Raw genomic sequence first — 71,174 nt, forward strand, 5'->3', positions numbered from 1 at the left:
AATTGATTTTTTGCAGTTAAACAAATATTTAAACTCTACGGATCTGGTTTAATCACAATTTCTAAATTGAGGCTTAAATCACACCTCAACGAACAGAAAATGTTGACACATTTTTACCTCGAAAGTTGCAGCTACCCCCGAATCTCTTATGTTGTAGACCAAAATCCCTAAAGCTTACCCTCCTATTTGCGTAATAATAAATCATTATTTTCACGCATAATTTAAACATTATTCCAAAACGTACAGTTCAAATTTACATCAACAAGCAGCGTAGATTCCATCGTCTGAACGACACACAAACTTACCAAAGTAAATGACCTCCTCTTCAATTCAATAAATCCTCGTCTAATTATCACCAGGTCCCCCCCCCCCCCCCCCCCACACCCACATCCCTTCTAACCGTGTTTGCCGAAGTAAGAACCTATAACGCTGCTCAAGTCATACTCTGTGTGTGTGTGTGAAAAGGTACTGAGTGACATCCAGAGGCCCCCATCACAGGCCTGCCTTTCCCCCAGGCCTGACACTCTTTCAGCGGGCTCTCTGACAGCCAGGCAGGGGGGGCTCTCTGGTGCTCTGAAGCGGCCTTTTGATTGAGGTCTGCTGTCTTAACCTCTGACGGCGCAGGGCCAAGCGGTCCGTGTCAGGACAATAATACAAACGTCTGAGCCGTTGACCTCTGGGGGACCGCAGAGGTCAACGGCCGGCTGGGAGGATGGGTAGGGAGCGTCGGTTTTGCTCTGCGGTGGAACAGTTGGGTTCTGCCATTTCTAATTTGCCACACAACATGATATTAGGGATAGAATTTGATCAAGTAAATCCTCTCAACCGTATTTTGAAAATCTTTTTACCGATTTTGAAATTCCAACATTTTATGTATTTTTGATTTCTTGCTTTTGCAGTTTTTTTATTTTTTATTTTTCATGACCAGGTTGATGAAAGTCACTATTTCCCTACAAATCAACCATTTTAATCTTCCCCAAACTGTAAGAAGAGGGCCTTTCTGAACCGGCCTGTCGGTCCAGAGGACCACCCACCCAGAGAGCCGGTGTCTGGGATAGTTTATTCCTGCGCTGGTTCATCCCGACCAGATCTTAACTTATTCAGCACCGTTTGCACCCTCCTTCTACCCCAGCCGTTTTTATAGTCAGTTAAATCTGACTGCAGTAAAAAACCCTGACTGTGTCTGTCCTCTACACTAATGACAGACTTACAATCCTTTTTTTCTAAGCCGATATTTTACTGAACGTTTAAAGTGTAGAGGGTGGTATTTACGTATGTGTACTTTGTTGTTATGTGTTTATTCCGAGTACACCCAGAGTCATTTCTGGTAATGCTGGATGCTGGTGGCAATTAAGGGGATATGTGGTATTAATGACAGATGATATGATAATGGTAATGTGATTATGTATGTTAGTATAGAAATGAGTTGCAGCACTGGCTGGATAAATGGACATTCAGAAATGCAGACATACGCACGCACACACACACACACACACACACACACACACACACACACACACACACACACACACACACACACACACACACACACACACACACACACACACACACACACACACACACACACACACACACTCTCACAATTAAAAATATTACTGTAAAAAACACTATTGGTCAAAGGGAGAAGTTGGATTTCATGAGGTAATAGTTATGTACAAATAGAGATTAGTTTGTTTACAATCTTAAATTCTTTACAATCAATTAACCTTTTTCCGATTCAAAATTAAAACGTATATTAATTAAACTCAATAGAGCTAAATGCACTTGACAAATAAAGATTTGGCATTTACAAGTGGAGTTTTAATTATTGTGAAAATTAGGCCTACATTATTAATGTCGATTGAACCTCTCTGGATTCACTCATGATTAAAATACAAGATAGCATGACTGCGGCCTGAGAAAAAAAAGACTGCATCAATCGGAGGAAAGTACCTGAGCGAAAATGTCTTATGTCGCTATACGTTAAAGATTAAATCATCAAGGTTTTGTTGAGTGTAAGTGCTCTTTGCTTCAATCAGAGATGGCCCACCATTGTGCTCTGACATGCCTATATAAATGCAGCAGAAATCAATACCCCACTACATGGAATTTCATTAACTGTCTGGGTGGACGAGAGGTCAGATCGCATTATCAACTCTATTGATTCAGCAGGGAAATTAACATTTCCCTCCAAACCCAGCAGGATGTGTTAAAGTGTCTGTGGCCCGTTTTGACATTACACAGAACAGAAGGGAAAATATTGATATCCTCATCGCATGAGTTCTCATAATACATGCAATGATCCACGCATGATAAACCACAGAGTATGACGGGAGGGTATAACGGCTGCTTTCCTCCTCCCTTCAGGAATCCCGGAAAACACTGAGAGCTTGGAGTTCCGCGGCTCGGAGCGTTGCTATGGCAGCAAGGAGACGCACGTGTGTGACAGGTGCTGCGCCGAGTTCCTCACCTGGCCCGACCTGGGCCGCCACCGGAAGCTCTGCGACGAGCTCCCGCTGGTGCTCATCGTGAAGGACGATTACGGGACGGAGGCTGTCCACGATCGCACCTCCCTCGGGCCCTCGCCGGGGCCCAGCGTGGCCCCCAGCGACTCCAGTCTGGAGGACTCCACAGACGAGGGCCCCGAGGTCGGAGAGCCGCCTGCGAACGACACTGACCACCTGTTGTGTGGGGTTCTAGAGGAGGAGGGGGAACCGGAGGAGCCCATGGATCTAGAAGCCCGGGCGGAGATCCCCCAGTTCACCGCCCCGACCGGCAGTCCTCAACCACCGGATTTGACCGAGTTCGGGTCCCCTCAGCCGTCCACCTCCGGTACCCACAGCATGCCCAGTACCAACGTCACGCTGGAGATCCTCCGGGGCACCAGGGTGGCCGTGGCCCAGTTCTCCCAGGGTATAAGCGCCGGAGGAGGGGCGGGCGGGAAGGCCGCCTCGGTTGCCATCCCCGTGATCCTGGAGCATCTGCTGGCTCTGCAGCAGCAACAGGTGCAGCAGCTGCAGCTCATCGAGCAGATCCGCAGCCAAGTGGCGGTCATGAACAGACAGCCCACGCAGGCCGCCCTGAACCCCGTCTCCAGGGCCCTGACCCTGGCCCCGACCAACCCTTTCCCGTCGCAAGGCCTTGTCCCCCCGCCGGTTCTCCCGCTGTCGGGGGCCATGCCCTCGCCTGTCAATGGCCAGGCCTCCGTCTCGTCGTCCCCCAGCCTGGAGAGGTCGCAGACTCTGGCGTCTCAAAACGCACACAGGCTCTCCGTCGGTGATTACAACGAGATTACGTCCCCCTCAGCGTACGCAGAGATGTCGGCCGCCGCCTCCATCTCCAGCTACACCAGTCACACCCCCACGTTACCGCCTTCTTACATGAGCTCCCAGACCGGCGGCGTCGGCGGCGGTCAGACACTGAGCTCCTCTGGACCTCTGGACCGGGGGCAGCACGGCGGCCTCCTCCTCAGCTCGCCTTCCTCCTCCAGCCTGGCGTTCCTACCTCACAGCCCCCCTAGTGGCGTCATCTTCCCCAACCCCTTGGCCAGCATCGCAGCGACAGCTCACGCACTCGACCCCATCGCCGCCCTCCTGAAGCACCGGAAGGGAAAGCTGCCCAACGTGTCCTTATTCAACACCAAGCCCAGCCCGGAGGAGCCCTTCTTCAAGCATAAATGCCGCTTCTGTGCCAAAGTGTTTGGCAGTGACAGTGCTCTGCAGATCCACCTGCGCTCCCATACAGGGGAGAGGCCCTTCAAATGCAACATCTGTGGCAATCGCTTTTCCACGAAAGGAAACTTAAAGGTCCACTTCCAGAGGCACAAAGAAAAGTATCCTCATGTTCAGATGAACCCCTACCCCGTGCCAGAGTACTTAGACAATGTGCCAACCAGCTCCGGGATTCCCTATGGGATGTCATTTCCCGCAGAAAAACCTGGATCTTCATGGCTGGACAGCAAACCGGTGGTAGCGACCCTGCCCACCCCTATAGGCCTTCCGCTCTCCTCTGCCCTTACCAGTATAGGAAGCTCAAATGACCCCTTAAGCGTAACACCATCCATTAAATCTCCCTACCGGCCACCATCGGGTGAATGCGTGTCTTTGTCCCCTGCTAGTGGCGGCACCGAGCCTCATATAACTCCTGTTTCCGAGTCTCCACAGTTGAGCTGCCAGGACTCGGCCCCCGACAAGCTAAAAACAGAGGGAGTGCACCTGCCCCAAAACTGCATCCAAAGATTGATGAGCAACCCAGTTACTGTAACGACCGGGACCTCCGCCGCCGGCACCGCAGCCCCGTCCGAGCCCACCACACCGGAGCCCCTCTGTCCCAGCTCCCCCTTCTCCAACACCAACCCCCTACTGTACCCCTCAGACCCGGCCAAGTTCTCGCCCAACGGCCTCCTGGACTCTATGCACACGTCGGAGACCTCCATGCTGGAGCGGCTGGTGGAGAACATTGACAGGAAGATGACGGACCCCAACCAGTGCGTCGTGTGCCACCGCGTCCTCAGTTGCCAGAGCGCCCTCAAGATGCACTACCGCATCCACACCGGCGACCGGCCCTTTAAGTGCAAGATCTGCGGCCGGGCCTTCACCACCAAGGGCAACCTCAAGTCCCACGTGGGCATCCACCGGGAGACCCCGCCGGTGCTGGTGCAGCACTCGTGCCCCATATGCCAGAAGAAGTTCACCAACGCCGTGGTGCTTCAGCAGCACATACGCATGCACATGGGCGGGCCCCTTCCGGAACCCTCCGACGCCGCCGCCGAAGACCCCAGGGAGGTGGACGGCGGCGCCTTGCGGCGCGGGAACCACTTCGACAGCCTCAGCAGCAACGACAACGACCCCGCGGACGACCTTTCGTTCGAGGACGACGGAGAGGAGGAAGAGGAAGGGGAGAACATGGAGGAGGTGGAGGAGGAGGGGGAGGAGGAGGAGGAGGAGGAGGGGGCGGCGAGTCCCGCTAAGCGCTTTAGCTCTCCTCGCTACTCCCCGTCGAGGACCTCGGCCGTGGTCTCCAGCATAGCGGCGCTGGAGAACCAGATGAGGATGATTGACTCCACGGTGAACCTGAACCACTCGTTTGGCATCACGGCTCTGGCCAACGGGTTAATGGACCGGGAGCGGCTGGCCATCAACTGCCGCCTCGCAGAGAGACGGGGGGAGAGTGGGACCGCGGGCAGCCCGACCTTCTCCCAGTCTTCTGATGTGTCGGGGTCCCCGGCACATAGGAAAAGCGCTGATGGCAGAATGAGCAAGTCTCCCACAGCGAACAACAGGCCAGCATCTCAAGAGCCTTTAGCAGCCTTGGTGAAGATGGAGCAATCTGAGCCTCCTTCAGCGGCATCTGTCGCGGGATTGGCCCAGGACCTGAGAGGGCTACAGCCCGGCAAGATGTGTGTGATGAAGGAGGAGAGTCCTTACAGTCTGCCCTTCCTGCTGAGCAGGGAACGAGGTGAGGCCCTAATGTCATGCCTTCTGGCTCCGGCAACGACGTAGGGTTAGTCACAAGACGGTAGTGAGACCTCTGATTGAAAAGAGGCGCGTGATTATCAATAAATTAAAAAAAGATTTCAAAGGTTAACAATGAACGGCTCATGTTGAAACGCTCAGGTTTAAGTTATGTTATGTTAAGTTATTTTTGCGTCCATTCTCACTAACATTAAAGTAGTTTCCTCTGATATCTTATCCATTCATATTCAGGATGTTGTTAATATACAATCATAATTAAATACAAATACCATGTTTATAACAATATTATTTTTTTTCTCATCTTCAGGTGAAGCTCTCACCAGCCTGGCCAACAGCATGACGTCAGGACCAATCAAAACAGAGATGAACGGACACAGTCATCCAATCGACGGACACCATCACCCTGCCTTCAGCCTCCTGCTCCCTCCATCGTATCCTCCAATCAGCAGCCCGGGAATGACCAGCTTGCTTGGGCCCGCCCCTCCTCGCCGCACGCCCAAACAGCACAACTGCCACGCCTGCGGGAAGAACTTCTCGTCGGCCAGCGCCCTGCAGATCCACGAGCGCACGCACACGGGGGAGAAGCCCTTTGTCTGCTCCATCTGCGGACGAGCCTTCACCACTAAAGGCAACCTGAAGGTAGCTCCCGTTGTCAGTTAACAGGTCGTGGTGGCAAGTTAGCTGCAGCTGTGGACTCCAATGTCGTTTTTACCCATGATGCACTGCATGCTTCAGAATTTTCACTCTGATCATAATCGCAATGAATCCTAACAGAACGCCGAGACCTAACCGTCCTTAATCGAATAATGACAGGACATTGATACTGGAAAGTCAGACAATTTATATTATCTATCACTAACAAAGAAAAGGTGAACAGGAATACATTTCCAGTGTATTATTGTTAGCAAGTCTTAAACTCTTCAAATACTTACAATATCACTATTATTATCACTATGTAATATTTACCTTACTGACTTTATACTTACTTCCACTCCAGACTTTCAAAGTGTGTATCTGACGAATAACATGGCCCTCCCATTGTTCCTTCCCTCCTTCCTTCCTCCCTCCCTCCCTCCCTCCCTTCCTTCCTTCCTTCCTTCCTTCCTTCCTTCCTTCCTTCCTTCCTTCCTTCCTTCCTTCCTTCCTTCCTTCCTTCCTTCCTTCCTCCCTCCCTCCCTTCCTTCCTTCCTTCCTTCCTTCCTTCCTTCCTTCCTTCCTTCCTTCCTCCCTCCCTTCCTTCCTTCCTTCCTTCCTTCCTTCCTTCCTTCCTTCCTTCCTTCCTTCCTTCCTTCCTTCCTTCCTTCCTTCCCAGGTCCACATGGGCACCCACATGTGGAACAACGCCCCGGCCAGGCGGGGCCGGCGGCTGTCCGTGGAGAACCCCATCGCGCTGCTGGGGGGGGACCCCATGAAGTTCGGGGAGATGTTCCAGAAGGACCTAGCGGCGCGGGCCATGAACGTGGACCCCGGGTTCTGGAACCGGTACGCCGCCGCCATCACCACCGGCCTGGCCATGAAGAACCACCACAACCTCCAAAACAACCACCACAACCACCACAACAACCACCACAACAACCACAACAACCACAACGAGATCTCAGTCATCCAGAACCGTGGAGGTGGAGGAGGTGGTGGTGGAGGAGGAGGTGGAGGAGGAGGAGGAGGCATCCCCCAGCTTCATGCCATGACCGCAGCCATGGACAGAGCCTCCTCTGGGGGGTTGCACGGCATGAACGGCCTGGGGAAGACGTCGGGTTTGGACCTGGGAGCGGGCAGGCACTTCTCCATGTTGATAGACGATAGCAAGGAAATCGGGATCAACTGACAACACACATGCAGGAGCGACCACTGGGAGAAATTATGCAACATATTATGAGTAATTAAAATATTTGTACAACATCTTGTTGGTTCTTACGTATTCTATTATATATATACAGATACAGGAATAGGCGTTTTTATGGACCGAGCGAGGGGAATAGGGGATTGATGTTTTCGCCACTTTGTTTCAACTGTCATTCGTGAACATTGTTTTTCTCTACAGAGATGGTTGATTTGTTTCATTTCTACACGAGTCCTGAGTGGCTTGTTTAAGAGAAGTGGACTAAAGGGAATGTCCGATTTACAGAAGACAACTTTGAGTGTGTCTTCATTGGTCAGCTGCTTGGAGCGGGCCACCAGGGCAGAGGGTGACAAGCACAAAACGTCCTCCAGGGCCTTCTAGTTTCAACCATCTATCCTCAACACGTGTACAATACATCCCCACTGCTAAAGTCATCTGCTAGTCATCAAGATGGACGTCAGTTTGTAGCTTCTTCAATTCACTACCTCACCCCGTTTTTTACAATACAGAGGAAAAGACTTGAAGTGACTGTATATGTTTAAACACTGAATAAAAAAATGACTTGTAATAATGTCTTTTAACATGGTGGGTTTCATTTGAAAGTGAAAAATATAAGACACTGTGGGCGCGTGCCAAATGTACTCTTTGGCCTTGTGCTTTGTGTCTTACGGGCCTGATGGCACTTCAATAAACAATATTTTATGTGAAAATAAAGAATTTGTTTCTAATATAAATGAAAACGCTTATGTTTACACAAGCCCACCTGCATAGTTTTCTTTTTCTCCCTTTTGTTTAATTTAAATGGTCCCTTAAATAAGGTTATATTTATCCTTCAAATAATTCCAAAAGGTAAAATTCCCTATCCAAATTAATAATGGATATATATTTCAAAGAGGCTTTAGTAGAGGTAGCTCAAAGGCTTAGTGAACAGTTATCAACCCTGGCATCTCTGCTGTATTTACACAGGGATATTATTTTCTTAATCGCCGCACCGAATACACACATGTGTGGGGATATGGGTAAGGTTATTAAACAATGAGAATTGTGATTAGTGTACATTTATAATAGGACTATCAAAAAGATTTTTAACATTCTCACTTGATATAATCGATTCACTCTTTTAGCTTCTCATCTTTGATTTAATTAAAAAATATATATACTTTAAGATATGACAGGATAGAAAACAAAAGATAAGAATAAAACAAAAACAACAATTAATCCTAAAAATAACTTCGTCCTGCTACCCCATGACGTCATGGTGTGTACTGCCCAGCCAAGATGGCTGACAGCATCCCGTTGTACCCAGTGCGGAAGAACTCCAAAAGAATACCGCTTTATCACTCCGCTAAGCTTTCAAGGTATGAATTGACTAAGTTGTTCTGCTTATTTTCTCACTTAACGCCGGGGATGTTCATTGTGAAATATGTTCATTCGGTTGCCAGCTCGCCAGTGTTGGCTTGAATAGGTCTTAGGAACGGGGCGACTGCTTAGCTCTCGCTAGCATTGTGGTAGTGTCACTGACATCTCTCTGGTCTTATGGGGGGCGGGGGGCGTTGTGTGTTTCGCTCTCTCTAGTCTGATATGCATCTCACAGACACGCATGCCTGACTAGCAATGGTGTTCTCCAGCTGAATATTCTGCTGATCTGCGGTGTAGTTTCTCGTCTGCGCGGTCACATTGTCATGTGACGAGATTAGCCAGCTCTTTCACTTCGTGGTGAAACGCCTTGTGAAATAGTAAACAGTCCCCACCAACTAGTCCTCTGCACAAGTTTCACATCGGATCTTATGGCTGCGGTCCGTTGAGGACCGCATGTACTAGTCGGCAAGGCCACAGACCGTCTGGAGTAGAGTAGGTGATCATGTAAGATAATAACGCTAGTAGTCGACTGTTTTGTAGTTCAACGCCTATTTAAATCGGGCCTGGATTACTGTGGTATCACCTGAGTTTGTGCTTTATTTTGTTATGTGTTCTAAACTAATAACATGCTTCTGTTGGTGTTCTCTGCTCACATGACTCACATGAATGATAATCATATCTCGGGAGAGGATGTCAACAAGGCAGCTCATGAACTAGGGTTTCACTGCATGTTGTCGTGGCAGCCTGAAGTGTTCCTCTTGAGGTCAGCTGACACATCTAGTATAACAATAGGAATAGGCCGTTTTGAAGAACCTCCACTTGTCATAATTACTACACTGGTGGAATAGCTATCTGTGATGTTGTTATACTGTCTCTTTGTGTGGTTGTTATGGTGGTAGTAGAGTAGGAAGTGACCAGTTTACAGCAGTTGGTGTTTATGTCGCTGAATTCGGAAAGATTTAGATTTCATCATATCAAAATAGTCAATGACAAGTTGACAAACTCAGTTTTGTCAATCAATGTGTTGTGGACTAGTCTGCTGTTATTTTGACATTCTGACATGCTTCAAAGTTTCAAAAGTAGCTTGAAAGAAAGTAATTTATATAAAATGTGTGTGTTTATGTGGATGTATTGGTTGTTGTTAAGTCTTATGTCTCAGTCACACTATGGATATTTGTCTGTCTCATTAACAAACTTAGTAGAAATGCTGGTTTTTAAGCAGACTATTGCTGTGGAATGAGTACTCCATGGCAGTGGGTAGATCTGCCATCAGTGAAGATCAGAGCCAACCGTTGCTTTTAAGCTTATAATCCAGCTGAAGCTAGTTTTGTGTGCTTGTTCGCATGTCCATGTTTTATTTTGTGTTCTGCCATGACATATGCTGCTCGCTTAGGCTGCTTATGTTTGCCTTACACAAAGGATTCCTGCTCCATGTTTGAATGGCAAACCCGGGCCTCCAACTAACACTTATTAAACCTCTATGATATTCCTGTGGTTACTATTTCTATTTATCTAGCAGATGCTTTTACTTATTCTGGCTGACAGTGAATTGCAAATTCATTAAGGCGGAGGGCCGGGGATGCAGAGATCAGAAACCTTCCTTCGAGGATCTCCCTGGGTGGACCGCAGACGTCAGGGTTTGAACCCAGAGCCTTTCAGCTGGGTGTGAACCGCCCTCACCATTAGACCAGGCCGCCGCCATGACAACGTTGGCTATCATTTAGAAGTGACGTCCAACGGCGCCGTTGTGGCCCTCTTCAAACACGCGTGACAGTTTAACACGCCCGCAACAGGATTGCTATTTTCATCACGCACAAGTGGATTCTAATCCGTTTGGTGTGGACGTCAATTTCTTTTCCGTTGTTTGGCGTTGCCGTTTAAAAAAACAACAACGCGTCAGCATAAATCGTGTGTGGACGAAGGTTTTATACATTTTTCTCGGCAGTTGGTGCCCACGTCGCGCTGTCTATTCAATACAATAAGGCCACATGCAAACAAGAGTCCTTTGTGCTAGTTTCCCCAGCGATATGATCAGTGGCAGAAGAATTTTGGTAATTAGTTTTTTAGCCAGCGGAATCATTGTGGCGCTCGGGGACTTTTAAGATGAGGCCGACTTGACGGCAGTGGTGGTGGAGGAGGAGGAGGAGGAGGAGGAGGAGGAGGAGGCTGTTGTCCACCTATGAGCTATGTCCGAATCGGATTGGAAATGGGTCTGGGATCAGATTTAGCCGTGGTGATGGTCCTCCCTTTGAGCCTAGTTGCCATCTTGGTTCTGAGCATGAGCTGGGTGGTGGGTGTCTGATGAATTGGAGATCCACTTAGGTCGCCTAAGTGGATAAGTTACAGGGCCTGAGTTGTGTTCACACTGCACTGCCGGCTGGTGAATACTGATCTGATGTGAACCTAGCAGAGGGGTCGTAGTTTAGCCAAGCTGTGTGTCACATGTCGGCCTCTCCGGCCATGTATTACGTCCGATAGACGTTATAGCAGGGGGATGTTCATTCGAAGAAATTTGAAACTGATAATAAAAAGATGTCTGGGATTGCACAATTGCAACCCTTTCTTGTATGCAGGAGAAGTAAAAGCGGTCACTTCTACATACCACAATGCTGAATCACAACACTGTGCAGTACTTGAATACAGAAGAGGGATGGCTACTTCCCCATACTGCAATGTTAGAGTGCATATTCACGGCCCCCTTGAGGGTGTGTGTAGGCCAGTCTGGCTGCTGACGCCACTGCTGCCCATGGCTTGGCAAAGTTGTTTTGCTGTTCTGAGGCCATTATGCTTAATGTGTTCTCAGACTGAATGGACACACAGGTCTCTGCATCATACAGTGCTCAATGAAATCGCGTTTTCGCTCTTCCTCTTTTCCTTTTGCGCAGATCATCCGTCATGGTATTGTTCAGTCTCGCTGTAACGATTGGATGGGTGGTTAGTTCTATTTGCGTGTTGCGCTCAGGTTTTGGTTCATTTTGACAGGCTTTTTAACACCTTTTATGGAGTGAAGACGGAGAGACGAGGAGTCTTAAGAAAGCGAGTGGACTCCTCACGAACCGAGCCGTCCGGTTAGTCGGCTCCATTCCAAAACCCTATTCCATCTCCCCTTCCCAGATACTCCGAAGATGACTCGTCCAACCTGGACGAGATGCCGCTCATGATGTCGGAGGAAGGCTTCGAGAACGAGGAGAGCGACTACCAGGCCCTGCCCCGCACCCGGCTGAACCGTAGGCCGCGGGGCCCGGGCTGGTTCCTCATGGGGGGTTGGAGGATGCTGTGTGGAAGGTGAGTGCGGTCCACGCGGCGAGGCCCGCGGTCAGGGTGAGAGAGAGAGAGAGCGGCCCCGACACACACACAGACCCTAGAGGCAGTCGTCGTCTGCGTCGTGACCTTTGGAAATAGTTGTCGGGTCGTTAATTTGTTTTTAATTATGTATGGGTTCAGCCTGTAAACAAGGAAGGCCGGCGCTTGATTAAAACTGGGAATGCGGTGTGCTTGTAATATGTTTACGGGGGGATTTGCTCGGGAGATGGGGGTCTCAACAGGAAGCGTTGTCATTTCCTTTTTTTGGAAAATTGTTTAAATATGTACACTTAAGAATAATGCATATCTTCACTATAAATTAACGTTCTTTTATTGGGACTTTGATGAAACTGCTGCTATGTCATCAAAGATTTACTGTGTAACTCCTCGTCAGTAAATAACATTCCCAGGTCTTGTCGGTGTATCAAAGTTTATTTCATTTATTTCCCAACCAAATTAGACTCTGTCAAGCTGTTTCTAGGACAGGTCTAAGGAACAATAAACCACTGTTGTTGTTTTTTATCGTTCACATCATTGCTAATTTCATTGCTTTAGTATTATTCATCACGATAACACTGTTAGCAAAATGCTATCCAATTATGTAGCCTCGGGGCTTATCCCATAATAAGCGTGGTGTACATTCTCCGGTACCCATGCCAACGACCCCCGGCTTGGATTTCAAACGTTCCGGTGGCTGTGCGTGAAATGCAAAGAGAGGGCAAGGCTGTGTTGCTCCAGTGGAGTGGCTGGATGTGCACCGGTGGTCCAGACAGATCGCCCGTTTATCCACCTAATGATTCATTTGACAGGTTTTCGTCCTCTAAATGACATCTGTGTTTTGGCAACGCACACGGGGAATATTTGTTGACGCCGGCCGCAATGAAGTGTAATGGCGTCTGTCAACAGAGCGTTGTTTGAGTGGCAGTTGGTGGTGCGAGGAAAAAGGGTAACTTTCCGTGGATTCGGTTGAATTTTAATATTGGGTTTCGAGGGCTGTTTTTGTTATCGCCTATGAATCTCCCCCCCGCGCCAGATATTGATTTTCGCCCTGCCTCCACTAATGAACAAATCGGATTTTACACAGTTGAGCAGGTTGTTGCTTTCCAGTAATTTTGTGTGTGCTTAGCCCGGGATTATAAAACACAAATAATTCACGGTGAATAAACCCCTGCCTATTCAAATGGCATAGTATTTAAATAACATTCATTTGCACAAATTATCTCTTTTATGAATCTGGGCTGGGGGAGCGATGAAGCCAGCAACATCCAAGCCAACACAAATACTTTGTTTTTTTTTGGTTTTATGTTTTGGTAACTTGACAAAAGCGTGTGTCTGTGTGTCCGTGTGTCCATGTGTCTGTGTGCCGGCGTGTGTGTCCCCCCACATCAAACTGTTAAACACACACTCAATGCCGTTTCACAAATATGCGAAAGATAAAGTCATATTGTCATATTGAGCCTCTCTAGCTCCAGCAGGTAACGGAAAAGTCTGCCCGGCGGTGTTTACTAAAGTATTTCTGTTGACACGAATCCAGCCCCTCCATTGGCTGACGTGTATTGTTTTGCATGCTGGATAAGGAGTTGATGTTTGTCTGACACACACGATGACCAGTATCCCACTGGATCCTAACGCTGTCTCTCTCTATACTGAAGAGAAGATTGGCCTTTTAGAAGACATTTCTACCAGGAACGTGTGGCCTTTCTCACGACTGCTCATCGGCTTAAAGTTCAACGCTTTCAGAGTTGAACTCGTTTTTCATTTTTGTGTTTGGTCTTCGTTGGTCTTTTGTACACACTCGGCTAAGCTCCGAAGTGGATGTACCTGAAAGCACCAGGTCTATGCTATGTGGACGGGCAAGACGGTTAATTCTGTAAATGACTTGGTTGACCAATGGCTTGGTTTTACAAAGAACGAGACATTCAGCAGCAGGTAAAACGGTCTGCGCACACAGGAATACAGCCATCCTCGATGGTTCCCTTGGCACGGCGATGCTTCGAGAACACCGGTTTGACATAATGGACAGAAATCGTTTGACGTGAGAATAATAATATGGGGACAGGGCTTCATTTTTTGTTGAATCTCGGGCAAAAATCGGGCAACCTGAACTCTTAAACTTCAAGGAAACACAAGCATGTTTTCCTCATGAGTGGTCATTGTGGTCCGTCTCCAATCCATGAAGATTGCAAGTATAGTTTACAGTTATTCTTTTGTTAACCTCAAGAGATTGGATGTCATTATTATTAAGTGTTTGCTTGCGTGGCAGTTTGTGATTACACACCCAAGACTGTAGATATAGATACGCTCAGAATAATAGATACTGATAAACAGTAGAAATGGATGTCCTTCACGTGTATATAGATACGGGCCGCGCTCACAGTGGGTATGTGGCCTTCGTTACTGTGCTGGTTCGCTTCATATCCTTGCTTTGGATACAGAGCTGATAAATAAATCATGGGAACACGTCATTGAGCTTCGCTGAAAATGTATCTGGACGGTGGACAGGCAAACCCGTTTCAGAGCTTCACCCCAGGCCTTTGGTGTGCTCTTCCAATTCTTTATTTGTCACACACTTGTTAAGTGCAGCGAATTAAAACCTGGGAAGTTGATGGCTGTACAAGGAGAAACAAAATACACTTAAATAAATAGCTAAGAATAAAGAAACATAAACCCCTTAGAAATACACTACAACTTTAATTATACAATTACGTACAATGTCCATATATATATTTTTAAATGGGCTTTAATTCCCTTTATGGACGGTCAATGACGCACAGCATAGCACTTGAATTGTAGTTGCTCGTCTTAGCTGTAAGGACACCTTCCGAGTTTTGAAAGGCGCCCTGAAATAAAATGTGTTATGATTATTACAATTAGAGTTTGGAGTCAAACCTAGGTCACTACTACCGAGTGTGTGTGTGCGTACGTAGTGCAACGACCGACGTGTTGTGTTGTGTTGCCTCTCAGCTGCTGTGACTGCCTGGCCCGCACGTGTTGGAGGAAGAAGGAGCTGAAGGCGCGCTCCGTGTGGCTGGGCTGTCCGGAGAAGTGCGAGGAGAAGCACCCGCGCAACGGCATCAAGAACCAGAAGTACAACTTCATCACCTTCGTGCCTGGGGTGAGTACACGGAGGAGGAGGGGGAGGAGGAGGGGGAGGAGGAGGGGAGGAGGTGGGGAGGGAATTAGGAGGAGAAAGGGAAGAGGCAGGGAGAAGGAGGAACGTGGGGGAGAGGAGGAGGAGGAGGAGGAGAAGGGAGAAAGGGAGAAAGGGAGGATGGAAGCAAAGGAGGAGGGGAGGGGGGTGAATGAGGAGGAGGAAGGGAAGAGGCAGGGAGGAAGGAGGTGAAGGAGGTAGGAGGAGAAGGACGAAGGAAGGAGGAGGAGGAGGAGGAGGAGGCTACACCTGGTGCTTCTGTTCTTGCCTACAGCTGCACGGCACTCTGTCCAGTTGGTCCTTTAGAAACTTGCTCGTGCAGCAGTTTAAATGTTTTCACTTGTTCCAATATTGATTGTGTCCTTCTATTCTTTTAGGACTCAACTATCAGTCTCTTTGTATAGTGCCTGCTAAATGACTTCACATTAATGTTATTGCACTTGGCTACTTACTCGTGGGCTTAATGCTTTGAGAAAGGTCTTTGTGAGAGGCTCTGGGTAAATGCTCATTGGAGAACTGTGGGGTTTTGATGGCTTTGCTAGTCTTCCTGTACCGGCACCAACCAGTCATTACACATATGATCACGTTTGTAGTATAACATGGTCATTCTGTACAGTGACCAGGCAAGGGGGTCAACTACCGACAATCAAAGAAAATCACAAAACAGTTGCATGCGCTGTATAACAATTAAAATGAATCATGGCAGTTTATCCCTCCTTTACCAGGCGGCGGATGTTTGACACGGTACCAACAGCTTCCCGCATATCCACCGGGTTCATGCTAATGGATCTCGTCCATACCTCTGGGCCATTACTAAGAAGATGAGCCTTCTCTCTGGGGGAGCCCTCGCAGAGCCGCACGAGTTCCTCATTAGGAAGCAACGGGGACTTCATGATTCAGGAGCGCACAACAGTTTGGCCCGAGCCATAAAATGTCAAGCGTCTGGCCCTTTAGGAGTAGATATCGGCGTCGATAGCGAACCAAACACCTCTTGTTCCTTCGCTCCCCCCCCCCCCCCCCCCCCCCGCAACCTCCACCTCTCTCTGCTCCACCTTGAATTATTAAATACGCTCAGATTGAGCGTAGCCGCGTGCATCTTTCTCTAAAGGTCGGCGGGTTCATTAACTACAGAGTACCGTCCAATCGATCGCCGTGTCCCCCGGTAATCTGTGACTGCACGGCGGACCCTCATTATTGCTATCATTATTCAAAATCGCCCCCCGGAGATTAATAGCGTGCCCCCGCCCCGCTTAAAGGTTCTGCCCTAGAGGCGAGGTAGTGGCAGGCAGAGAGGGACGACAAAGGAGGGACCCTCACTCTGACACCTCGTCGAAGGCCCCCTTTGTGGGGTCTAAGATGGAGTAGGGGCCCCCCGACTGACCGCCTGATAAAGACAAACCGATCGCGCGTCGGTAGAGACGCAGGGCTCGACCCCCCCCCCCCCCCCCCCCCCCGCTGGTTCACCTTCTGCCCGTGTGTCGCTGAACGGATCGTGGGTTTGGGTCGGCAGTCTGTTTAAGGCACGCGTGTCATTTTGGTTCCGCTCGGTGGAAAATGGTGGATTATCTACCGGTGTTTGACGGGGTGCTTTTGAAAGCTGAGAATAAACAAGGCAAACCCCGGAATGGCTTCAGGGTGGAGCAGGGTCACTCCAGGTTAAACGTGACTCCCGCTCCTGTGTAACCGGTCCGTGTTTTCCATCTCTCATCCAGGTCCTCTACCAGCAGTTCAAGTTCTTCCTCAACCTGTACTTCCTTGTGGTGGCGCTGTCCCAGTTTGTCCCGTCGATGTCCATCGGCTACCTGTACACGTACTGGGCTCCCCTGGTACGCATGTGCATGTTTCTGAGGTTCTGTTGTTAAGGAGGCCGGCAGACTGGATAAAACCGCTATATTTGATAATACAAATATATATTTTTCTATGTTTTATCTTTTTTATGTCTGGTTTTATACTTTATAGTAATAACACTTTCATTCAATTTTATTTATAATATGTTCTGTTTGCTATCATAAAAAAATATTTTCGAAGAATTGACACATTACTGCATTTAAATTTGATCTTATTAAAAGTTATTAATTTTTCTATTAATTTTATCGCTTATACCTCGAGAAAAAGAGGTGACACAATATGTCAACACACACGACGTTACTCCCAAACCCTGTGAGACAGTCACCAACAACAACACCTCGGTCCGACCATGTGCCACCAGTATCAGGTGCATCCAGAAACAAAGTGAAAGTGAAAGGGTGAAAGAAAGTGGTGTCACCCTGGCCCTGCAGGTGTTCGTGCTGTCGGTCACCATGGTGCGCGAGGCCGTGGACGAGGTGCGGCGCTTCCAGCGGGACAAGGAGATGAACGGCCAGCTCTACGAAAAGCTGACCGTCAGAGGTGAGGGCGCGGCCCGCAGCCACAGCTGGCCCGGCAGGGGGAACCTCTGGGGGGGGGGGGGGGGGGGGTGGTCTCGGTGGTGGCTGGCCCCCGGGGGCCTCTGCCAGCGCTGTCGGTTCTACCCACCTCTGCAGAACTGGAACTTAGTTTTTCGGTGGTGAAGCAGTTCTTGTTTGTGATTGGCCGACCTGGTCTATGCTGCCTCGTTATCCGGTTTATTTTTATGTCTCGTTTGGAAACGACACGGAGCGGATCGTGTATATAGGTTCGTTCATGGGTTGCCTTTGTACGGAGCGTCATCGTCGGGATATTTGCGAATTCGCGTACGTGTCCGGAATCACGGAACCATGAATGGAGAGCGCCTCTTAATGGTCGTTCTCCACAGAGGTAGCACTGACCTCTAATGCACTGCTGGTGAGACTGTTAGAGGATAGACCGCCAGAGCGGGAGAAGGGCCTTCCCTCCCTCCCTCCTCTCCCTCCCTCCCCCCTCATTCCTCTCCTCCCTCAATCCTCCCTCCTTACCATCCCTCCCTCCCTCCTCCCTCATTCCTTCCTTACCTCAATCCTCTCTTCGCTCAATCCTCCCTCTTTGCCTTCCCTCCCTCCCTCCCTCCCTCCCTCCCTCCCTCATTCCTCCCTCCCTACCTTCCCTCCCTCCCCCTTCCCTCCATCCCCCCCCCCCCCATCTCATGCAATTAAATGATGGCCCTCCACCAGATCAACGCTTGTAACAAAAGGCACTTCTCTCTCTGTAATTGCATTGATTTTTTTTATTTATTTTTTTACCACCCCCCCCTTCTTCTTCTTCTTCTTCTTCTTCTTCTTCTTCTTCTTCTTCTTCTTCTTCTTCTTCTTCTTCTTCTTCTTCTTCTTCTTCTTCTTCGCCTGTTCGTCTCCAGTTTCTCAAGACCGTCTGATCTGAGCTCTGCCCCCTCGGTGGGACGTGTACCAGAGTCCCCGGTGGGGTATCTGTGACTAGCACAGGCTCGCCACCTCCATACCCCCTCTCCTTTAACTCTGTGTGTGTGTGTGCGCATTTGTGTGTGTGGAGGGTGCGTGTGTATGCTTGGTTGTGTGTTTCAGTGTATGTACATACATACGTGTGTGTGTGTGTTTCATTGTGTACGTGGTTGTGTGTGTGTGCGTGTGTGTATGCGTATGCGTGGTTGTGTGTGTGTGGCGGGGGGGGGGGGGGGGGGGTGGTTGCGCACATTTGTGTGTGTGGAGGGTGCGTGTGTGTAAGTGTATGCGTGGTTGTGTGTTTCAGTGTATGTACATACGTGTGTGTGTGTGTGTGTGTTTGTGTTTCAGTGTGTACGTGGTTTGCTGTGTGCGAGCGTGTTTCAGTGTGTGTGTGTGTGTGTGTGTGTGTGTGTGTGTGTGTGTGTGTGTGTGTGTGTGTGTGTGTGTGTGTGTGTGTGTGTGTGTGTGTGTGTGTGTGTGTGTGTGTGTGTGTGGAGCAGAGGGGACATGGAGGGTTATTGAGTGGATATAATTGAGGCTGAACCTCTTGGCTGTTGTGTTTGTCTATCTGTCAGACCTGAGAGCAAAACAAGAGGGTGTGGGGTTAGGGGCCGCAGAGGTAATCAATCTCGCAGAAATGGAAGGAAAAAAAGAAAAAAAAAAAGGCAGTTGCAATTTTTTTCTGCCTTCTTTTTTTTAAAGTCGCCCGCATTGTCCTGACCGCCGGGATCAATACGTTGTGTTTTATTCCACTAGTAAAGAGCAACATACACAACACATCTCACGGAGATCGTTGTCTGTCTTTTATGCGACCGGGAGAGTTGTTTGTCGATGGTCGATTGTAATGCGTACATTTTCTCTTTTTCCATTATGCCCTCTCCTCCTCCTCCTCCTCCTCCTCCTCCTCCTCCTCCTCCTCCTCCTCCTCCTCCTCCTCTTCCAGGTAAAGTTCAGGTGAAGAGCTCGGACATCCAGGTGGGGGACATGATCATCGTTGAGAAGGTGAGCGTCGCATGACGTTTAATTGGTGGATGATACCCTAGAGATTTGTATGATGATAACTCATGTCTGTTGTCCCCGCTGTCAGACATCGTAGATATCACCCAGCCCGGTATAGAGAGCCTGCGATCTATGATCCATTTTCTGGTTATACAGTCCTACTCGAAACATAAAAATATAGTGCAGTAAAAATATACTATAAATACTTCAACAGGGAACTATTTCCGCTTACTCCTGGAATAGCCTGCATTTGTTAATGTATAAATTGATTAATTAATTATTGGTGGTTATTCAGTTGATACTCTTGCATACCGATAGTGTCATCACTAAATCACCCCCAGTGCAGGCATCCTCATAATCAGAGCAGAATCTAGTCTGAGCTGTCTAGGCTAGTCATCTTTCAGGGCCACCTCAGTGAAATGAGAGTATCGGTTGGCATGGAGTGAGTGGAATTGTTGAATTTCCATGACAACCTGTCGGAAAACAGGGTTGAGACTGTGTCCTCTGCTTCTGCTCCCTGGCCAAAGTGTCGGCCTCGTTTAATTATGGAGGCTGGCCTTCGATATAACTGTCTGTCACCTTCTGTCTGCCGTGCTCATCGGTTGATTTCAATGATTTCTCTATTTTTTTCGTTTCCGATCTAGAATCAGAGAATTCCCGCCGATATGATCTTCCTGAGAACATCGGAGAAAAACGGTGGGTGCAGAAATGAACTGACGTTACTCATTTTCAAGGGTTTGCAGAGGTTCAGTTTAGTTACTATAAAGTTGAATCAATAGAAATACAAATACCGGTAGGAATGATAACTTTTCTTTCACCGTATGATAATTATTAATCTGTCTATGCCTGTCTTTCCGTGAACATGTTGGTGTTAATGCTGTCATTCCTTCCAACAATATAAATAACAGCATGCACAATATTCATATTCAGCATCTACTATGCAACACAAATTCTGTACTTTTCAATATGATAATTGTACAAAACCTAATTTACAAAACAACCAAAAGCCAAACAACCGATTCCATCCACCTTCCTCCAATCAAATGGCCGCACCTTATGATGACATTGTGTGATGCGTACAGCCTCCCCCCCCCCCCCCCCCCCCCCCACTCTATCCTGACTGATGATGACCAGGGGTTAGGGGGAGGGGGGGGGATCGATGAGGCTGCCCAGGTTGGGGCTCTCAGCTTGGGGACACCGGGAGGGATGGTTCCCTGCACATCCATCTCCCATGTGCCAATAGGTCTCACCGTGAACTGTGGATGTCTTAATGCCACACGCTCACATACACACACGTTCACACGTACACACGTGCACACACAAACACATACACACACGCTCACACACACACGTACACACGCACACACACACATACATACACACATACATGCAAAGATGATACTCAAATATACACACACAGACGTCACACACACGGGTGCAAGGGCATGCAGACCCACGTACACTCAAATACACATAGACTCACTCACTCACTCACTCACTCACTCACTCACTCACTCACTCACTCACTCACTCACTCACTCACTCACTCACTCACTCACTCACTCACTCACTCACTCACTCACTCACTCACTCACTCACTCACTCACTTTCTCTATCTCTCAAGGGGCATGCAAATACACCCACGCAAATACACACAGATTCAGTATCTCACTCACCCTCTCTCTCTCTCTCTCGCTCCCTCTTTCTCATATGCTCACACACACGCATACGCACACGCACACACACACACACGCACAAACACACACACAGCCCACCCGTACAGTAGTGTCCCTCACACAGCACTGGCTCGTGTCAGCCAGCTGTGTGACGGCAGGATGCAGGGATTAATGTCAACGTACCAATGCGATAATGTTTTCCCCCGCACTTAACCCCCGCGGGAGCGTTCTACAGCTACCCTTTCCCACCCTCCCTTTCAAAATGGCCGCTCCTACCCGTCAGCCTCCATATAGAATATTAACCCTGCGGTCGATGCAGGTCACCACGGCTCCCCTGTCCACTGGGGTCGCCCGCACGCCTCGTGGGTGCCCCCGGCCCCCCCTATTCCCTTACAGCAGCGCTTCAGCTGGTGCCAGATCACTACTTGTGTCTATTTGATTTTATACACTTGATATGTGTCGTTTTTTTATTTTTGCGTTTGTGTGTGTGGGTGCGTGTATTGTGATGATTCAAGCATAACTTGTAGCTTAAAAAGGACTGGGAAAATATTTGCGAAAAAAGGCCTTTTCTAATATTTGTTACGTTTACATTTAGTTTCATAATTATTTTTTTGGGCATATGATACCTGGTTTTATTAGTAGTTATGTGTTAGATGGAGTGACGAGGGATTGTTATGAATAGGGGATTATTTTGAATGTGTTGCTATTATGCTCATCATGTACAGCGCTAGTCCTCCATAGGCCTTGACAGTAATCATGTCTCCATGGCGACTCCCCAGGGTCCTGCTTCATCAGGACCGACCAGCTGGACGGAGAGACGGACTGGAAGCTGAAGATAGCGGTCGTCTGCACGCAGAGGCTGGCCGCAGTGGGGGTATGTACAACACACACACACACACACACACACACACACACACACACACACACACACACACACACACACACACACACACACACACACACACACACACACACACACACACACACACACACACACACACACAACAACACGCACATAACGACACACACCTAACACACACACAAACATAACAACACACACACACAACACACAAACACACAAACATAACACACACACATAACAACACACACACATAACAACACACACACACACACACACACACACACACAAGGAGGACGGTGAACCCAAAGCCTTTCCTTAAACGTGGTTATATGTCTTACAAGATCATCAAGATCAACATTGACCATTTTGTCACTGTTAATAAAATAAGACATATGTTGAAAGGTTCCACCCTAAACAACCTTTTGGTATAGTCTTTGACGTCGTGGCGAAGGGACACCGGCGGCGAGGTGTGTGTGGGTTTTATGGAGCTCCATCCTTTCAGCGGTGGATGTTGATATCAGAGTCCCGGAGAAGGTTAATCCTCTTGGACCCGGTGGTTCACTTACACTTATTAAGGACAAGTCATCTTCGTGGCCGTCATGGAAACTCCCCGGTGACGACGACAGTCGCTGGAATCCTGACAGGGCGGTTTGCGTCGCAGCCCGGACCAGATACTGAACACTTGAGATTTCAGTTTGATTTCGTGTCGCTCCGTCTTCCGTACTTAATGCGATCAGACGATTAAACTTTCATCGAGTCATCGAGCCGTAGCGCCCGCGTGTAAGGTTTCTGAAGGAATGCTCGTCTTCCGTTCGGTGTCAAAGGAAAGCCCTTTTGGGTGTCATGTTGGTGGTTACGTTATGCCGTGTAAATAAATACAAGAAATAGCAGGCCTCTGCGCGTCCACGCACTGAGCTAAATCTAATCCAGCAGTTTGACCCAGCCGTCGACGTCGAGGCTTCAGCTGTCAGGCCTCCGACGTGAAGGACCGTATTGGGTCACGACTGGGGTCACTGTAATCTCTGTGAGGAACAGGATCTCTCCTTCTCACCCAGGTAACACTTATCGACACTAGGCACAACTTTCGGTTATCTTGCCTGAATAACTGACAGTTTTGTAGTGAGCTTCCGTGCCATCGAATGTCTAATGGGAGGATGTGATTGGTTCAAAATGAGACCGAAATGAGGTTTGTTTGAAGGCGGTTTTTAACTTAAATTGTAGTTTTGTATGTTCTGTGTGGTACGCTCTCTTCGTTATGGTCGGAGCCTGTACTCTATCATGTCTTATCTTAACTCTATACTCTGATTCGTCGACTCTTATCTAAACTCTATACTCGAATCTCGCGTCTCTTATCTGGCGTTGAAGCGGTATACATTCCTCATCGGTAATCTATACTCTGTCTTATCCGCGCCCCCTTATCTCATCCTCCTGAGGCGCTTCAAATGTGCGCTGAGCGTCTTCGATGTCTGTAAATCTACACAACATTGTGACATATCTAAAAGGTATCAGCAGAAGAGTCCTTTGAAGATGCTCTGCTGTTTCAACGGACAGTATGAATCACTCAGAACGACCCGCTATCTGTTTCATATGAAAACGTTGTTTATTCGCTGGTTTTTGGCAAAGTGTTTGGTCGTCAAATGAGCGGTCGAACACGGTCAAACGGTTCGACGAAGGCAAGGCAAGGGTCATCTATATGGTTAAGCACACGCATAGTTATGGTTGTGGATGAAAAAGCTAAAGCAGCAAAGATGGTCTTGATAAGAAATGTGAAATATGGTGCAAAGAAATGTTTGTGGTATTTAGTGGGCAGAGGACAAACACTAGCTATAGCGTAGGTCCTGTTAAATCAATGCTTTTACAGAAGAGATAAAAAAAACATTTACGTCCAGATTTAATTTCGAATTCTGCATTGTGTGACTGATCCGTAACCAACACCTAATCTCCTGTCCCGTCTCCTCCATCACCTCCTCCTCCTCCTCCTCCTCCTCCACCTCCTCCTCCTCCTCCTCCTCCTCCTCCTCCTCCTCTATCTCCTGCTCCAGGACCTGTTCTCCATCCGGGCCTTCGTGCACGCCCAGAAGCCCCAGCTGGACATCCACAGCTTCGAGGGAAACTTCACCCGGGTACGGGCGAAAAGCCCCGCTGACATATTTATGAGCCATTAAACAACAAACCCAGATCTTGTGCAGGAATTGGATTGACACGACTTGATGCTTATCTCCATTACCGCGTCCTCTCACTGCAACAAAGGCGACTTGTGTGTGTTTGCGCGTGCACATGTACGCGCGCACGCGTGTGTGTGTGTGTATGTTTGTATTACAGCCATGCCTCCTATTACTCCGGGGACACCCCCCCCCCCCCCCCGCCCCCCCCCATCCTCCTATTATTTTTTTGCCTCTCTCCGTCCCCTTCCGCTGGTCCGTAATGCTTTTTTTTTTTTTTATTAATAGCAGATTAGTGCAGCGCCCAGGGAGATGACGGGCCGGCACAAAGGAGGCCTTTGTGGTCCGTCTTCACTCTTGGCCACACACCAGGCTTAGTGAACAGGCACTTCCTGCGCTCATTCATCCTCTGCGGCCTTCCTTTGCATAACGTGTGCTTTTAGGCCCAGCAGGATGGAGAGGGAGGGGGGGGGAGGGAAAAAAGGTTCCCACAGCAAATGAACTTACCTTTTGATAAGGGCTTCCTTTCTCTCTCTCTCTCTCTCTCTCGCTCTCTCTCTCGCTCTCTCTCTCGCTCTCTTTCCTTCCCCTCTCTCTAATTTTCGCTCTCTGTCTCCCGGACACTCTCTTGATCTCTCCCTTTTTTTCTCTTTTTCAATCCCCTCTCCTTCTCTTCCTTTCTCCAACTGTGTTTTTCCTCTCTGTCTTACTCTCAATCTACAAATCATTCTCTCTCTTCTCTCAATGCAATTATTCTCTCTCTCTCTCTGTCTCTGTCTCTCTCTCTCTCTCTCTCTCTCTCTCTCTCTCTCTCTCTCTCTCTCTCTCTCTCTCTCTCTCTCTCTCTCTATACACATATACATTATGTTTATTTGTTCGTTACCAGGGGCACCCCTCGGTTCCCATGGTAACGACCTGGATGTCCTCGTCAGTCTCGGTAGGCCGTCCTGGGACCTGCCTTCCCCATCGTCTCACATTGACCCCTTATTTGGTGTGCTGGATCCTGGAGGAACCGGGCATTTCACTTTCTTTGGCCACATATTTGTTTCGACCAGATCATGTTGCTGCCGGCAGGGATTCTGTAAGCGTAATTGAAGAACCCATACTCGGCCAGCATTAGTAAAAAAAAAAAAAGCATCCCCTTCTGAAAGCCTCTCCTGCTCGTGCTAATTAGTTATTTTTGCTACAATACCTCAAACAAAACAGGAAACGAGGTGTAACTCCTCCCCTTGATGAGTTTGGTTTCCGGCCCAGGCTCTGAGCCATGCAACGCACAGAAGTTCTGCTGTAGCATATTGGCACCGCGGTACCCAAGACTAAACCTCCCCTTAATGCTCCTCTCTCTAGTGTGTATTGACAGGATGTGGCTGCTTGGGTATCATAATTATTATATCACGCCGGGAACTTGAGCTGAAACGGGATCTGACGTACTTATCGCTGTCCTCTGCATCTGTGTCTTTAAAAAGAGAGGAGGGATGGAGAGATATGAAATGAGAGGCCCCCCAAGGGACTGTTTAACTCTCTGGCTGGCTCTGGCTCTCTCCCTCTCAGAATCACTTAACGGGGACATCGGAAACAATGGAAGTGAAGGTTAAAGGACGTTTTTTTGCACTGTTGTGACAAAGTCTGTTGTGGCAGCGGTTATGGCTTATGTTGAGCTATTCTTTCAATAATTCTACCAACATCAATACATTTGGTTTGATTCCTTCGATTCAATTAAAATACCTATGAGTAAACTCCAATACCTGTGATTAAATACCTGCAATTCAATGCCAATACCGAAATACTTGACTCATATTAATTTAAAACTTTAACTTCTTTCTAACATGTTGGCTGTAAAAAAAAATACAGAATTGATTATTATTGCAACCAAAACAGAATATTACGAATGCTCTATTTCTGTTGACTAAACAATGCAAACAATCCTGAACAAATACAAACAAGACTCAACAAATCCAGTCAAACCGGTTGCTGTCAGTTGGTCAATACAGAGCTAACTATAATTATGAATCCATACGGCAACGACCTTTTAGCTGTGAATTAGAAAAATATGGTCAATCAAGGAACCATTACTGTCTGTGGTTCACATATGCAGTGTCCTTTTTAATGATGGCTTCATATTGTCCTATCCACGGTTTAGTCGCAAAGGAATCATGGGAAACAAATCGAACAGGGAGTCCTGTGTCATTTTCACCCAGGAAGGTTTTATTGATCGGATATGAGTTGGATATTAATTTTGCCCTGATTGTGTGCCGGCCTTGAGGGCATGCAGCCTACTGTATGTCAAACAAATTTATTGATTGGATAACTGACTAACTGTCATCTGTATCTCCCTGGTTTAACTGCTTTGCGTTGCCATGGTTACCGACGTTACTGTATTTTTTACTATTTTTTACTGTAGTTTTTTACAATCTTACTGTACTACAGAACATATTTTTTCTAAACAAATGTAATTTATAATAGCAGATTTTATTCATAAGGTGCTTTTCTAAAACCATAATGACACTCTACACCATAACATGAAGCACAACTAAACAAAAATGTTGCTTACATAATGCAAGTAAACACATTTTGTGTACAAGTTCACAAAAATAACCGAAACAAACAAATATAAATTAAAAACTTGCATTACAGCATTTAAAGGACATCATTTTAGCATTGCAGAATGAGGCAGTGGGAGGTGAAGACGAGTCAGATGTTGAACTCTAACGTGTTATCCACCCCCCCCCCCCCCCACAGGAGGACTCTGACCCCCAGATCCACGAGAGTCTCAACATAGAGAACACGCTGTGGGCCAGCACCGTGGTGGCCTCTGGTGAGTCTCCTACGTGGGCGTGATGTGGACCTGTATGTACGAGGACGTGGTCGGAGACCCGCTACAACGCTGCTGAGCGTTCGCCTGTTGAAACAAGGCGGTATCAACGGACCTCGGTGGAAAACTTTTCGCGGGAAGCGCGATGTGAATCGCGAAAGACGGTCGGAGTCAGGCCTCACCCGTCCCCTGTTTTCAAAACCATAGAAGAAGAGAATAACATAACAGTATTGTTTCTCTGTTCTTATCACTTGGTTTCAAAGCATTTTGGAGCTTAATTTAAGATTTGCGAACTCAACTCCCTCAAAGGATCTGTGTTCTTACGATGAATATGAACAAAAAAAACAAACCTACAATGTCATAACATCCCTTCTTCTCTCTTGTCACAAAGAAAACGAAAAACTATACTTTGAGGGTTATAATAGGATTGTGGTGATCATAATCGAGGTCTGCATCCATAACCCTTGGCTTCATTTTCCCAGCACATAGAAACTTGCTCACGGTGGTCTGAAGCGTCTCTCTGCGGTGAGGCCGCTGACGTAATCCCCCCTCACTTACGCAGAGTGATTTCCCCGTAGAAATGTCAGTTGAGAGCGTTTGTCGTTCTCCTGGCGATGGCCGCCATTGATCTGCGGTGGCCCTCTGCTCTCTGGCCTGACCTTGACCACACACGCACGCACGCACGCACGCACGCACGCACGCACGCACACACACACACACACACACACACACACACACACACACACAGTCAAATGCTTACGCATACACACACTGTCTCACACACCCATCCACACACACACACACACACACACACACACATACTCACACACCCATCCACACAAACACACACTGTCTCAAACACACACATACTGACATACCCATACACACACAGCTGCACACACAGCCACATACTAATACACACAAACATATGCATAGCTCCACACACACACCTAGCCCTGACATCATCTGTGCTGAAGCTCAGCTCAGCTCTGGCCTGACACCCGATAGCCTTCAGAGTGGATCCACAGAGTGGCTGCTGCTGCGTCATCACCATCACCATCACCATCATCATCATCATCACATGTCCATTCTCTCTTATTTGTCTCTGTCTTTCACCCTCTGTCTCCCTCTTTCTCATTCGGCCTCTTTCACTCTTCATCACCCTCTTTCTCTCTTTTATTCTGTTTCTTTCTCTGCCTCGCGATGGGTCTCCCCGTCTCTCTCACCCTCTACCTCTTTCCTTCCCCTGTCTGTGGGTCTCTCTCTCTGTCTCACATTCTCTATCTCTCACTGTCTCTCTGTCTTTCTCTCTCCGTCCCCATCAAACGGGAGCCGCTGGTGCATGCTGGGAATCCCTCCATTCATCACATGGTGTTTTAATGTCTCACAGAATCACGACTAATTAATGTTCACATCAATTCCCACAACCACGGGTTGTTCCCTCCCCTCTCTGTCTCGCTCTCTCTCTCTCTCTCCCCCCCTCCCTCCCTCGTCTTATCTCTCCCATGCGCTCTCTGTCTCCCGCTCGTCGTTCAGGGTAACCCACGCTGACACGGCGGGGGGCCGGGGGGGGCGGTGTTTAGGATTATTAGTGTCCCTTCCTCTCCCATTAAGCCCATCTAATATTTATGACTCATTAAAGCTGTGTAATAACACCTCCGCTAATGAATGGACGCATCGATTGGTCCTCATGAGCTGCCGTAGCGTGGCTGAAGGTCTGCCAGACTAAACTTATAAACACCCACGCCTCTCTCTGTCGGGTCGAGAGACTACTGTGTGTGTGTGTGTGTGTGTGTGTGTGTGTGTGTGTGTGTGTGTGTGTGTGTGTGGGGCTGATTTGGTGTGTCTTGTCACTGACTGCTTGTGTATGTGGCAGCATTCTTCTTTGTGCGTGTGTGTGTGCGTCTTTCTCAGTTTGTGTATGTATGTATTTTAGCGTGTGTGTGTATGAGTTGTGTATGTATGTTAGTGTGTGTGTCTCTGTGTGTTTGTTTCTGTGTGTGGTCTGGTTAATGAGCAGCATTACTTACATGTGTATGTGTGTGTATGTGTCGGCATTCTTCTTTGTGTGTGTGTGTGCGTCTTTCTCAGTTTGTGTATGTATGTATTTTAGAGTGTGTGTCTGAGTTGTGTATGTATGTTAGTGTGTGTGTCTCTGTACATGTGTTTGTTTCTGTGTGTGTGTGTGGTCAGGTTAATGAGCAGCATTACTTACATGTGTATGTGTGTGTGGCCTTGGCAGGTACGGTGATCGGGTTGGTGATCTATACAGGCAAGGAGACCAGGAGTGTCCTGAACACGTCCTCGGCCAAGAATAAGGTGAGCACTGCGTTTGTTATCCATATCCTCCGTGGACAGAAGCTGTGGTCTGGGATTGAGCTGAGGTTGGAGACAACAAGAGGTCCCAGATATCTTTCATTCATTATTTTGCTGCATGTTGTGGATTTTTTTAAACACAGTCTCCACATGAGTCCAACACAGTTTCGTGTCTCATAGCAGTGGGTGCTCACTAGAGACGGTTTCTGTTGCGCTATAGAGCACTCCACTACCACCGAGTGTGTTCTGATTGGTTGTTATACGAGTCTTTCTGGCGTCTGCCAATTAACAAGAATAAATGAATCGAGTTTGCGGATCTGGGAGGCGGAGCTTCAAGAAATACATCCCCTGCCTTTGGCTGGACTCCTAACGATCAGATATCGAACCTGCTCCGTTAATATCTGGATTAAAAATATCGCTATTATCAGAAGCGATATTGCTAATAGGGATAATATTATGCGCTCAGAGAAGACTCTGTGCTTATTCACCCTCGATGCCGCTTATGTTGTTATAATGAAATTTCCTCTAATTTATCTTTGAAAGCACTACATTATTTAGATAAATCACATATTGTGACGTGGTTGTCGATTGCAACACACGCAATATGCAAGCCCTCAAAGAAAAACAACTTTCAGCCCCCTGTGACCAACACCGGCACAAAGTTTCCCAGACACCGCTACCTTTTCTCTCCCCCCTCCTAATCACTAATCACTAATCAATCACTCTGTCAGGGCGGGGCCCTAACCTTGACTTCCCAGATAGAGTTGGACCTGTCAATGCGAAAGGTCGCACTCAGACGCTAATTAACCAAGAGGGAAATTAACTTAACCGAGGATTTAAATGACATTTTCAGCACAAAGTTAATCCTCGCAGAATCCCCATCGAGCGTTTTGTCCCCCAGATTGGGGAGATTAATGAAAAGGCGCTCCTAAATATATATGAGGTCCTGCCTTTTTAAAGAGCAACGGAAAGAATGGAAACTGGTGCCAATAGACCCAGTCCAGAGTATAATGTATATAATTGTATCAATGGAGGTGCATTGCATCATCATAGCGTTTGGTGCAAGGCATATACTTTACAGTAAGACAATACTATACTACAATACAGTAAGACAATACTATACTACAATACTAACAGTAAATTTGCCTCTTTCTATGTTGTTTTGTTATCTTTTGATGAGGCATTTATTTTGTGTAGAGAGGCCGGAGAGTGGTTTTGAGAACTTAGGGACTGGCATGTAGCATAGGACCACAGGTGGGAATCGAACCTGTGTCACTAGTGGGTTGGGTCGCTGGGCCACCCCTATGCGATGGCTTTACGTTTGTGTGCAGCGCGCGCACACACACACACGACACACACACACACACACACACACACACACACACACACACACACACACACACACACACACACACACACACACACACACACACACACACACACACACACACACACACACACACACACACACACACACACACACGCGCACACACGCACACACGCACACACGCGCAGCCTCCTCAAGACGCGGGCGGTGTAGTGATTTCGACACCGGCGTTCCTTTTAATAAAACCCCCTGACGTCGGGACGGTCGAATCGCGCCGCGGCCGCGGCTCTGTGTAAAAAGCCGCGGCGTGCCGAGAGGAACTCAATACCTCAAGGGGATGATGTCAGAAGTGCCAATACGGAGCGGAGAGTTTGGGGGAGGAAGTCGATACAGTGCGGCTGAGGTCTCCCCCCCCCCCCCCCCCCCCCCCATCTACAACACCGCCCGCCCCTCCCTCCCTCATATAATCTGTTGTGATTGCGATGTCCCAGCGAGGGACCACGGCCCCCTCCCCGACCCAGAGCTTGATCTATCGGACGTGGCCGTCAGCGGCCCGTGTCTCCGCCTCTTCCCGGCGGTCGCACACACCTCCGGACGGACACGGTGTCAGCTGCACACGCAGGCCGGTGTTCTGCAGCACGGACGGCGCTTTTCGAGAACTTTTCCGACACTTTAGACATCTCGCTCCCACCGACCACTTGGAAAAATGTATGAACCACGCAGGGGGGGGGGGGTAATGAAACAACCCCGACGTGGCTTTGTTTCGTGCCGCAGCGATCGATGATCCCCCCCCCCGACCCCACCTTGGCTCGCCCGTCTCACAGATGCTATCCAGGACTTCAATAAATAGCCCAGGTCCTTGTAGTCTTGAGATTGTACACTCGTTGAATATTCATGCGTCCGGGGCTGCCATTTTTCATCGGCCTCGTTCGTTTCGCACACACACACACGCACGCACACACCCAAGACTCACACTCACACTAGCGCACAAACGCATGCACACACACACACACACACACGCGCACAAACGCATGCACGCACAGATGCACGCACACACACACAGAGTGGAATACAAGTCGTGCTGGCTAATCAAATCACTCCTTTCACTTATAATGGCCGTGGGATGAATGGGGTAGAATATGCATTTTTTTTTTTTTATTCATTGATAGCATCTTAAGGTTGAGGTAATTGAGCCCACCCCTTACACCCCCCCCCCCCCCCCCCCCCATTTGGCTGAATGAATAATGATTTCATCTGATCCTCCATGAGCCCGGGAAAGATTCTGACCGGCCATTGTTCAGACACAAGGAGAGCCCTTTCTGCCTCTTATGGGCCCCCCCCCCTCCCCCCTGCTCCTTTCTGTCTTAATTTTTCTTCATTCTAATCCACCCAGACCCCCTATTTTTCTCAATAGCTCAACCATGAAGTATGTTAGCGTGCCACTGGCTCGCAGTGAAGGAGGGACTCCCACACACCCACCCACCCACCGTCCAGCAGCTCCTTCCCCGCCTCCCCCCCCCCCTCTCTGTGTGTGCTCAGCCACTGGGTCGTACCCATCAGCTGGGGCGGGACGGCTGGGTGGATCCAGTGCTACTGTTCTGGTCGTCAGACTCACTCCTCTGGTCCGAGACCTTTTACACACCCTGGTGATGGGTGTGGAGGAAAACAAACGGTTGGAATCAATGTTTCGTGTCGCCCATTTGTTTTGAGGCCTTTATCTCACAAACAGTGTAGGGTGTTGCTGCGACCTGGGTTCGGTTCCTGGACATGGTCCCTTGCTGCTTGTCCTCCCCTCTCTCTCTCTCCCTCTCTCTCTCACTCTCTCTCTCTCCCATACCTTCCTGTATACATAACTCACTGTAACTTGATTAATAAAAGCATAAAAAGGCCAAAAGATATTCCTTCAGAGGATTATCTTCCTATATATTTCATATGCAGTCACGTTCCCCAAATCATTTTGTGTGTTTGTGTGTGTGTGTTAGTGTCATATTTAGCCGTTTGTTTAAGTGTGGTGTCTGAGAAAAAAAGCCCTCTGTGCGCTTCGCTGGCAGCGCCACCGTTGAGGGGGGGGGGGGGGGTGACACTTCTCCTCTTTTTGACGTCTTTTTTTTCCCACATGCTCTATTGGCTGGGCGACACACTCGACGAGAGACGAAGAAAAACATTAACAAACCCTCTTACCCCCCTTCCAACCCCCCATCCACATCTCACACTCTTTACTCACCATCATTACATTTTCTTCACGAGGGTCTCCAACATATGGGGGCTACCCCATTGACCTCTTATCATACGAACAAGCACTTCCACGCCAACTCTCTGCTTAGAGGTTTACCATGACAAAGAAGCAAACCCATAAACTCCGTCCCCCCCCACACACCGATGATGTAGTGGAAATATATATCCACAGAGGAATGTTTTTCATTGGTGTTGTAGTCTCTGCCCCTTGAAGAAGCCGTATTCTAAGGTTTTGCAAAGGGTTGGGGAAAGCGGCCATGTTTTGTTTGGCTCATAAACGTCAGTTGAAGTGCTAGAAATGCTAAAATGCTCGTTTTTATGTAACACCTGTCTTTTATATTTGTTGTATGAACCATGAAATGATTTGGCTGCCCTTTGTTGATAATCCGTCAAATATAGTTATGCTTCAATGTGGTTATCAATGCTATTTAGGATTTAGTCAGGAGATTGATTTTGAATTTGATGTTTAAAAGTACATTTATAATTATGAATTCAATTTTACGTGATCCATTGTACTGCTCTGCATTGAAATAAAACGAAACAACAAGCTCTCTGTTCTTGAGTTTCCCCCCATTTCCCCCGCTGTGCGGTAGACACGTGCCCTGACCTGAGTCTCTGGTCCCTGCAGGTGGGCCTGCTGGACCTGGAGCTGAACCGCCTCACCAAGGCCCTGTTCCTGGCCCAGGTGGTGCTGGCCTTCGTCATGGTCGCGCTGCAGGGCTTCGTGGGACAGTGGTTCCGCAACCTCTGCCGATTCATCGTGCTGTTCTCCTCCATCATCCCCATCAGGTGCTACACTTTGAGTCTCTGTCTCTCTCTGTCTGGGGGTTGTCTCTTTGTCACTCTCTGTCTGTCTGTCTGTCTGTCTGTCTGTCTGTCTGTCTGTCTGTCTGTCTGTCTGTCTGTCTGCGTTTCGTCCGTCTGTCTCTTTGGCACTATTTTCCTCCAGTGTCTGTCTTTCTGTCACCCTGTCTCTTTGTCCGTCTCTTTGGGGTCTGTCAGTCTTTCTTCCATCAGTCTGTGTCTCTGTCTTGGGTCTGTAAGTGTCTTCCATCTGTCTGTCTCTGTTCGGGGTCTGTCAGTCTGCCTTCCATCCCTTTGTCTCTCTGTCTTTGGTATTTGTCATTCCTAAAACAAAATGGCGGTTCTCTGACTGTGTCTGGTTCCCCCGGTCCCCAGCTTGCGGGTCAACCTGGACATGGGCAAGACGGCGTACGCCTGGATGATCATGAAGGACGAGAACATCCCGGGCACCGTGGTCCGGACCAGCACCATCCCCGAGGAGCTGGGGCGGCTGGTCTACCTGCTCACCGACAAGACAGGTACTGGGAACACTGGGAACACTGGGAACACTGGGAACACTGGTCAGGGGCGGGGCCTCCTGGGACGGGGAGGGGCTAGGGGTGGCTGGTCTACCTGCTCACCGACAAGACGGGTACTGGTGTCTCTGGGACCACTGGTCAGGTGCGGGGCCTTCAGGGACAGGGAGGGGCTTAGGGGCGGCTGACGGGTACTGGTGTCACTGGGAACACTGCTCAGGGGCGGGGCCTCCGGGGACGGGGAGGGGCTTAGGGCCGTCCTACTCTGCTGGAGGTCTGCAGGTGGTCTGCGGTACAGGGGGTCTCAGACCCAGGTCGGTGGTCTGAACGCACTGCTCTATACACTTTAAGGCTCGGTGGGCCTGTGACATGTTGTGGGATTTGTGTCCTGAAACTGGTTCCTGATATAGTAGGTACTATTCGAGATTTCCTTTAGTATCGATTCATTGTTCCCTGTGACGCAATTCCTTGCTACAATTTCCTCTCGTTGGATTTTTTTGGAGTATCTTTTTTTTACAGTTTGACAGCAGTTCATGAAAAATGCAAATTAGTAATATCCTGGTAATGACTTACTTAATAAATCATGCCTGAAAATTTTGAGACGATTTAATTTCTGGTTGTGAAGGTGGTGTATTGTACTAGTTAGTCACTTTGGATGAGAGCGTTTGCTAAACACCCTCAACGTAAACGTAGACTACACCTCCATTCAACAGCATGAACCGCATCATAAACCCCTCAAAGTTGACTTTGTGTACAAAGGCCGACCCACCCCTCCCTCCCAACATCAAGCTCCACCTCCACGCCACCCCTCCCAGCCCTGCAGCCTGTAAAACAAATGGGTGTTTGTCGCTGATGGCGACATGGTATAAGAATGATAGAGTCCCATAGAGGAGCAAGGCGCTTCCCCCTCCCTCGCTCTCTCTCCATCCCCAAACTATCTAGGTAGGAATAGATTAGCCTGGCCAGCTATTTATCCCCGTTGATAGTTAACGCAGACGGAAAGAGGACCAGGAACAATCAATCCCCTTGGATTGGATAACCCCGTGGCTGTAGTGTTATTGGAAGGTGGATGCAGGCCTAATCAGGTTTAGGCTCTATCAATACGCATCGTGGCAACAGGCATCCATTAAAGCAGCCCATTGACCCCATTTTCATGTTGATTTCCCGCTCTTGGTTTTTTTATCGGGCAGTTTGCGAACTCTGAACGCAGAGTGTCTTTAGTATGACTTTTTTGTGGCCGTGCTCGGGTTCGTTAAGTTAGCGAGCAGGCGAGTAATGAGGTTAGTGGGTAGGGTGGAGACCTGGTGCACCGTACTGTGTGTGTGTGTGTGTGTGTGTGTGTGTGTGTGTGTGTGCGCGTGCGCAGGGCAAGGTCGTCTTAGGGTAGGATGCTAATAACACCGCCACATCTTTCGGACACTATACACGTTCTGATACGCGAGACAAATTCTGATCAGAGGATCGACCCTTCATCCAACGTTCAGTCGAATGAATCCGTGATCCAACAAAGGAAGCATCTGCTAAACTGATAAATACTTTATAAAATGAATAAATAACTTTATTAATGTACATCAATTTTTGCAAACTCTAACCCTGAAATGTCTCTGATCTGAATCCGCAGGCACTCTGACCCAGAACGAGATGATCTTCAAGCGTCTCCACCTGGGGACGGTGTCCTACGGGACGGACACCATGGACGAGATCCAGAGCCACATCATCCAGTCCTACGCCCAGGTACAGTGGGCCCCCCCCGCCTGGGAGACCCGCCTCCTCCCTGGGGGACTGACCCCCCCATGGCAGCTGGGGGTCAGGGGGATACAACTCTCTGCTACTTCATGCTAAAGGACAGTCACTTACTTCGTTGCTTCCGCTCTTTAAGTGTGTGTGAATGTGTGCATGAATGTGTGAATGTTAAGCAATATTCAAAAGCGCTTGAGTGGCCGCTGGTTAACAAAACAAAAGCGCTGCGTTAAATGCAGTCCATTTACCAGTTACAGATCTTGGGTTGGATTTTTTACGGATGCTGGTTTAACAGAAGATGAGTAGATATTGTTCCTAAAGTATGAAAAGCCAAGCCTTCCCTCTTCCAACTGAGTGACATTTCCTATATTTAACCACGGCGGACCGCATCTTAAAGGAGAAGAGGGTCAATATTGTTCGTCTCAGTGGGTCCCTGAATGCCTCTCTGTTACTGTAGGCCAGTGTTGTTCCTCTCTGAGCGTGAGGCGCTGAAAGGCCTGACAGGGCCATATTGTTCACACTCCAGTCGACTCTAAACATCTGGTGAGAGCCGGGAGACCGGCTGCCAGGCGTTCCTGTTTGGAGCTTCAGCTGATGAAAAATGACCAGCTTCTTTTTTTTTTTCTTTTTTGCTACGAGCTAAAGCTAAGGCTGCTCAACTGCAGCTTCTCATATTTTGAACTACTAAGTAACTGAAATAAGGCTGCTACAGTCTAGAACATGAATACAAAATGATGACAAGAAAAATACTAGATGATGGTATAAATATATGATAAATGTATAGATAAAAATACAAAAATAAAACAAACACTTTGTCTGTGACCAAAAAATACGGAATCAACTGTGAATATAATTTTTTATTTAATCTACAAATAAAGAAATGTCTTTATTTGTAGACAATCAGCTCTCCTCATCACCTTCCTCACCCTCCTCATCATCAGCGTAGGAGTTCTCTGGTCTCCGCCCCCTCACAGGAAGTAGCCACGGCGTCTTAATGACACGTCTGAGATCACGCCTGAACCGCCAAGCCACATGATGCCCCGTCACAGCCAGCTGGCGTTCCACGGCTTGCGGTCTCTAGGGGGGGGGGGGGGATCGCGGCCTGGTGGCGCCCGTTGTGAGCCCCCACTCAGCTGAAAGGAGGGGCGTTGTCAGAGTGGGGGGGGGGGGGGGGGGGGCGCTGGGGGTTGTAGAGGCACCCTGTTAAGATATGATGTGATGGTTATGGGAGGGGGGAGGCTCTCTGTGTGATGGGGGAGGGGAGGGGGTTGTCAGTGTTTTGGGGTTCTGATTTCGTAATCTGTTGATCTAAGATGGATCCTCTTGTTAGGAATTAAGCAGAAAGAGAATTACTGTTTTCCGGAGACTTGTCACTAAAGACAACGGCGCGTGTACAAGTTTGTGACGCGCTCCTTGGTGATAAGACCCTGTCGGTCAAACCACTTTATCCATATTCAATAACTCACGCTAACTCCATTCACGCTAACCAGGCGCACGCTAACTACTATCACGCTAACTACTCTCACACTAACTCTGTCAGGCTAGCTATATTCAGGCAAAAGATCGGACATAATATGTAACGGTCATCTATTTTCCCGTTAGCTATGTACCACATCAGCGTGGTCGCATTACCTGATGTATGCTAACCTGTCTACGCTAACCAAATCCCCGCTTAACACTCCCCCGCCGCGCCGTCCCCCCAGGTGGTCCCGCAGCCGGCCAACGGCGTGGCCGGCGGCGCCACCCCCTCCAGGAAGCCCACCGCGGCGGCGGCGGCCCCCAAGGTCCGCAAGAGCGTGGTGAGCCGCATCCACGAGGCGGTGAAGGCCATCGCGCTGTGCCACAACGTCACGCCCGTGTACGAGGCCGGCGCCGGGGACGGCGGCGAGACGGAGGCCGCGGAGGCCGAGCAGGACTTCAACGACCACAGCCGCACCTACCAGGCCTCCAGCCCCGACGAGGTAGCTATGACGACACATCGAACGGGCGCCTTTTCTCGGCACTCAAGGGCACAGCCACACTCATTAGAGGTCCCGTGACATGCCACTAGGAATGCGCGATATACGATATAAACGATAGAAAATGGCCTACGATAGAGGGGTATACGTCATTACACAGAAGATTTTTATCTCTGCAGCTACAACATTATGTTGTATGATTTACAGTTTTGCACAATAAATGTTCTCAAAACGACATACTAAGTTTCTTTCTTTTGTTTTATTCATTTAGCAGTTTGGCTTTCCTTAGAGTCTATGTAACCTGTTCTGAAATGGTTATATTATGATTTATATATCTTGATATATATCGTTATCGCAATAGGTTGCAATGTATATCGCAATATGGATTTTAGGCCATATCGCCCATCCCCACATGCCACCAGGTGTGAGTGTGACTAGCATGGGACCTTTAAAAAGAAACAACAATAATAAGATACAGAAAAGATAATAACACTAGTAGTAAGAGACATAGCAATCGGCTTCAGATGGACTAGGCAGTTGTACAGAGATGTGTTTTGAGTTGCGATCTGAAACGGGGGAATGAGTCGGTGTTTCTGAGTTGGGGTGGTAATGAATTCCAGGACTCTTTGCGAGAGCACTCGTTGCTAAGCGATGCCGACTGGTTCCCGGAGTTCCTTGTAAAGTCAGTGCCCGGGGGGGGCGGCATGCAGCTCAGGAGGTACAGCGGGTTGGCTGGTAACCGGAAGGTTGCTGGTACGACCCCCGGGCTCCTCCTAGCTACCCTAAACTGCTCCCGACGAGCTGGCTGTCGCCTGGCAGGGTTGACACTGCCGTCAGTGTGTGAATGTCTGCATGAATAGGTGATGTTAAGCAATACTGTAAAGCCCTTTGAGTGGCCACTGGTTTGCAAGCTGCTTTATATATGCATTCCATTTACCATTGCTTGAGTTTATGAGCCGTTTAAACTGCTCCCTGTGAATTCATCTCTTCGACCCTTAGAGAAGACTCTAGACCTGAAATGCCTCGCTGGGGCTTGGGTTTTTTCTCCACCTCTGGTTCCCTTCCTGGTGATTCTCTAAACCGACTTGTTTTATAATGATATACTGGTTCATAATGGGCCTTATTCACCTCGCCACTTCCTCAGTTCCATCTTGGTGTTGAACCAAACCTCAAACAAACTGCCCAGTGTTTAAAACCCAAGATGGCCGTCAGGCGATGTTCTGAGCTAATGGCTACACCCATGGCATTATGGGGAAGAAAGAGGAGAATAAGATGAAGGAGAGACTCAATGATTATTGAGTACATGGAACTAAGAGACGGCTGTTGGTTTGTCGATAAGGAATGTCACTGCTCTTTTTCCGTTAAAAGAGCTGTTCAATATGTATTGAAGGAAAGATCATTGTCCCGCTGTTTGATTTGTCGGTGAAATCTTCCTTTTTTTAGTGTTAGGACATGACACAAATCAAGTCTATGTATGTAAAGTGCTTTTTTCCTACTTAATCTAATCCCGTCAGTCTATTCCCGAAGCCGTCTTTAACGGCTCAGATCATGAATTCGGCTTTCACCGAGAATAATATTGAGTGAGTTAATTGAGTTTTGACGTAACGAGATGTGGCGTTTCTTCACGGCTAACCGCGGCGGTCCCAGTGCAGATAAAAATGGTGGCCCAACTGAAATCTCGTATTTCACAAGCACAGTGTGTGGAGCCCCCCCCCCCTACACACTCTCCCACCCCCCCTTCTCCAGATTGATGTGTGCGTTTATTTATTTTCCTGTACGATCCACTCTATCTTTTTCCCCGTCTTTGTCTCCCACCGTTGGGGAGTGATCAATATTTAATTTTCTCTAAGAGACGATGAGTGAGTGTGTGTGTGGGGCTGATATCTATCGGCCCGTCCTCGCCACCTCTCTGTCCACTCTTTGTTCTCTGGCTGTCGTTTTATGTCCCTGTTCGGGGGCCCCTGACTGGGGTTCATTCTTGTGTGTGTCTGTGTGCGTGCGTGTGCCTGTTTTATTTCTGTGTTCCAGATAACATCAGAGCAGGTTATACAGGTGACTCGCACCTGAGACACCCCTCACTCACTCTTTCTCTTCATCTCTCACTCTCTTATGATCTCTCTTTCAATGTGTCTTCTCTCAACTCTACTCCCCCCTTGTCCTCTCTCCCCAACATCCCTTCCTCCCCCCTCTCTCCTTCTTTTCTCCCAATCTCTCCCTCTTTCCTTCCTTTTCCTCCTCCCTCCCTCTCTCTCCCCGAAATACCTCCCTCTCTCCCCTCTCTCTCTTCCTATTCCCTCTCTTCCCTACCTCTCTGTCTCTACCCCACTCCGCTGCTTGACCCCTCTTCCCTGAGGCAGATTACCTGACTCTGGGGTATGCCTCCGCCGTCGTCACGGTGATGAAAGCCCCCCCCCCCCCCCCCCCTCCTGGAGGTCAGACGAGGGGGTCAACAGTCGTACTTAGAACAAGAGCCTCCCTTTGACCTCTGACCCTGAGTGATGAGCGGGCCCCGTGACCGTGGCCTTTAATGACCGCAGGGGGCCGTTAACGACCTGCTTATCTTTTTCAATTGGTGTTAATTGGACGGCTGCACTGAGGGAAGACTGCAGTGTGAGGGAACGACCATGAAGATATGATCGATTGGTAATCGATCATATGGCTTCCTCTGGGTTTGAGGGAAGAAGTGTAGATGTAAACACGATTTAAAGCCATTTATGAAGCATTATTTGTCGTATTTGTGTCAATTCTCTTCACATCCTGACAGTAATCAATAAATCAAAAGTTGGGACCAAAACTAAAAAATAACCGTAATCTGAGTCTGTTGCAGGCCTGTACTAAGCCCGTCAAATCATTGCAGTCGGCCCGACTGAAATTATAGGATGGCTCACCTGTCTGTCTGCCTACCTCCGTGGCAGACGTATTGCTAAAGCTAGCGAGCTAGTCACTGGAGGGCTGGCTTTCTTTGGTTGGATGCTTTCAAAATGTATCTAAACCGGTTCCTCCACCAACGTCACCCTAGCTTTAAGCATCTGCCAGGATGTGAAGTTTTCACTGGTAACCTAAATATCTCTTGCAATCGATACAAAATCTATCGCTGAGGCAGTTGTAATCAATGCAACGATGCAAAGCAAACAAATCATCGCTCCGAGGGGGGCACATCCAGGGGTACGGCCATCAACATGAGGGGGGGGGAACTGAACTCTGACTGGGGGTTGATCCGGCGTTGAGACGTGGAGCAGGAGAGGGTTTGTAGATCCACCCGCCGGGGAGATCTACGCGCTGCTGCCCGGGGAACACTGGGGGGACGCCGGCGGATTGATGGCGTGTGTTGTTTAAACCAATCTGGTGTTGTCGTAAAGCTGTCACGCATCGTCTCCTCTCTTCTCTCTCTCTGTCTCTGTCTCTTTCTCTCTGTCTTTCTCTCTCTCTCTCGCTCTCGCTCTCTCGCTCTCTCACTCTCACTCTCACTCTCTCTCCTCCTTTCTTCTCTCTCGCTCTCTCACTCTCTCTCCTCCTTTCGTCTCTCTCTCGCTCTCTCACTCTCTCACTCTGCCTCTCTCTCTCTCTCTCTCTCTCTCTCTCTCTCTATGCCTCTCACTCTCGCTTTCTCTCTTTCTCTCGGTCTCTCCTCTTTTCTTCTCTCTGTCTCTGTCTCTGTTTGTGTTTGTGTGTCTCTCTCCTCTTCTCGCTCTGTCTCTCCCTTTCTTCTCTTCTCTGTTTGTCTCTGTCTCTCTACCCTTCTCTTCTCTCTGTCTCTCTCTGTCTCTCTACCCTTCTCTTCGCTCTGTCTCTCTGTTTGTCTCTGTCTCTCTACCCTTCTCTTCGCTCTGTCTCTGTTTGTCTCTGTCTCTCTACCCTTCTCTTCGCTCTGTCTCTCTGTTTGTCTCTGTCTCTACCCTTCTCTTCGCTCTCTCTCTCTCTCTCTGTGCCTCTCCCAGCATGGCGTGTGTAACCCACAGCTCGTATCGGGGCTGACAAGGTTTTAAATAGCTCCCATGAAACTGATGAGGGAGATTGAGGGGCTCTGTTTCAGATCCTGTGTGTGTGTGTGTTCCTGTGTGTTCATGTGTGTGCAGGCAGGTTTTCATGAGCGTGTGTGTGTGTGTGTTTGGTTTGTGTTCTCATGTGCTACCACCCATGATGCTGTGGGTGTGTTTTGTATTCCTGTGTGTGTGTTTGTATTCTTATGTGTGTGTGTGTGTGTGTGTGTGTGCGTTTGTATTCTTGTGCACGTGTCGGCCCCGCGTTCTAAATGCGCACCCTCCCTCCCTTCCCCCTTGTGTGTGTGTGTGTGTGTGTGTGTGTGTGTGTGTGTGTGTGTGTCCCCACGCGCACGCCGGGATAACGACACACAGATGTGTGTTAAGTAAATACAGCCGATCCTTGTTGCCGGGGCGCAGAGAGCAGAGATGACAGGGTATTAACAGGAAGTTCCAATTTGTAGGTCGGGAGTATAATAACAACCTTTGAGCGAGCAAATTGAAAATGAAGCCATTGAGGAGCCGAGCGGCACGCAGCTGAGGGACCCGTCTCGGGGGGCCCACTCAGTTCCTGCTGAGGAGGTGAAGGGGGAGGAGCGGGAGGGAGGGGGGGGAGGGGGGGGGGGGCGGGGGAGAGAGGGAGGGGGGGAGGGAGCGTGCTCCTCCGCAGCTGAATGAAGGGGGAGGCCGGGGGCCCGCACCGGGGAGCTCTCTCTCAGGGTCCCACGGCCTCTCGCCGCCGCTCCGGCCATGGCCCGCAACGCCCGCTTGTAGTGTTGTGTGTTTGTATTCTCCTGTGTGTGTGTGTGTGTGTGTGTGTGTGTATTTTTGTGTTTGTGTATCTCCGTGTGTGTTCTTGTATGTGTTTGTATTCTTGTGTGTGTGTGTGTGTTTTTTTTGTTGGTGTGGTGTGTGTGTGTGTGTGTGTGTGTGTGTGTGTGTGTGTGTGTGTGTGTGTTTGTTTTCTTGTGTGTGTGTGTTTGTATTCTTGTGTGTGTGTGTGTGTGTATGTGTGTTTGTATTCTTGCGTTTGTGTGGTTGTATTCTTGTGTATGTGTGTGTGTGTTCTTGCGTGTTTGTGTTTATATTCTTGTGTGTGGTTGTATTCTTGTTGGTGTGTGTTTGCATTCTTGCGTGTGTGTGGTTGTATTATTTTGTGTGTGTGTGGTTGTATTCTTGCTTGTGTGTGTGTGGTTGTATTCTTTTGTGTGTCTGTGTGGTTGTATTTTTGTGTATGTGGTTGTATTCTTGCGTGTGTGTGTGTGTGTGTTCTTGTGTGTGTGTTTGTGTGCGGGCGTCACGGTCGGGTCGTGGGTTGAGATGTTTAATTGTCCAGATTCAGATTCAAACAGGGACCCATCGAGGATGAGGAATGGGATGGGGGTTGATATCCCCGCTGTGTGTGTTTATTTATTTATTTCCTGTGCGGACGACGCGGTGTTGATCCGGTCGTGTTTTATTGATCTGACGTTCCACTGCAGTCGAACATCTGTTGATGAACAAAGACTGTCCTTCTGCTTAACCTGGGCCTGCTTCTCCAGTGAGCCGCTCCATGTGACTCACAACGACCAGACAATGGCACCAGTTCCTGATGAATCCCGCCTATTAAGATTGATGCAGATAGGGCATTGTAACAGGGCTAGAAAGTAACGTTCCTCGTGGAACTTTTGACCCCAAACTACTGGGATTACTGGGAGTTGCTTGAGGACATTAGAAGGCACCAGTGGGACTCGTGTGTGTTTAAAGGATCAGAGGAGCGTTCAGGGGACATGAATGGCCACGGTATTGTCACTCTAAACTGGGCCACATCAGTGCTTTGACGATTGACAATATATATATATTTTAAGTTATTATTCACTGCTCGCACATTTATTTTGAAATTTAAATGTGGATCAAATGATCAACAGCGAATAAGACTTATATTTTATTTCACGGGTGTGTGTGTGTGTGTGTGTGTCTGCGTACGTGTGTGTGTGTCTGCGCCTGCGTGCATGTGTTGTGTGTCTGCGTGCGTGTGTGTGTGTGTGTCTATGCATGTATATGTGCAGCCTTTGTATATATTCTCGATACTTAAAGGCCGCTAACTGCATTTAGTCGTCAGCGACAATAAAGTTGACCCTAATGTAATGTGTGTGTGTGGCCCCCAGGTGGCGCTGGTGCGCTGGACGGACAGCGTGGGGCTGACCCTGGTGAACCGGGACCTGGCCTCCCTGCAGCTCCGGACCCCCTCCGGGCAGGTCCTCACCTTCCACATCCTGCAGATCTTCCCCTTCACCTCCGAGAGCAAGAGGATGGGCATCATCGTCAGGGTGCGGCCAATCACAGCGCGGCTCGCCCACGACCAATCACATCGCTGCTCGCCCACGACCACAGCTCAGAAATGACAGTTGGCCAGTTGAATGTCAACTGACTTCTTTTTAATCGGTTAATGTTTCGGTTAACTTTTCTTACCGACTGGTTTTTATAGGTACAGACGTAAATAGATAAAACACTGTATATATGTATACCTCATCTTTTATGGGTTGTATCCAAAGCGACTCATTAAGGATGCAGGTAGATTTAGTTAAGGAGCAGGTAGGGGTAAGGCATCGTGTTCAAGGATGACTAGAGGTAGGCTGAGGACAATGTAGATCCATTACAGAACATTCTGAACACCCTCCCGACCAGGGTATCGTCTACTTAAAATAAGGCTCATGCACACACGCGCACACACAGACACACACACACACACACACACACACACACACACACACACACACACACACACACACACACACACCCCCAGGGTTCTTGTGCTCATGAGTGTTATGTCTGTTTGCAACAGGAGGAAGCAACAGGGGACATCACGTTCTACATGAAGGGGGCGGACGTTGCCATGGCGACCATCGTCCAGTACAACGACTGGTTGGACGAGGAGGTAAGTAATGCCCGAGTGCCGGACCCAAAAAATCTTAAAACATTTTAAAAAGACGACCCTAAATATGATTTTCAGTAATGTCCAATTTAGTTTCCCTTCCTAAAGAAAATCACAATATCCAGTGTGGACCTAGCCTGGCTAACCCCAGACCTCGTCTCACTCTACACCGAGATGAGGTCAGGGGAACCACACATTCATTTTCTTGTATTTGAGGCGTGGTTTATGATTGCCCGGAGCCGTTTATTGGGCGCTGCGAATATCTATCATATGAGTCTGTACGTCGCTCATAGCCAATCGCATCAATTATACCAGGTGACGGATGTAGAGCGACAGAAATCGATGAGGAAGAAGACGATGGGTGTGTGTTGCATTGACGTCGTCCTCGTCTCGCCGTCCCTCCCCGTTCTGTGATTGGTTCCCTATCCCAGGCGAAATTCGGATCCATGGAATCCAGGCTGCCTAGCAGCGCCAAATGAAATCGCGCGCAAGGCAGCTAGTGTGGACCCAACTGACATTCTTGTAGTGCTCTTTGGCAAAGATCTGACAACCATTTGGGGGTCACATCTTTCAAGTCAGTAGGCAACCTCAAACTACAAACCAGATCTACAACCTAGATCTAGGAAGCCGGGTCACCACGACAACGACTGCTGATCATCACGGCGGTGATTGAAACACAACCCCCACGATCACCACAACGCCATTAATGAGGACATCGTGACGTGACATCACAACGACTGATCTGGCGGTGGCTGCGTTCATCATAACTATATCGGCGTTATCGAGTCGCTGACCGCCCCCCCGGGGGCCTTCTGGGAATTAATCAGTGACCTAGATGGGTCATTAACGGCGTGTCATATCCCTGCGTCTGACGGGCGCTAACGACTGCTGACCGCACCGTGTTCCACACGGCTGTCAATAACCAATCAGCACCTCCGACGCGCCCCATTGGTTTATCATATCAGATATAAACCGCCAGCCCTCCCCGTTGGTTTTATGGTGTCCTCTGAGCCGCAGCCCCCCCCCCCCGAGGAGGGTATCTGTGATCCCTCATCGATCGGCCAATCACAGCGATGTATGTCTGTTGTGCTTTTGTCTGCCGGCGCAACATATTAATTATTGAAGGGACCCCATTTTGGATTTGATGCATCGTCTTCGTGCTCCATGTTGTAGGATGAGCGTGGATTAGAATCAGGGGGATGATGCTCTCTCTCTGTCTCTCTGTCTCTCTGTCTCTCTCTCTCTCTGTCTCTCTGTCTCTCTCTCTCTCTCTCTGTCTCTGTCTCTGTCTCTGTCTCTGTCTCTCTCTCTCTTTGTCAGTGTATATCCCTCTTTCTCCACTTTCTCTCTCTGTGACATGATTGTGACCGGTGGCTGGAACAACCGCCCTACAAGTTTAGAATAGTTTATGACTGACTTAATGGCAGTTTTGTGTAAAGATGCATATTTGAAAAGAGTTTAGAAAACAACGATGTGATACTTTCCAATGGGATTGTGTTGATTAGGGAGGAACAAGGAACGGATACAATTTGGAGAACAAGCAAAGCTTGATCCTGGACGGCTGGGAAAGTTGTTATGTCAACAAGTGAAGTCAAGAGATAATGAAAACCCTTTGTGATTGTTGGTGACCCTCCACTCCGTGTGTCCCTCTCTGCTCCCCCCCCCCCCTCCCCTCGATTCCTCTCCCCCTGACTCCCTTCTCTCCCCTCCCTCCCTCTCTCCCCTCAGTGTGGGAACATGGCGAGGGAGGGTCTGAGGACTCTGGTGGTGGCCAAGAAGTCCCTATCGGAGGAGCAGTACCAGGACTTTGAGGTGAGTCATCAAACGCCTCCTCCTACTCGTCCTCCTCTCTTCCTCTTCCTCCTCCTCCCCCTCTCCTCCTCCTCCCGCTCTCTCCACTTCTTCGACCTCTCTTCTCCTCTACCTCTTCCCCCTCTTCCTCTTCCTCCCTCTCCACCACTACCACCTCTTCCTCCTCTCTCCTCCTCCTCCTCTACCTCTCTTCCCCCTCTTCCTCCTCCTCTTCTTCCTCCCCCTCTCTCCTCCTCCTCTACCTCTTCCCCCTCCTCCTCCTCCTCCTCCACCACTCTACCCTCTACCTCTTCCTCTTCTCCCCTCCCCCTCTCTCCTCCTCCTCTACCTCTTCCCCCTCTCCTCCTCCTCCTCCACCACTCTACCTCTACCTCTTCCTCTTCTCCCCTCCCCCTCTCTCCTCCTCCTCTACCTCTTCCTCCTCTCTCCTACTCTCTCCTCCCCCTCTTCCTCCTCCTCTTCCTCTTCCTCCTCCCCCTCATTGTCTTCCTCCTCTCTCTTCCTCTCTCCTCCTCCTCTACCTCTTCCTCCTCCTCTTCCTCTTCCTCCTCCCCCCCCTCTCTGTCTTCCTCCTCTCTCTTCCTCTCTCCTACTCTCTCCTCCCCCTCTTCCTCCTCCTCTTCCTCTTCCTCCTCCCCCTCTCTGTCTTCCTCCTCTCTCTTCCTCTCTCCTCCTCCTCTACCTCTTCCTCCTCTCTCCCCCTCTCTCCTCCCCCTCTTCCTCCTCCTCTTCCTCCTCCTCCTCCCCCTCTCTACTCTTCCTCCTCTCTCTTCCTCTCTCCTCCTCCTCTACCTCTTCCTCCTCTCTCCTCCTCCTCCTCCTCCTCCCTTCGTCCCAGATCAACATCCCCCCCGTCCTTCATCACAATCGCCATCACAGCGTCGGACCAAACTGACTGCTTTCTCCTCCCCCCCCGCCCCAGAGCCGCTACAGCCAGGCCAAGCTGAGCGTCCACGACCGCAGCCTGAAGGTGGCGGCGGTGGTGGAGAGCCTGGAGCGGGAGCTGGAGCTGCTGTGTCTGACCGGCGTGGAGGACCAGCTGCAGGCCGACGTCCGGCCCACGCTGGAGCTGCTGCGCAACGCCGGCATCAAGGTCAGAGGTCTACCGCCTTGTAAGGTGTATGGTCAGAGGTCGCATGCGGGGTCAGAGGTCGGAGGTCACGTTGTAGAATGGACGTAGGGGCCCGAGGTCAGAGGTTGCGATGAAGTTGGATGTAGGGTCCGAGGTCAGAGGTCAGGTCATAGAGCAGATATAGGGTAAGAGGTGAAGTCATGGAACAGAGCTAGGGTCGGGGTCATATCAGATATAGGGGCAGAGGGGGGGGGTCGTTGATGTAATGTGTCTCGCCAGTTGGCCCCTCGTTTGTGGGGGTTTCCGTCTCTCCGGGCTCAAACATTTGTTTTACGGCAGATTACATTCGTATTAGTGTGTGTGTTTTGTGTTTCATCCCTTAACCTTGCGATATTGCTTGTTGGTGTGGTGTCCAGATCTGGATGCTGACGGGGGACAAGCTGGAGACGGCCACCTGCATCGCCAAGAGCTCCCACCTGGTGTCCCGGAGCCAGGACATCCATGTCTTCAAACCGGTGGGTTTCAATCTGTCTCTGTCTCTGTGTCTCTGTGTCTCTGTCTCTTTTCGGTTTGTTTTGCAGGCTCAGTCCCCTACCTTTTTCTCCCTCACCTTCTCCCTTTCTCTCCGTCTCCGTGTCTCTCTCTGTCTCTCCATCAGAGAGCATGTTTCTCTCCGCATGGGGGGGGGTCTCTCTGTGTCTTTCCATCCCCGTTCTCGCTTGCTCTGCATATGTGTCTCTGTGTATTCTGGTGGCTAATCGTAGCGTGTGGCTAACAGGGTAATGGTAGATTCGGGTGGCTAAACATAGCGTGTGGCTAATGGGGGATATTGAAGCATCTCGTGGCTAATCGTAGCGCGTGGCTCTCGAGCAGGTCTCCAGCCGTGGAGAGGCCCATCTGGAGCTCAACGCCTTCAGGAGGAAACACGACTGTGTCCTGGTCATCTCCGGAGACTCCTTGGAGGTACTGACTCTCTCTCTCTCTCTGTCAGACGCTGCCTGACTCGCCCACAGCTACTCAGCTGGGCTAAATAGGCAGAGAGCGGCTCTAGAAGGGAAATCAAAGGCCCGAGCTAATGCTGTCCTTGAGAGTTCAAGCAGACCCATATGGGACCGGCATGGGTAATATTCAATCTGGTTTTCGTTGGATAAAAAAAAAACTCTTTTGATTTTGCTTATAATATGTATACGCTACTATTGTTTTCACTCAAACTTTAGATTTATTCTATCTGTAATTATCATGTCAATCTATTCATCCAATGAAGCTCCGAACCCAAATGCTTGGAAACTACTTCAGAAAAAAAAAAAAAATTAAAAAAGAAAATATATATTTATTAGTGCTGACAGTTAAACGCGTTATTAACGTTTATTTTTATTTTTATTTTTTCTTTGGCTCAAAACAAAGAAGCAGTAGCCTGACTGCTATGTTCAAGGCAGTATGTTTGTATGTTCATCGTTTAATCGCACTAAAGGCTTTCTTTTTGTATCGTCCTGTATTGATCAGTATATGCCAATGTTGTTATCAATAAAAAACATTTGCACAAGGCAAGCCGATGCACTTCTCCATGTTGATAAGAGCATTAACATTAGAAAAATTAATGGGACAAAGAAATCAAGAATATAATTATTTTCTGCGATTGCTCGCGATTAATTGTGAGTTAACTATGACATTGATGCGATTAATCACGATTAAATATTTTAATCACTTGACAGCACTAATATATAAATATACACAGTTTATATGATTCAATATTTCATTACCCTGAATATGTCCTTCTCCATCTACGGGTCCACCTTTCATACACCACACCAAACCCCAGCACACCCCTGGCCCCTCACTAAACCCTTCCCCGCGTCTCTGTGCCCCCCCACCCCCACCCCTTCGCCCACGTGCCCCCCACCCCCCCACCCAGGTGTGCCTGCGCTACTACGAGCATGAGTTTGTGGAGCTGGCGTGCCAGTGCCCCGCCGTGGTGTGCTGCCGCTGCTCCCCCACGCAGAAGGCCCAGATCGTCACCCTGCTGAAGCAGCACACCTCCAACCGCACCTGCGCCATCGGTGAGCAGCGCCCCCAGAACGGTTCAGACCTGACGCGGTTCAGCCCTGACCCCGTTCAGACCTGACCCGGTTCAGCCCTGACCCGGGTTCAGACCTGACCCGGTTCAGACCAGACCCGGTTCAGAACCGACCCGGGTCATACCCGACCCGGTACAACATTGCGGCCGGGTCGAGTCCGTGTTGATTTATTGAAGCCTGTAATCCCAGTACCAGTCTTGCAAGGCTTCTGGGAGCAGAGTGGTTTTTAAAAGTGTCTCACACTTGCACTCACAAACTCAAACTCACACACACATTAATGGTATGTTCCTGAATACTCCAGCCTTCCGAGTTGCACTTTTGATGTAATTTCCGGTCTCGGAGCATTTATAGCGTTCCTGTTCGTCTTTGTGATTGTGTCAGGAAATTGGCTAGTCGTTGTTTATTGTTAGCTACATTAGCCTCTTAAGCAAACCAGCCCGAAAACAAACAACACAACTTTACATTGTATTGCACGCACAGCAAGACCGTGCAATGCATAAATTGGTGAACGGAATAAAGAAAAATCAAAATCAAAAATGCGTACACGCACTAGCCAACTCACTGTCTCACACACACACACACACACACACACACACACACACACACACACACACACACACACACACACACACACACACACACACACTCACTTTGAGACTTTTTATTTCTTGAAGCCTGTAATCCCAGTTCCAGTCTCAAATGGCTTCTGGAAGTGTAGTGGGCAGGTGGTTTTTAAAAAATTGGTGTTTGTTTGAGTAGATAGACGGGCATATCTGCTTATGTCTGAGCATAGTGAAAGGATTGTTTTCTTGGATGTTTTCATATTTATTAAGAATCATATAGCAGTTCATGCCAACACTGCATTACTAGGGCCCGGTTCAGACCAGACCCGGTTCAGACCAGACCCGGTTCAGACCAGACCCGGTTCAGACCTGACGCGGTTCAGACCAGACCCGGTTCAGACCTGACCCGGTTCAGACCTGACCCGGTTCAGCCCTGACCCGGTTCAGAACCGACCCAGGTCATACCCGACCCGGTACAACATTGCGGCCGGGTCGAGTCCGTGTTGATTTATTGAAGCCTGTAATCCCAGTACCAGTCTTGTAGGGCTTCTGGGAGCAGAGTGGTTTTTAAAAGTGTCCCACACTTGCACTCACAAACTCAAACTCACACACACATTAATGGTATGTTCCTGAATACTCCAGCCTTCCGAGTTGCACTTTTGATGTAATTTCCGGTCTCGGAGCATTTATAGCGTTCCTGTTCGTCTTTGTGATTGTGTCAGGAAATTGGCTAGTCGTTGTTTATTGTTAGCTACATTAGCCTCTTAAGCAAACCAGCCCGAAAACAAACAACACAACTTTACATTGTATTGCACGCACAGCAAGACCGTGCAATGCATAAATTGGTGAACGGAATAAAGAAAAATCAAAATCAAAAATGCGTACACGCACTAGCCAACTCACTGTCTCACACACACACACACACACACACACACACACACACACACACACACACACACACACACACACACACACACACACACACACACACACACACACACACACACACACACACACACACACACACACACACACTCACTTTGAGACTTTTTATTTCTTGAAGCCTGTAATCCCAGTTCCAGTCTCAAATGGCTTCTGGAAGTGTAGTGGGCAGGTGGTTTTTAAAAAATTGGTGTTTGTTTGAGTAGATAGACGGGCATATCTGCTTATGTCTGAGCATAGTGAAAGGATTGTTTTCTTGGATGTTTTCATATTTATTAAGAATCATATAGCAGTTCATGCCAACACTGCATTACTAGGGGCATTAGAGCATTGCGCCCACTGAGGTGTTTGACTCCCAGTAGAAAGGTTCAGGGTTCAATCCCCTTTGTATAAGGGCGTCTGCTAAATAACTAAATGGTAAAATAGGAGCAACAGGTCTGTTGGACCGTGGTGGGGGTTTTTACATGTTTGGGCTGGGGATTTGGCTGTCGACCTGGCGGACATGCACTCAGAACACACAGTGAGGGGGAGAGTGTCTCACACACTCAAACACATACACACAAACGCACTAACACATAGACTCAAACACACACAGATTCGAACACGCACTCACTCACTCTCACACATACTCATACTCGCATACACTATTTCTCTCTCTCTCTCACTCTCTCACTGACTGACTGACTGACTGACTGAAACACGAGCGCACACACTAACAAACTCACACTCCAACCCTTTTTCTCACTCTCACACACTGGAGGCCACTGATGCAGCGTCTACGTGTACTACTCAATATGTCCAGCAGATGGCAGTGAAAGCTCATGGGTCAGAAAGTGCCTCTGTTCTGCACGTTGGCCCTTGTCTTATGTTTGTGTGTGTTGCGGTTTAGGTGACGGGGGTAACGATGTCAGTATGATCCAGGCTGCAGACTGTGGTATCGGCATAGAGGGGAAGGTACGGCCCACACACAACACACTTGTTGACCTCACGACATTATCATGCTTGAGTGTTTTCTGTAAAAACATTGCATCTCTTTTTCCACAGTTTTATTTCAATTGTCATGTATTGAATGCATGTAGTGTTATTTGTTTCATTACTATTAATATGTTCAATATTACAAATTAACCACTTGTCACATTTATTGTCTCTTTGTGTGTGTGTGTGTGTGTCTGTATGTGTGTGCATATCTCCGTGTGTGTGTGTGTGTGTGTCTGTGCATGCGTGTGTGTCTGTATGTGTGTGTGTGTGTATCTCTTTGTGCGTGTGTGTGTGTCTCTCTTTGTGTGTGTGTCTGTATTTGTGTGTGTATCTCTTTGTGCCTGTGTGTGTGTGTCTCTTTGCGTCTGCGCCTGTGTGTGTGTGTCTCTCTGCGTCTGTGTGTGCGTGCCCCTGCAGGAGGGTAAGCAGGCGTCCCTGGCAGCAGACTTCTCCATCACGCAGTTCAAACACATCGGCCGGCTGCTCATGGTGCACGGGCGGAACAGCTACAAGCGCTCCGCCGCCCTGGGCCAGTTCGTCATGCACCGCGGCATGATCATCTCCGCCATGCAGGTAGGCCCGCGCACACACACACACACTCACACTCACACACACACACACACACACACACACACACACACACACACACACACACACACACACACACACACACACACACACACACACACTCTCACGGAAATGCAACACATAAAAACACACAGGCTCAAAGGCTCACGCACACACACACACACACACAGGCTCAAGCACACACTGGCTCACACAGACACACGACCGGACATGCATACACACAGACACACGCACACACATTCACCTGGCAAAGACACACATTAACCTGGCACGGACGCATACCTGGCGCTAAAACACACACACACACTGTTTGTGTCGGTTTGAGCCAGGAGTTAATCACTATTTGCCGGTGTAATTTGATAAACAGTTGAAACTGTCAGTAAGAAGGATTATGATTGCTCTTTAAAATTGTGTGTTAGTAATAATCCAATAATAATCTAAATTTGTGACCAAACATCACCTTTATATTCTCTCTCTCTCTCTTTCTCTCTCAGGCGGTGTTCTCCTCCATCTTCTACTTTGCCTCCATCCCGTTGTACCAGGGCTTCCTCACGGTGGGGTACGTGTCTTCGCTTACCTTAAACACCTTGTGTTGCACTCAGCTGCTGGGGCCAGTTGCCCGGGGCTAGTCGCTAGGGGCCAGTCGCTAGGGGCCAGTCGCTAGGGGCCAGTCGCTAGGGGCCAGTCGCTAGGGGCCAGTCGCTAGGGGCCAGTCGTCCGGGGGCCAGTCGTCCGGGGGCCACTCCTACAGTATTGACCTGTGCGTGGTGCTGTGCTCCCTGCAGCTACTCCACCCTCTACACCATGTTCCCCGTGTTCTCCCTGGTGCTGGACCAGGACGTCCAGCCCGAGATGGCCCTGCTCTACCCCGAGCTCTACAAGGACCTGACCAAGGTAGGGCGGCCCCCAGGAGCCTCTTCAGAGCCTCCTCAGAACCCGCTCAATACATAAACCGGATCCCACCTAGCACGTAGCTTATTTCATAACATGGGTTCAAGTGCGTCTTGAGATGTGAATTAAATGATTGGTTTCTCCTTCCCAGGGCCGGTCGTTGTCCTTCAAGACCTTCCTCATTTGGGTGTTCATCAGTATTTATCAAGGTAAGAAGACGAGCGCATCATACCCACACACTGCTTATGAAGATATAAGATGATTAAACCTCCATACTGGTCCCAGTCCTGGTCCTCTTAAACCTCCATACTGGTCCCAGTCCTGGTCCTCTTAAACCTCCATACTGGTCCCGGTCCTGGTCCTCTTAAACCTCCATACTGGTCCCAGTCCTGGTCCTCTTTAACCTCCATGCTGGTCCCAGTCCTGGTCCTCTTAAACCTCCCATACTGGTCCCAGTCCTGGTCCTCTTTAACCTCCATACTGGTCCCGGTCCTGGTCCTCTTTAACCTCCATGCTGGTCCCAGTCCTGGTCCTCTTAGACCTCCATACTGGTCCCGGTCCTGGTCCTCTTAAACCTCCATACTGGTCCCAGTCCTGGTCCTCTTTAACCTCCATACTGGTCCCGGTCCTGGTCCTCTTGAATCTCCATACTGGTCCCGGTCCTGGTCCTCTTAAACCTCCATACTGGTCCCAGTCCTGGTCCTCTTAAACCTCCCTACTGGTCCCAGTCCTGGTCCTCTTAAACCCCATTCTGGTCCCGGTCCTGGTCCTCAGTGGCGTCGGCTCCCAGCTGGCCGGACCCGGCTGTACTTCCGTGTGGTTCTTTTGTGTGCGTCCAGTAAGTGGATCTCGGTGTGCGCGGGCTAAGCCCCTCCGTGGGTGTGGAGGGCCGTGGGGCCCGCCTGTCTCCACTGTCCTCCACGCTGCTGTTATTTAATTAAAGGATAATGTCAGCCGGCCCGGCGGAGGAAAGAGTAAAAAGATATCACAGCAAGGAGCGCCGCACAGCCAGCCCGGTTGGAATAGGCCTGCAGTCATGTTTTGGGGTTTTTAAGTTTCTTTTTAAGGTTTTTGTTAAGACTCACATTTATTTATTTTTACCGTCCTTCTATGGTTCTTATTCAGTGTTCTCGCTGCTCTTTGGTTTCACGTTCTCTCATTTCTTTACTGTTCAGTTTCACCTTTTTCTAATATCTTAACCGTTCTCATTCGTTTCTAACTGTTCCTTTTTTAAACTGTTCTTGTCTCTACTGCTCCCTAACTCTTTTTAACGGTTCTTCTCTGTACTTTTCTCTTTGTTTACTTTCTTAACCCATCTATCCTCACCGTTCCTGTTTTATTCACCAATATTTTCCTCACTACCCTCTTTACCTCTCTCACTCTGTCTCTCTCTCTCTCGCTCGCTCACTTTCTCTCTCGCTCTCTCTCTCTCGCTCGCTCTCGCTCTCGCTCTGTCTCTCACTCTCTCGCTCTCACTCCCGCTCTCTTGCTCTCTCTCTCTCTCTCTGTCTCTCTCGCTCTCTGTCTCTCTCTCTCTTGCTCTCTCTCTCTCTCTCTCTCTCTCTCACTCTCTCGCTCTCGCTCTCGCTCTCTCTTAACCAGGCTAACTGACTGGGCTGCCCTGCGCCGCGGCTCCTCATGAAAAGCTAATTATCAGATCAGTTATAGGCCATTAAGCCCAGTTAGCGTCGACGCTTCAGCGCTACTATAAGGGGGGGTATCGGAATACGTCGGCCAATGAGACGAGGCCGGGGGTCCGTCCGGGATAATTAGGGGGTTTGGGGCGCTGGAACACTGGAGCACATTGTGTGTTTCTCCTCATAAATAATGTTATCTAATCAATGCTTATCTGTGGCTCTGGCTTTAGTTCCTCGTTCCCAGGGCCCCGTTCTGGTGCTTGAGGTTGAGCTGGTCTAGATGTTTTTTATCTGGGTCTGTAGAGGAACCGAGGGTTTTAAACCATCAACCCGGAAGCTAGGGGGGTTTTGTGTATCTGGGTTACCCTGATGGAGGTGTCTGTTCCGAGCTCTACTCAGAGGGGGAGACTACAAAGAACAACAAACAAATTTTACATCTAGAGGTTAGAATTAAAGACTGCTTTGAGTTCCTACATTGTAACAAGTCTTCTGTATCCTATTCTTACTGTGAAATGTATATTTTTATTTTTATATATATTTTCCAAGTTTTTGATCCAAGTTGACGATTTCAAATTCCATTTATTATTTTATCATGGTGTCTTAAATTTAATATACTCAACATTTACGCGTCCCTCTGACTAAACGGCCTGTGGCGCCCCCAGGTGGCGTCCTGATGTACGGCGCGCTGGTGCTGTTTGAGTCGGAGTTCCTCCACGTGGTGGCCATCTCCTTCACCGCGCTGATCCTGACGGAGCTGCTGATGGTGGCGCTCACCGTCCGCACCTGGCACTGGCTGATGGTGCTGGCCCAGGGGCTCAGTTTGCTCTTCTACGTGTGCTCCCTCTTCTTCCTCAACGAGTACTTTGGTAAGCCAGTCCGATACACTGCATCTGAATCACCTCGACAAAGGGCCTCTTCATGGGTTCCGAAGACACGCCCACTTTATATGGCCACGCCCACCTTAAGCCCCGAGCTCACAGAACGCGAATTTCGCTTTGTATTTGTAGTGCGACATAAAAAGATTATTAGAATCGTGTTGTTTTTAATTGAGCGATAGACTCTTAATAACGTTTCCTATCTGAAGCAATCTATCGTACACAACGTGTTATTGGGTCAGAAAAGGAACTTTAAATGTTCCTATGTTCTGTGTATATGTCTTGTGTGTTTATTCCCCTGTTGTGTTTTGTGTTTATTCTCCTCTGCGTGTTTTGTTTATTCAGTTTTGTGTCTCTTCTCCTGTTGGGTTTAAGTCGACTGAACTCTGCTTTGCCGTTTTCCTCTTCTCTCTCTGTCCTTTTTGTAACCTCTTTTATTTACTCTTCCTCCCTTGTGATTTATTTTACTTTCTCAAATGTTCCTCTCCCCTCCTTTACTTTTTGTCCTTTATTTGATCTCCCTCTCTCTCTTTCTGTCCATCTCTCTGTCCCTGATCGTCTATCCGTCTCACCAACCCTTTATTTTCTCTTATGGCTGCTCTTTTGTCTCCGTGTTGCTACGGCGACAGGCATTGGAAGGATATCCTTGGGAGCTTTCCTTGGTAGGTTTTTTCTCTCTCTGTCTGTCTCTCAATCTCTGTCTCTCTCTCTCTATTGCTCTTTCGGTCTCAGTCTCGCTCTCTCCCCTGCATTGCTTGACGTTTTCTGTCTGTGTACGTTTAATGTGTCATCAGTGTGTTTGTCCTGGGGGTCAAGGGTCGTTTGACTTGTTGATACATGTCATTCCATTGTGCCGTTATCCGTCATTTCCCGGTAGAAATTGAGAACTACTTTCAAACTATTTTTTTGGTGTATTAGGAAATGCATGAATCACAGACGCAACACGATAATAGCATGACTTTTTTATCACACGATTCTCTACTTGGAAGCGCTTGTTTTAACGTGCGGCCGGTTCTTCCAGACCTGCCTTTCATCACCACGTGGGTGTTTGTGTGGAAAGTGTTGGCCATCACGCTGCTCAGCTGCCTGCCTCTCTACATCATCAAGTACCTCAAGCGCAAATTCTCCCCGCCGAGCTACTCCAAGCTCTCCTCTTGATCGCTGCACATTCCGTCAACGCGCCTCTTTGGAATTCCAAAACTCCAAAATTCCGGAATTCAGAATTTGTGGTCGGATTTTGTCTGGGGTTTCTTCATTCGTTTTTTTTCTCGCTTGAGTCACTTTTTCGTCGTTTCTAGCAGCAATGATCAACCTCGATACTTCTGGAGTTGGAAGGGAAATATATTCGAAACGGAAAAAGCTAAACGAGTCACATTCGCTGTTGTCTCATGGACTTGGGATTACTTGAAAAGACTGAAGCACACAAAGATTGTTTTTGTTTTGTTTGTCGTTTTAAAAAGATGAGTTGTCAAGACGAGGGTGGCAGGCTGTGAAGGACCACTGATTTTTCGAAACACTGGGAAGGCCCCTCGGCTTCGCTTTGCCTTCTTCTATTGGACGCCAATCAGCTCCAAGCATCATTTTATACTCGATACTCGAAGCATTACTTTGGATGTACACCTTTTCTTTTTTTTACATGTGGGGTCCAAAACATTTTTTTATGAATTTTTAGTACTGCAATTAATTCAGTGACTTCTCAAATCTGATGTGTTGATTTTCACACAGTATTCGATCCAACTGTACAGTTGTGTGTTGACCAGATAGATTAAAACCTTTACAATGACAAAATAAACCATTAGCAAAATAAGAATTGACTAACAAACGATGCATTCCGCCATGTTCACCAACGTTATTATTTTACTTTTCTCTTACTTTAGCCTCTCAGTGCTTCTGCTATAGTATGAAAAAATTACTTGGCTATAAGATGATGCTGAATATTTTATGAATCAAATGTCCATCTAAAGATCAACATCAGTATTTCTAATCAAGGGGAAAGTGGACCAATTAAAGGTTGGATCTTGGTTACAGAATGCGTCGTCATTACGTTGACAATCATGTTAGGTGTTTAAAAGGAGGGTAGGAAGTTAGTGAATCGTATTAGCTGGTTTTTAAAAAAAAAAAAGCCATGCCTTCGCTTTAAGGTGATTCTTGCTGTACTCCTTAATAATAGAACATTTCATAAACATAATCTCAAAGTATAGAAAATGTGGTCGGGTGTTAAGCAACCACAATTGTTCTCATACTATGGCCTTTTATTTATATTCCATGGTTCAATCTGTAGTCCGGATCAGACCACTCGCGCTGTGCCTCATCAGTATGCTGATGCTTTACAAGTCAATGTACACAAGCCAACTGTCTCGTCAGTCTTCGTCCACCTCACTTGTCCATCGGTCCAAACTGTTTCTCTTTGCATTCCTGAAATCTTTCCCACACACACATTTGTGTGTGTGTTTGTGTGTGTGTGTGTGCGTGTGCGTGACAAACTGTATTCTGAATCCTGCTGTTGAGGATTTCTTGATTATTTGAAATCTTTCTCACTGCTGCTCCTCCTCCAAAGGTTATCACCAAGGTAGCCATGCCCTGGGTCTTACGGGAATGAGTTTTATCATTCTCAGGTCTGTGTTCTCCCTGGGTCCCCATCAGTGTCTAGAACCAATGTGTTTTTTTTTTTAAAGTCTTCAACGCAGTGTTGGCGGAGCTACGTTGGGTTGCTAGGTTGCTGTCATTTTCTGAAACTCCAACTGATCTAAATAATTCCTGATTGTTATTTATTGGGTTTTAAATGTGTCAACCTCAACCCTTGAATTATATCTGCTCACCAAAGATGTGGAATGTCCGTTTGATGCAAATTGCATCTAGGGTATCAATCTGTTTTTAAATGGCTTCTCAAAGTGTTCATTTCAGTGTTTCTTTCTGTTGATGAATGGTGTTATACAAATGTCCCCTAATTGTGTATTTGCTCACCATATCTAGGCACTTCTGTTTCTAACCCTATGACCATTATTTATAATGTTATTATCGAGATGTTAGCAATAAAAAAATTAAATTTAACAATATGTTTCGGTCTCCCTTGTCGTTGTGTGTAAAGGCGTATGCGTGGGGTTCTTCTTAGGGCCACAAGATGGCGATAAACTCAACCATTAAACGGGACCGAACGGTTGGACTGCCCTTGACATCTTTTTCTGTCGAAGGCAGAAGGTAAGTACCTTCGTTAGTCAGTTATTGTTTGAACAATCTAGTAAAATGTATTATTATGTTTTTTGTCACAAACACCATTGGGTCGACATTTATTGAATACTTATATTAGCCGACATTTCTTTATCAGGAAAAAAACGAACCCATACCCAATTTCAACAAGTACCTTGATGTTGCTCTTTGTAGCATAATATCCAGTTGGAATGATGTATGGGACTTCATTCATTAAAAAATGCTCTGGATTGAAAATGTATTCCCAACTGTCAAAAGGGGGCGCAACGGTCTAAACGGTGGTGGACCTTTTAAATGCACACACCCGCCAATCGAATATATATTTGAATGCAGTAGCCTACCTTCTCTTTGTTTATCCGAACAGTAGAGTTATGTTTATTTTTTAAATCTCGCAAGATTGAACGCAACCACAAACTAATGAGTGAATGAATAAATACATTGGCCATGCCATGAATCAAATCCACTGTGTGACCAGCCGCGAGACAAAAAATGTGTTATCAATTTCCCCCCGTCCGGATCAGGAAGTGCATTGTGGGTAATGGGCGACCCAGCGGTGGATGTGATGGTCCGATGGTTCTGACATGTTAGACGAAACCCCTCCGCTTTCATCTCCCGGCTCTAACGTCTCCGTATCTTGACGTTCACGAGCGAGGCGGGGTGGGGGGGGGTTGGATAACTACAAGGTGTGTAATCCTGCTGGGTCTGTTTAGGTTTAAGGGGGTCCGGTCTTGGGGCATTTTCTGCAATGTCTTACTGGTGCCGTGGACAGCACCGTCATTGTGATGAAGAACACTACGGAGTTGTTCCGAAGCAATACAAATATATAAATGAACAACTTGACTCCAACCTTTTGACTATTGGTCTGTTCCATTCGGGAGTTAGCAGGGATACACTTAAACAAGTGTGAGAAGGGTCGGGGGTGTCAAGGGTTAGAGGAAAAAGTAGATATAGGCCCAATCCCATTTCAACCCCTTACCCCTTACCCCTCCCCCTTGTTTTGAAGGGGTAAGGGGAAGGGGTAAGGGGGTAGAAATGGGGGCCTTGGGCCCAATCCCATTTCTACCCCCTTACCCCTTCCCCTTACCCCTTCAAAACAAGGGGGAGGGGGAAGGGGTAAGGGGTAGAAATGGGATTGGGTCATAGTCTTAAAAGCCATCAGTGAAGTATCCTCCATATTCTCTCATAGACTTGAGGTATGACTAATACGTTTGTCATGACTACTCGTCCCAAGTATTTAGTTGCGAAGAAATCATTGCTCACGACAGGCGTCGTTTGTGCGTCTGGTGTGGTGAAATAGTGTGTTTTCTCCATGGATTCTCCCCGTAGAATTTTGACAGTCAAATTGTTTGACGTCCCCAGAGTGCATACATTATGTAAAGTGTACACACCCTCCCGAGAAAGCTTAGGGTAGCCCTACTGGTGAGCTGTTGGTTGCACACGGTAATCAATAGGCTAGGCGTGTGCTACTATAGGGTTTAAGACATACTTTTATTCCTAATTCCTTTCAAACTCGTGGACAGGTACGCAGAGTTGCGGTAGGTTGTTTGACTCACAGCCAAAGGTTGTGTTTGATCCCCAGTGTCTACAGTATACATGTAGAGGTATCCTTGAGCAATGTGCTCTAACCCCTACCTGCCCCTTACTAGACTGATTCTGAGTTCACTTAGACACAAGCTTGGAATAAAAGTATCTGCTAAATAGTAAATAATGAATCCTGGTACTTTTCCCCCCTGCATGATCACCGAGCAACACAAGAGAAACAAAATGGATTTTTGTTGAACCCTTCTTGACTCGGGGGAGATTCACCGACATAAAGCTGGAATACAAAAATATAAACACTTAAAGAGAGGCAACTTGAGATGTTAGGAAAATTTGTCAAATTAGTATTTCATTTTTTTGAGTCATTCCTTCGTGTTTTTTTATTTAGTATTTTTGGAGGCCGGTACTTATGCCATTATGCTATCTCGTTACTAAACTGCTTCGCTGGATTGGTGATCCCACTGCTTTTATAAGATTCCACGCAGCACCCCGTTTGAATGATCACGCCACGACCAGCACAGATCTGGTTACTCGCTCACTGTTCTCCCCCACGTCCGCCAACTCACCCAAGGACTGCTCCCACATCATACAGCACTCCCTGATAAGAGAACGTCTAAAAACACAGGTTGCACTATATAAACATTTCATTTTTGCTAGAATGAATCAGAGAATTGCGATATTGACAACTACTGCGATCACTGATTCCAAACTGAGCTGGATTTTCCGACGTCTCTTAACTTCTCGGAGCAGTTTTCACATGTTTGTTCTTTGTCTGAGGACACGACCACAAATTTACTTCCACGTCGGCCAAAACAAATTCTATTATATTTCTCGAAGATTGCATCCGCCTTCCGTTTCCAAACTTGTTCGAGTGCAACTGGGTCCAAATTCTGTGTCGGTTTTGTTCATTCATGTTTTATCCATTGCCAGAATAATCTGAAACTATGTCTAATAGGTACTTATGTTTCCAGTGGTTTTCTCTGGGATTATTGTTGAAATGTATTGTTACTTATAATTTGGTCTTCAAGAACTCTACATTTACCATTCAGTAATGTAGCACTCAAAGCTGCTTAATTTGAACTAAGAAGCAGCTAGAAATTGGGATATTTCGCTCAAGGATGCCTGCAGGTATGACATTGGGAATCGAACCAAGAACCATGGCTTTCAGTGATCCATGGGGTCAAAGTTGGTTCGGAGGCCAATGGAGTCCAGGCCCAGGCCTTCCTCCATACTCCCCCTCCTATGCTCTCACTACACTCCCCTCAGACCCCCGGTCTTACCGTCGAAACACACACAGAGCGACGCAGTGATGCAGTTCTTTCTCCTTCTTGCTCCATTTTGACCCAAGACAAACAGGTGATTCAGTGACCGGAAGAGAACAAATATTTGGGTCTGACTTGGTCCCTCAGCAGCCCATGTCTGTGACTTGGAAGTGAGGGGAAGTGGAGTGTGGGTGTGTATGTTGACTGTGTGACTCTCTGTGTGTGTTGGCTGTGTATGCATCGGTCACTGGTGGCTCTTGGACCATGCTTCAAAATTGCCCAATGTTCTGTCATGGTTATGTGTGTGTGTCTGTTAGAGTGTATATAACCCTGTGTCTCTATTTATACTGAAGGGCAGGAGGAACAGCGGAAAGGAAAGCAGAATGAAGAGACGTTTCCCCGACTCTCTTTAACCCCAACTGACCGTTGCTCAAACTCACGCACCAGGACTCTGCGTGGCGCGTCGCTGCAAGGCTTTATGGGTAATGCAACATCCGACATTCAGTTGGCATCGTCACGCCGGATTCTCTGAGCCGCGGTCAGACAGGGGAGGAACGTGGCCAAGGGGGTAATTTTGTTGATTCCTGGAAGAAAGTTTATTTTCCGTTCCAGTTTTTGATTAAATAAGCAAATCCTGAGGGGAGCCCTGGGGCGGCGATCAGAACTTTCCAAAACGCAGGCTCGTCCGCTACGTCACGGCCAGACAGAGAGCTGGAGCTGGGGGGGCACCCGTCAAACATGGCTTGTTCTCTTGTGTTTATGTTGTGTTGACGTGTGGCGGGATGTTTGATATTGTATGGAATAATAGGATATAGGTTGAGTTATGATGCCGGATTGTAGGATTAGGGGCGAATCCACAAAGGGGGGGGGCGGGCAAAACCAAAAACTAAAACAAACATTTCATTGGCAACCCAAGCATCACCCCTTTTGAATCGGACATTTCAATAATGGTACTTTGTCAAAAAAAGTATACATTCTGCCCGTTCTGTGCCACTCCGACTAAATCAGTGTGGACACAGGAATGAACTAACACCATGTGCCATCGTGCATTGGTTAACAGATCCAGTAGTTATTTAAAACCAAGAACATGATTCCTTCAGGGGGAATGCATGACCAGCAGGGAACCGGAACTCTGAACAATAGAGGCGAACTCCGTCACCCCCTCCGACCCGCATGTAAAACCCATCACTCCACGGCTAGCCAAGCTCGCCATTAGCGTAGCGCGCTAGCTCTCGTTAGCCCTCTGGCCCACCCCGCCCCATCCGGACGGGCGGCGGCGACGGCAGTGGTGGTGGTGTGTTGCCATGGCGTCGTCAACTCACTGGCAACAGTCCTTTGGTATGGAAAACGGAAAAGCCACACAGGGGCCCCCATAGCGGCCCCTGACGTAGACGGACCCTCGTGTGCCAATCACCGCTGGTGCAGATATTTATTAACTGCAGGCTGGGAACCTGGGGGAGGGGGGGGGGAGGGAGGGGGGGGGAGGGAAGTGTGTTTATTGCAACACATGTTTCAGTTACACATAGCTGGACCGCAATCTCCCCCTCTCGCCGCTCCCTCATCCCACCCCACACACACATGCCTCAGACCCTAGCATCCCCCCCCCCCCCAACACGGTGAGAGATTTCCATGAGGTCAAAGTGACGACTGGAACGGGCAAGGGGGTCGCAGTGGGGGGGGGGGTAAGGTGGTGGGGGTGGGGGTGGGGGTAAGGGGCTGCAAAGGTGTTTGTCCCCCTTTGATGACGCAGGCTGTCGGGCACAACCATTAAGACCAGGGCTGTCTGTCTGTCACCTATGGGTCCAGACAGACAGCTTCTGTGTCCGTCTGTTTGTCTGTGAGTCATGCTCATGGTAAGGCTCTATTGGGATCACTCTCTCTTTAAAAAACCAACACCCTAACCTCTAGTCTCGGAGCGTCATACTTTGCACTGTGTGTGCTCCACGGAGGAATCAGCCTAAACCATTCTTCACTCTCCAGCACGTTGGACAAAACCTCACAGTACAAGAACCGAGATGCTAGAGGAGAGGAGATGATGGGGGCGGTAGTGTGTGTGTTGGGGGGGGGGGGGGGGGGTCCCGCCATGTGACCAATGCCATCACAGAAACCCACCGCACACTGCCAACATGCTGCTCGCTGCCAAAGATAGCAACGAGCCCGCCTTCGAGTGGCGAGCTCTGGAGAAAGCAGGGGTCGGGTTATAGACACAGACCACAGCGAGTGGCCTATGGAAACCTCTGTGAAGATGTTCGGTAAAGCGTGTCAAATGATAGGCTCGTGGGACTTAGAATGTATATAGACCTCTCTATGTACCACAATCGGCAATGATGTGCTGGTAAGCCGATGGTGGCATACTCCGTCACCAAGAAAGTGAAAACATTTTTTTTTCTTAATCATAACGTTAAGAGCCAGGAAATGTTGATATCAAGATCAAAAAGGAAGTGATCTTGTACATAATATCTGTGTGCTTTTTGGATGGGTTTGCCTATATTTATCCGGATTCAGTGACATGCTTGGCGAGCATACTCACCACTCCATGCATCCAAAACACTGCGTTGTTCACGCTGCAGGCTGTTAAATCAACAGGCTCCTTAGCACCGTCCACAACTTTTTCATGAATGGTTCAACGATGAAAATGGAAGTAGTTCAGCGTAAGTCCACTCAGTTGTAGTGTTAAACTGTGGAGGAATAGGCGCCACTAAATCTTAATCATGGGAGGGATTCCATGTGCATTTTAATCATGTTGGCGGGTAGACAAGCGAATGTCGTTCGCTGCTTAATGAGCGCGATAGATATTTCAAAATCTAACTGACGTTAATTTACGTTTTGACGCATTTCGGGGAGGCGTACCACTTCATAAAGCTGTTAAACTGGAATAGTCCTTTATCTGTTTACAGTGTATGTTTCCCACGTTCACCAGGCTTAATTTCATTATCCAGCGTCAAACTCAAAGGCTTTTATGCATCTTTAGCCCCCCGGGGTCAGATTTCTAGACGTGCCTAATTAGACTGTTCTGCTTTTGGAAACCCCAGCGAAAGAAAATATCTTCCTTACCCATCTGGTGGTTGAAGTCGAAGATACGTCATCAGTGTCGGGGGCGGCGCGTGGCGGCGATGGTGATCCCCGGGTTTATAAGCGCGGAGGTCCTCGCTGCGCGAGGGCAGTGCGTCACACAGATCAGCACGAGCGAAGGATCCCCTTTCACCGAATCATAATTCCCTTTCTAAAAAAACAAGGACATAAATAAGTAATTTTAAGAGTGGTCATCTCCAGCGCAGTCATGATGTCTCTTGATATTTTGTCGTGCCGGCGTTTTAGTTTGTGAGGCAGAACGCATTGTTGTTGTTTTTTTTTATAATCTTTTCGGTCTTTTATATTTTTTCGAGGATCTTTCTTGACACTTTCTGCGGTTGTACGTTGCGAGCAGATCCAGAGCAGTCGGGGAATCAAACCGCCCCTATATGGATAAAAGCGCGTCCACATCTGTCAAAGTTGTTCTAGCTGCGTTCAAAGTTTGATTTCAGAAGTTGTTCCCAGCAACAAGGAGAAAATGAAATCGGCAGAAGAAGGTAAGACTCCTATATAAACATGGACAGTTATTATGGGGTTGAACTATAACGGATGCCACCCTGACCGTATGCATGTTTTGGCGCCGTCATTCTAGTTATGGTCGGGGATTCGGTTGAATAGTTATGGTCGGTAGCCTTCATCACTCACACACACACATACACACGCACAGACGCACACATGCAATGCATTTGCCCCAAGTTCTCATGAACTTGGCTCAGCGTCACAGTCGAGCGGGAGTCATACGAGTACATTGGTACATCAAATTAAATTGAGTCAGTACATTAGGCTGAAACAGTGGCAGCGTTTATTGCTAGTGGATGTGAGCCCCTCCCTTTTGTATTGGTGTGATGTGGGCGTGGACACGCTATTAACCCTTATTGGTGCAAACAACAATAAACTCATTTATAAATATAAACAGGGTCTTACGACAGCAGACTACAGTTTAGTTTGGCGCAGAAATCGTAGGCTAATATTTGTTTGAAGTATGTAATAGCCGTTACAATGGGCTTGGTAGGCCTAAGTAATATTCCCTGCGCCACATTAAATCTATTAATAGAATATATAATAGGCTTTTACCCAGACACGTCTTATATACAGTATCACGCAGCGCAATGTTAAAATGCGTTGTTTTCTTTTATTACGAGGAGTCATATACTGCAACGTTGACGTCATAGGCATATAGTGGTCTTTATGGTCGAGGGGGCCCCCTAATTCTCCTTAATTGAGTGCAGACAGGAGCCACTGTGTGTCTCTGTGTGTGTCTGTGTGTGTGTGTGTGTGTCTCTATGTCTGTCTGTCAGTTTGTCTGCAGATGTCTGTCCCATTAATCTGCTTTAATATCAAGGAGCCAGACTCTCTCTCATGTAGGCCTACCTCACTAACCACAAACCCTGCTCCTGTCGTCCCCTCCTGCTGGGGCCCCTGTGTGTGTGTGTGTGTGTGTGTGTGTGTGTGTGTGTGTGTGGCTCTGACCTCAGGCGGGGCCACAGTATAACGTTTTATAAAGAGGAACTCCTGCTCTTACAGGGCCCCGAGGTTGCTGTTGGAATGCACTCAGTGACCTTCCCCGAAACCTAATGGAACAAAAATAGAATCAAAATAAAAGGAAGAAGAAATAGTCCTACCTCTCCGCGGTCTAATGTTCTGTTGGAAAAACGGCGAAATTCGCCAACGAAAGCAAAAAAGCGAGTCTGTTTGCATCTTTACGTTTTTTTGTGATTTTTTGTGTTTTTTTGTACCGTTAAGGTCACGGCAGCGTGGGCATAAAGCGGCCTTAATCTGGCACTGCCCAGTGGAATAAACACCTGGCCCTGCCCTGAGGGTATTAATAGAGCCTGTTTTTTTCGCAAGGAGCGGTATTTTTAGCCCCTTATTTGCGTCTTAACTACACCTGATTTCCTCTCTGCGAGCAGCGGACTGCTCAGAGGTGTTGAGCTACGGTGGTTATGTCATGGCCCGCTCTGCCCCCAGTGTGAGGTTACCTTCTGGCATCCGACGCCGCCCGACGCGGGCGACAGAAGGCGGTTTGTGTCCAGGCGTTCTCTCGCTGTAAACACAGTTGTCGGGGGAGGTTCAGTGCAAGTCGCTGACCGCCGGTGACCTGCCTGGACATGGTGGCGTCACACAATGCAGACACTGCCTCTGCTCTGACACCAACCCTCTCGATATCTACGCGGGCACTCTGCAACTGGCAGCTGTCGCAGGCCATGCCCCTCACAGGCCAGCCAGCCAATCAACAAGTGTTTTGAATGTCGCAGGGGCCAGGAGGATAATATAGTGGCTATAAGGTGTTTGGCCCCTCAGTTGGAAGGCTCTGGGTCCTATCTCCACTATTCGCAGCCTACCTGCGGGCAACTTAAACCGAGACGCTCCGGGTCCTCTACCTGCTCCTTGATGACAGGTCTCATCTGAAGTCATTGTAGGTGTCTTTGGAGTAAAGCATCTGCTTAATGATGAAATAGACACCTGGGCCAAAAAAAAAAAAAAAAGTTTGGTTCCTGTTGGTTGTCAGTTGAGGTCATGGGTAGGTAGGGAATTTATTTTATTTTTATTTTTTATTTTTTCCAGCGGCAGCGAATGATAGGTAGGTTGTTTGCATTTAAAAACGAGAAAATTCGCTCATCCTTTTACAGATTGAAGAGGTGCTGTACCAAAACGTAATTATAGTTTGCATAAAAAAAAAAAAAAAAGCTCATAAAATAATTTGGGTCGCACATAAATTGACGGGGTCGGTCGGAAACTGGAACCAAACCAAAAATCTTTTTAGGCCCTATGAGGCAGTAGACCTGCTCTGTTATAATATGCTCAAAGTCATCATAGTAAACAGGTAATCACATGACTCCTAACTTTGTTGCATACGGGGAATGTTAGCGATTGTAAGCGCTTGGCACTTGGTTCTATGAACGTCCTTAGTGTACCGACAGCGATATATATTGTTTCACTTCCTTATGAAAATTGTATTTCTTGCAAGGCGCTTTGAATAAAAGCATCGGCTAAATGTAAATGTCCTGAGCGGCCTGCTCTGTCCCCCCCCCCCCCCAGACGCCTACAGCTACACCCCCAACGTGAGCCTCTCCCTGGCCCTGGGGGGCCCCTGCCTGGCGTCCTCCCAGTACCACGGCCTCATGCAGAGCAGCCCCACCATCTCCGTCTCCGTCAGCTACGACGCCGGGGACGACGGCCCCGCGGCCGGCTACTACTCGACCGGCGGGCCCCTGGCCAACGGGGGGGGGGCCCCGGCGCTGGAGAGCCCGCGCATCGAGATCACCACGTACGGCCAGTTCCCCGGCGACGACGACCTCGACGGCGGCGGCGGCGGAGACGAGGAGGAGGGGGAGGCCGAGGAGAGCTGCCTGCCCCTGGGCAAGCGGCTGAACTCCATTGTCACGCTGACCCTCCCCAACGCCGACGGCTACCGGGACCCCAGCTGCCTCAGCCCGGCCAGCAGCGTGTCGTCGCGCAGCGGCCACTCGGACGCCTCGTCCTACGAGTCGGGCTTCTCCTACCACTACGACCACTCGCCGCAGAACTCGCCCTGGACCTCGCCCAGCGTCTCCCCCAAGGGCTCCACCCTGGCCCTGCCCGGCGGCGGCGGCGGCGGCGGGGGGGGCGGGCCCCGGGGCAACGGCGGCGGCTCCCCGCTCCACTCCTCCTCGCCCTGCGCCTCCCCCGGGACGGACCCCTGGGCGGGGGCCCTGCGGGGGTCCCGGCCCAACTCGCCCTGCGGCGCCAAGAGGAAGTACAGCTTCAACGGGGGCGGGACGGCGTCCCACCCGGCGCGGCCCGCCTCCTCCTTCCCGCACTCCCCCGGCGGCTCCCCGGGGCCCTCCCCCCGGGGCTCGCCCCGCCTCAGCGTGACGGAGGAGTCGTGGCTCCCCAACACCAACCAGTACACCAACTCGGCCATCCTGGCCGCCATCAACGCCCTGACCACCGACGGCGTGATCGACATGGGGGAGGGCGTGCCCGTCAAGGCCCGCAAGACCAGCCTGGACCCCAGCATCAGCCTGAAGACGGAGCCGCGGGGGGGCGAGGGTCCGGGCTCCGGGGGGGAGCTCGGGGACCCCTCGTGCGGCCGTCTGGCCCTGAAGAAGGAGAGCTACTGCGGGGGGTTCCTGGACGTGCCGCAGCACCAGTACTCGTGGTCCAAGCCCAAGCTCTACGTCAGGTAGGACGCGTTCGGAACCTCACCTGTTCACCAGCACCGACTTATTGTGAACACCTGGGGGCCCCACTCTGAACGCACGCCTCCTGCACCACGTTGGCTACAGTAGTGTTGATTCAAATAATAGATTAAATTGACTGGATGGATGTTAAATGATAACGCATAATCGTGATGTATAAAATTCAAACAATATGTAATGTAACTCTTTAGCATCGTTATCGCTTATTATCTTTATTATCACTATTTTATTGGAAAAATCGTACACTGGGAATTTTCCTAATTTCACCTTTATTGGACCAGACATTAAAAAATAATAACAAAGGATACACCTCCTTCCACTTCCTTCCCATCTGTCTGCCTCCCACCTCCACCCCCCCCCCCCCTCCTCCCTCCTCCCCCCCCCCAGCCCGTCGCTGCCCGCCCTGGACTGGCACCTGCCCAGCAGCTCGGGGCCCTACAGCCTGCAGATGGAGGTGGAGCCGCGCTCCCACCACCGGGCCCACTACGAGACCGAGGGGAGCCGGGGGGCCGTCAAGGCTCTGGCGGGGGGGCACCCGGTCGTCCAGGTCTGCTGCACTACTTAACTCTCTCTGTGTGTGTGGCTCTCTCTCTATGTCTCTCTCTCTCTCTCTTTCTTTCTCACTCTCTCTCTCTCTCTCTCTCTGTCTCTGTCTCTGTCTCTGTCTCTGTCTCTCTCTCTCTCTCTCTCTCTCTCTCTCTCTCTCTCTCTCTCTCTCTCTCTCTGTCTCTTCTTTCTCTCTGTCTCTTCTTTCTCTCTCTCTGTCTCTCTGTCTCTCTCTCTCTCTCTCTCTCTGCCTCTCGCGTTCTCTCTCTGGTGCTCTTTTTTTCTCTTGCTCTCGCTCTCTCTTTCTCTCCCTCTCGCTCTCCATATGTCCCTCTCTCTGCCTCGCTCTCTCTTTGCCTCTCTCTCTGTCTCTCTCTGGTGCTCTCGTTTTCTCTCGCTCACTTGCTCACTCTCGCTTTCGCTCTCTCTCGCCCCCTCTCTATGTCTGAAACTCTCTTCCTCAATCGCTCTCTCCTGTGGTTCTCCTGTGACTCTCTCTCACTCACACACACACGGACAACACACACACACACACACCACACACACACACACACACACACACACACACACACACACACACACACACACACACACACACACACACACACACACACACACACACACACACACCATTAGTGGGCTGGTATTACAGCCGTGCCACAGGGTCAGAGACAGTCACCTCAGCCTGCCTCCCAGACCCACCGACCCCGGTCGCGTCTCACTTTACCGCTTCACTTTTTTGTCTCCTCTTGACGTCCTGTTGTGTGTTAAAATAGACACGTCTGACGCGTTGGGAGGCGGTGGTGTGTTTTTCAGATCATGCCCGCCCGGGTGGGTCTTTCGTAATGCGGCGTTGTCACATTTCTGAATGAAATTCCGTGGGCATGCCGTTAGACGGACCTCGGTATCTGCCCGTCTCTCGAGAGTCACGTCCCCTCCAGACGACGGTGACTCAAACTTTTCCATTGCAATTTCGCCTGCGCCGCAGACACTTACATAGTGATGTAGTGCGCGTGTGTGGGTATGTGTGTGTGTGTGCGTCTGTGTCTGTGTGTGTGTGTTAGTCATTAGCCTAAACCGCTGGAGCTATGGCGGTCAAGTGTTGGCCAGCTGCAGAGTTCCTGCTCTGGTAGAACGGTTCCCTCAGACTGTGA

At 48.8% G+C, this 71,174-nt stretch overlaps 3 protein-coding genes across 5 annotated transcripts in view; all 3 read left to right on the forward strand.

Annotated features, from left to right (window-relative positions):
• Positions 1 to 7,299, forward strand: part of LOC130375529 (sal-like protein 3) — an 8,090-nt gene extending 791 nt beyond the window's left edge. The window contains exons 2-5 of the mRNA XM_056582507.1: positions 2,390 to 5,457; positions 5,782 to 6,113; positions 6,787 to 7,087; positions 7,136 to 7,299. Coding sequence (XP_056438482.1) covers positions 2,390 to 5,457; positions 5,782 to 6,113; positions 6,787 to 7,087; positions 7,136 to 7,299 — 3,865 coding nt within the window. The remainder of the gene's footprint in view (positions 1 to 2,389; positions 5,458 to 5,781; positions 6,114 to 6,786; positions 7,088 to 7,135) is intronic.
• A 1,288-nt stretch (positions 7,300 to 8,587) lies between these two features.
• Positions 8,588 to 60,025, forward strand: atp9b (ATPase phospholipid transporting 9B). Of its 3 annotated transcripts, none has more exons than XM_056582540.1 (29): positions 8,588 to 8,672; positions 11,788 to 11,958; positions 14,941 to 15,091; positions 16,840 to 16,953; positions 17,407 to 17,515; positions 19,424 to 19,482; positions 20,124 to 20,175; positions 21,935 to 22,029; positions 24,060 to 24,140; positions 26,919 to 26,994; positions 29,234 to 29,310; positions 33,498 to 33,658; positions 34,049 to 34,191; positions 35,810 to 35,922; positions 37,632 to 37,889; positions 44,014 to 44,175; positions 44,691 to 44,783; positions 46,509 to 46,592; positions 47,515 to 47,685; positions 48,081 to 48,179; positions 48,538 to 48,627; positions 49,577 to 49,721; positions 52,134 to 52,198; positions 52,640 to 52,795; positions 53,305 to 53,369; positions 53,596 to 53,704; positions 53,853 to 53,910; positions 56,001 to 56,204; positions 57,235 to 60,025. In XM_056582540.1, the coding sequence occupies exons 1-29, from the start codon at positions 8,593 to 8,595 to the stop codon at positions 57,369 to 57,371; spliced, it is 3,378 nt and encodes a 1,125-aa protein (XP_056438515.1). In that variant the 5' UTR covers positions 8,588 to 8,592; the 3' UTR covers positions 57,372 to 60,025. The 3 variants fall into 3 exon arrangements, with proteins under 3 accessions (XP_056438515.1, XP_056438516.1, XP_056438517.1); XM_056582541.1 differs by lacking the exon at positions 8,588 to 8,672 and adding an exon at positions 8,884 to 9,177; XM_056582542.1 differs by lacking the exon at positions 8,588 to 8,672 and adding an exon at positions 8,884 to 9,165.
• Positions 60,026 to 64,770: 4,745 nt separating this feature from the next.
• The window catches only part of nfatc1 (nuclear factor of activated T cells 1), a 28,690-nt gene continuing 22,286 nt past the window's right edge, over positions 64,771 to 71,174 (forward strand). Inside the window, exons 1-3 of the mRNA XM_056583433.1 lie at positions 64,771 to 65,790; positions 68,333 to 69,458; positions 69,862 to 70,021. Coding sequence (XP_056439408.1) covers positions 65,772 to 65,790; positions 68,333 to 69,458; positions 69,862 to 70,021 — 1,305 coding nt within the window. The 5' untranslated portion in view covers positions 64,771 to 65,771. The remainder of the gene's footprint in view (positions 65,791 to 68,332; positions 69,459 to 69,861; positions 70,022 to 71,174) is intronic.

Source organism: Gadus chalcogrammus, chromosome 22, assembly GCF_026213295.1.
Source record: "Gadus chalcogrammus isolate NIFS_2021 chromosome 22, NIFS_Gcha_1.0, whole genome shotgun sequence".
NCBI classification, from domain to species: Eukaryota; Metazoa; Chordata; class Actinopteri; order Gadiformes; family Gadidae; genus Gadus; species Gadus chalcogrammus.

Excerpts from the sequence above, each read along its gene's own strand:
- atp9b (XM_056582540.1), top strand. The coding sequence starts at position 8,593 with ATGGCTGACAGCATCCCGTTGTACCCAGTGCGGAAGAACTCCAAAAGA. Across the intron at positions 20,176-21,934 it reads GAGAACATCGGAGAAAAACG|GGTCCTGCTTCATCAGGACC; the intron begins GTGGGTGCAGAA and ends GCGACTCCCCAG. Across the intron at positions 48,628-49,576 it reads TCTCCGGAGACTCCTTGGAG|GTGTGCCTGCGCTACTACGA; the intron begins GTACTGACTCTC and ends CCCCCCACCCAG.